Source organism: Haliotis rubra, unplaced genomic scaffold (assembly GCF_003918875.1).
Source record: "Haliotis rubra isolate DU_JTF1 unplaced genomic scaffold, ASM391887v1 Scf577, whole genome shotgun sequence".
Lineage (NCBI taxonomy): Eukaryota > Metazoa > Mollusca > Gastropoda > Lepetellida > Haliotidae > Haliotis > Haliotis rubra.
The window spans coordinates 509,981-582,069 of record NW_025767276.1 but is presented as its reverse complement, the minus strand read 5'-3'; the positions used below and the strand labels follow the sequence as shown (position 1 = coordinate 582,069).

At 40.0% G+C, this 72,089-nt stretch overlaps 3 protein-coding genes across 3 annotated transcripts; 2 read left to right on the top strand and 1 right to left on the bottom strand.

Moving 5' to 3' along the window:
* Positions 1–15,185: 15,185 nt before the first annotated feature.
* Positions 15,186–18,881, bottom strand: LOC124254586 (carboxylesterase 4A-like). Its single transcript, XM_046688418.1, has 2 exons — positions 17,401–18,881; positions 15,186–15,546 (listed from the first exon to the last, which is right to left on the bottom strand). The coding sequence occupies exons 1-2, from the start codon at positions 18,879–18,881 to the stop codon at positions 15,186–15,188; spliced, it is 1,842 nt and encodes a 613-aa protein (XP_046544374.1).
* A 2,092-nt stretch (positions 18,882–20,973) lies between these two features.
* Positions 20,974–49,493, top strand: LOC124254585. The gene is made up of 5 exons (XM_046688417.1): positions 20,974–20,977; positions 26,901–26,963; positions 29,388–29,686; positions 32,833–32,937; positions 49,443–49,493. The coding sequence occupies exons 1-5, from the start codon at positions 20,974–20,976 to the stop codon at positions 49,491–49,493; spliced, it is 522 nt and encodes a 173-aa protein (XP_046544373.1).
* An 81-nt stretch (positions 49,494–49,574) lies between these two features.
* LOC124254591 (CTP synthase 1-like) lies at positions 49,575–71,720 on the top strand. Its single transcript, XM_046688424.1, is given in 16 exon segments — positions 49,575–49,835; positions 52,907–53,103; positions 54,244–54,417; positions 55,101–55,175; positions 55,178–55,200; positions 55,395–55,511; positions 56,367–56,450; positions 56,907–56,987; positions 60,066–60,353; positions 64,611–64,699; positions 65,545–65,639; positions 65,974–66,080; positions 66,877–66,973; positions 67,741–67,796; positions 68,781–68,877; positions 69,871–71,720. Coding segments are annotated over 15 exon segments (1,794 nt in total). The 5' UTR covers positions 49,575–49,835; positions 52,907–52,937; the 3' UTR covers positions 70,116–71,720.
* Positions 71,721–72,089: the final 369 nt, after the last annotated feature.

Here is a 72,089-nt window from a genome sequence, read left to right as displayed (position 1 = left end):
AATAACTTTGTACATTTTGAATGGTTTATCCAATGAGGACAGAGGAAATTTAACTGAGACATAGACATGGGATTTTGTTCTCGCAAATATGAATTTAGCTTGAGAATAATAGTAATTTGGATTGATATGTAGGAAATGGAATTTGGGATATTTATTTGACAAAACAGAAGACAGGTGATGAATTGTTTGCAGCAAGGTTTCAGGGTCTATGAGTAAAGGGGACAATTTATTTTTGGCTAAATCTTGAATGCCTAACTTCAGTTCCTCTAGCTGATGTTCTACAACATAGGCATTTTGGATCTGATCAACTAAAAGCGAAGTAAGAGCTGTAAGGGTAGAAGTAATTGCTTCTACATTATGTTCAAGGACAGTGGCAGCGAATGTAATGGCGTCGTGATTGGCTTTAATACCTTTTAATGCATTTTTGAACCTACTATCTACCAGTTTCATGAAGGACGAAAGGTGGGCTGAATGTTGTTTCATGACATTAGCTACATTGAGATCATGTTTGGTTAGGGTATTTATGTGTTGCGCTAAAATGTTGACATCGTTTGTCGTGGCTGTACCAAATAATGTCTTGGATAATGTACCAACAAAGCTCAAAATAGCTCTTTTGGTTCGGGTGGATGAAGGAATTCTGGATTCAGGAATCAGCTTGATAATTTGTTGCCGAGTAGCATTGAGCTGGGCAACACATTTCGTCTTAATAGCGTTCAAGTGCATCTTGGTTTGATGAAGGAGGTCGCAGGTTTTGTTACCCTGATGGCAGCCACTGAATGTTGGGATGCCAGGAACATGGGGGAGTTTCACCTCGTAAGTATGGATCCAATACTCCGTGGAGAAATGAATTTGGGGGGCAGGACGAAAGAGAATACCATAGTTCAACCGTGGAACCGGATCAGAAGACACAACAGGACGGGCAAAATACATCAGCAGCCACAGTATTATCAGACTCCAGGTGGAACCTTTGAGAAATCAAAATGAGACTATTAGATGAGCTGACCTGGCTGAGCAGAATGTCACGGCCGTCAACATCTGAACAACCTAGCACTATAAACACAGAAAACAAGGTTACTGTAGGAGGGGGTGGTCAAACACATCTAAAGCTACACCATGAAGATCTCAGAAGACAAAATGGACTCTATAAACATGTGACTTATTTGAAGTATTTGCGTCCCTTTTTGCGTTTTCTACCAGACCTTGTGGTCGTCTTATGGAATTCATCTATAAGATTCTTGCTAAGGTTCCCATGTTGTGGTGGGATAACCTGTCCATTTGATGTGATAGTGGGGGATGCCTTTCTGCCGCCTGCATTGGAGAATCTTAACAATGGGGTATGTGTCTTCATCATCTGTGATAGGATTCTGATCATCTTCTGAATCAGATGTAGATGGTACATTGCCGGGATCAGAGATATGTGGCTGTGGTGGTACCATTTGAGTATCCGTGTGAGTCTGAGTGTCATTTCTCGAGTTGGTTGTGGGAATTGGCGCGTTTTGATTGGGATACTGGGTTGTAGCAGCTTCAAGGTTGCGGTGCGGATGAGGATTTGGATTTGGATTTGGATTTGGATTTGAAGGTGGAGTTGGGGTTGGATTTGGATTAGGATGTGGAGCAGGATTGGGATCTGGGAGTCTGTTGTTTGGATCTATACGGGTGGTGTATGGCTTCAGTCTGTTTGCATGGACTAGGGATTTGTGTAGTTTGCCTGTGTCTATGTGTCTCAGTTTGTAAGTGTAATTGGGACCTAATTCAATGATTGTGAATGAACCTGTATATTTCACTGACAGTTTGGGAGATTGGCCTTTGCGAACCTGTCGGTTGTCAACCAAAACAGAATCATTCACAGCATAAGACGGGCCCTGAGCTTTGACATCGCACCGTGCCTTGTTGATGTCCTGAGAAATTTCTGTATTTTCCTTGGCAATAGCCTTCGCCAATTTCAGGTTCTCAAGGAGTGCCTTCAGGTGACCTTCTGCAGTTTTGCCGAGGGTAGGTTTGGGAAGAAGGGCTGTGTCAATAGGGAGGTGCATTTCCTTTCCAAACAGAAGGTGGTAAGGAGAGAAACTATTAGCCTGACATGGTGTAGTTTGCATTGACATCATGACAAAAGGAATGAGATCTGCCCAATTTGATTGTTTCTCATCCGAATACGCCCGTAGTGCCTGTGCAATTGTACGGTTACTGCGCTCACACATACCGTTTGTCTGAGGATGATAGCTAGAGGTAGTATAATGCTTTATTTCCATCAATTCTACCAAGAAAGTAAGAATATTTATGGATAACAACTTCTTTATTATATATGATGCGACGTTTCGGTATGGATTCTTATACCGTTGTCAAGCAAGAGTGAAGTACTACAGCACAGACCAGGCTTATATACATGAACAGGGATTAAGTAATAACAACATGTAGGACTGAATGAGGGGGATTAACAATAACAACAAGGCACGGTGGCAATAATGTAGTGACAATAGGAAGCCAATGGTGGTTGATGTAAAAAACAAAATATACATGCTGATGAGATTAATTAACAATGATGGCTGAGGTGCTCTAATCTGTTGTTTTTATGAGATCATTGTATGCAGAAGGGATGAGATATCCCTGGTCTCTGTTGATTGAGGGCTTGTGTCTCCGGATTTGAACTGCTTCTGCAAGTTTCCTTTTGGTGAAGTCCTGGTGGTTTTTGGATAATATGTCCACATTGTCCCAAATTATGTTGTGATTGGGGCAGTTGATGATGTGGTCTGATAATGCCGATTTTCTATCAGATTTAGTGGTAGATGATAAGTGTTCTTTGATTCGGATATTTATGGGCCGGGAGGTTTCGCCTACATAGGCCTCGCCACAGTCACAGTTGATTTTATAGACAACACCTTTGGGTTGATGTTGTCGTTTAGAGGTGTTCCTGCCATTCGCTTTCAGTAGGGTTTTTAGTGGTGTAGAGCTGGTAAAGTAGGTTTCGATGCCTGCTTCTCGCTTGAGGAGACGGCTGATGTGGTGAGAGGTTTTCCCTATGAAGGGGAGGGAGATACGAATAGGTGCTGGTTCAGGTTTGTTGGAGGCCGGTTTTCTTGTTGGGTGGAGTGTGGTGCTGATAATTTTATCGACTAGTTTCGACGGGTAGTGGTTGAACTTGGTGAAAACATGGCGGAGGTGCTGTATTTCTGTAGTGGGACTGGTGGAGGAAAGGTTGATGGCTCGTCTGGTGAGGGTGGAGATAATGCCAGTTTTGGTTCTCAAAGGGTGGTTGGAGTCAAAATGAATGTATTGGTCGGAGTGGGTTGGCTTTCTATAGACACTGGTACGGATCTTGTTGGCTGGAGTTCTGGTTACAAGGACATCTAGAAAGGGAAGTTGACCACTGGATTCTGTTTCTAAGGTGAATTGGACCCGGGGGTGCTGTTGGTTGAGGTGTTGCAGGAGGGCTGCTGGGTCTTGGTCTTGCCGAAGGATGACAAACGTGTCATCGACCTTCCTGTACCAGCAGGTTGGTTTGATGGTTGAGGTGCTGAGTGCTTGCTGTTCGAAGGAGGTCATGTAGATTTCTGTGAGTATTGGGGACAGAGGGGAGCCTATGTGGCGAGGCCTATGTAGGGGAAACCTCCCGGCCCATAAATATCCGAATCAAAGAACACTTATCATCTACCACTAAATCTGATAGAAAATCGGCATTATCAGACCACATCATCAACTGCCCCAATCACAACATAATTTGGGACAATGTGGACATATTATCCAAAAACCACCAGGACTTCACCAAAAGGAAACTTGCAGAAGCAGTTCAAATCCGGAGACACAAGCCCTCAATCAACAGAGACCAGGGATATCTCATCCCTTCTGCATACAATGATCTCATAAAACAACAGATTAGAGCACCTCAGCCATCATTGTTAATTAATCTCATCAGCATGTATATTTTGTTTTTACATCAACCACCATTGGCTTCCTATTGTCACTACATTATTGCCACCGTGCCTTGTTGTTATTGTTAATCCCCTCATTCAGTCCTACATGTTGTTATTACTTAATCCCTGTTCATGTATATAAGCCTGGTCTGTGCTGTAGTACTTCACTCTTGCTTGACAACGGTATAAGAATCCATACCGAAACGTCGCATCATATATAATAAAGAAGTTGTTATCCATAAATATTCTTACTTTCTTATTAGTCACCAACTTCTAAATGCCAATCAAACAGATCATAGAGCATACTCTTGGGCACGACTTTCTACAAGTCCTTTGACTTGTGTTTCACTGTAACCTGCTGGGATTTCATCTTGGAAAGGTAATCAATGATGGGTTTGAGATCAGGAGACTTATACTGCTGGTCATCAAAATGCTTGTCATCAAAGTCTAGTGTTTGAAGAGTCATAACACCTGTTTTGGGAGGATTTGGTTCATTTGCATAAACAAAATCCACTTGAATGGGTGAAGGAGTACCTTGATCAAGATCAAAATCAGAGACAGACCGAGAAGTGGAACAGGGACTGGGAGTGAATGTTCTTACATATATTGTGGGGCTGTTTGTTTCTACAGCCTGAGATGAAATGTTGGTAGCAACCTGTGGTATGGGTTGTTTTGGTTCAGCTGAGATTGCTTGGGCTTATGTTGTACTTGGTGAAATAGGAGGTGATGGAATGTCATCTGTGACAGGAGCTGTGGGTGGTTCAGGGTATCTGGTACGTGACAAAGCATCGGCATTGGTGTTGGATTTGCCTGGTCTGTGTACGATTTCATAGTTGTACCCTTGGAGCATGAGTGACCATCTACCTAATCTACTATCTTTCTGTTTGATGTCTTTGAGCCATGGGAGAGCTTTGTGGTCTGTGTAAACTGTGAATCTAGTTCCTGCCAAGTATACTCCATAGGTTCTGATGCCTTCAAGTACAGCCAAACATTCTAATTGTGTTACACCCCAGTTCTTTTCTGATGAATGCAATGATCTCCCACCATAACATATAACATGCTCTTTACCATCTGCACCCTTTTGACCCAAAATATACCCGAGTGATGTTTGTGATGCATCAGTTGTCAAAATGAATGGTTTGATTGGATCTGGGTAAGCAAGTACTGGTGCTGATGTCAATGCTTGTTTTAATTTGGTAAATGCTTGCTGGCACTTATCAGTCCAAGAAAACTTGACATCTTTCTTTAACGTGTCATAGAGAGGTGATGCTATTCCTAAGAAATTTGGTGACAGCATCAATTTTGGATTGATCGACCTCAATACCGTTTTTGCTGAATTTGTGACCTAAGTATTGTACTTGCTTGGCAGCGAACTTACATTTACTAGGTTTGAGGGTCAGGCCTGCTTGTTTAATCTTTTGAAGAACACATTTTAGATGGTCTAAATGTTCGGAGAAAGATTTGGAAAAGACGATAATATCATCAACATAGATCAGAATGTACCGCCAATTCATTTCTTTCAGTGCCTCAGAAATTGTATTTTGGAATGCCATTGGAGCATTTTTAAGACCAAAAGGTAAGACGGTTCCATTCAAAAACACCATCTGGCGTAATAAAGGCTGATTTGTGTCTTGTTTCTGGGTCTAGTGGGATTTGCCAAAAGCCACTTGCACAATCTAAAACACTAAAGATTTTAGCATGGCTTTCTCCAACTGCATCAATAACATCTTCAAAACGGGGTAGGGGAAAAAATATTGGCTTAGTGACAGCATTAAGGCGGCGATAATCTACAGCAAAGCGGTAGGTATGGTCCTTCTTTTTTGACCATAACAACAGGTGAGTGCCACTCAGATGAACTTGGTCTAATGATTTTGGCTTCCAACATTTCCTTAATTTGACGTGAGCACTCTTTTCTTACTTCTACATTTTGTCTATAGAAGGGAAGCCTTATAGGTCTAGCATCACCTGTTTCTATTTTATGTTGATGAAGGTGTGTTTTGCCTAACTCAGACCAGTTTTGAGCAAAAACAGAGTGTTGGGTGGTAAGAAAAGATAAAAGTTCCTGTTTCTGGGTAGGTGTGAGGTCAGAGTCAGAAACATCGAATGTAAGTTCTGATGGTGACGGATGTTTCCTGGGTGATGTTGGTTGTGAATGCATGGTTGTGTTGTTTTGTGAACAATGGTTGTCCTGATGTGACCTATGTGCTAAGTGTGCCATACTGGTGTCCTGATGACACCTGTCTGTTGGGGTTGAGCTACTGGTGTCCTGATGTAACCTATGATTTGAGGTTTACCAACCAGTGTCCTGATGTGACCAATGTGTATTATGACCTGAGCTTGTGCTGCTGTGTGACACAGAGTGTATTGGAGATGACCTATGGGAGCGGGGTCTGTTAAGGTTGCCTTGAGGAGTACTGACAGGAGGGGAATTGGGTTCTGGGTCAGGGATGTCTGGGAGAGTAAATATGCCCGAAGAATCTACCTCTGATGCAATTGCTAGCACTCTTTTGGAATTCAAATGCACTTCAGATTTGCCAGGGGTAAGGAGACGCATGTAAACTGCCTTTTTGGAATTTATTACCAAACACCTTCCACCTTGAAGTTTAGTTTTTGAAAGAGCTGGGACTGGTTCTAAAAGTAGAATGGAGCCTGGCCTGCTGCGGGAGATATGTACAGGGACATCAACTTGACATAGGGGAGGATTGCATAGCCTGCAGTGGTTTCAGTTAATGGGACTGAGATTAGACCTTCTTGAATCACCAAAGTTCTGTCAAGTAACGACACAGTTGCTTTGTTGGTTTCAAGAAAATCCATACCAAGTATGAGGGAATGATGGAGTTTTTAAAATAAAATGGAAAGATTGGGATAGAGTAAGGTGTCCCAAGGTAAGGTCTAAAGGAATGGTACCTAAAACAGAGTGGTGTTCACCGCCTACCCCTATGATTTCTGATAAATCTGCTGGTTTTAGGTGTTCATGTGTGTAGCCTAATTTCTGCAGAGAAAGGCCATGTTGGCACAGGAGATACAGGCACCCTGTATCAACAAGACCTGTTGTCTTCGGCTTGCTTGCTTCACCTTTACAAGAACAGTGTTCTTTATTAAAGGAGCCACAAGCGAGACCGAGGGTTTTGCTGTTGCCTGACCTCAGATCTCTGAGTGCCAGGCGCGAGTCCCTATTGTTGAGGGACGGACATTCTGGGAATGTTGTGCCTCATGCAAACCCTAGCAATGTGACCTATTCTTTGGCAATAATTACATACTGAGTTGAAATGTGGGCATGAAGAACGAGTTGAGCAGCACTTACCACATCCACGGCATGGCTGTGACTGGTACTGCTGAGGCTGAACCATCTGCCTTGAGGACTGTTGGTAGCGGTATGCTGGTGGATGGGTCTGTGTGTTCCCATAAGGTCGGTTTTCTCTTGGTAGCTGACGTCTGGTGGCTGGTATAGAGGGAAGATGGAACTGGACCTGTGGCTGATGCGGCACTGCTGGGCTGGAACGGGAGCCTGGTACTGTTGTGACCTGGACAGCTGGTGTGTCTGATTTGGCAATTAAAGTGGCCACCAGACTTGACAGCTGCTCCACTTTCTCAACCATGCTGACATCAAGGGCACGAGAGCTCATCTGGGATTTTTCTGCCAACTCAGCATGGTGGTGGACGTCTTTGATGCTGGTGGGCTCCTTGTTGAAAACCCACTGTCTGATGTCAGGTCGGAGGCCATTGACAGCCACAGCAACGATCACTGTGGTGGGTAGCTGTCGGTTCCTGGTTGCTGCCTGCACCCTGGTGATGAAGGCAGCAATTGGCTCATCAGACCTTTGAGACAGCTGAAGTAGGCTCATGTCGAATATATGTGACTTGCCAAACCTGGTTTTGAATGCTGGCCCAATCTTGGTAATGTCATGCCGATCGTCTTCTGGAAGATCCTGCAGCCATATCTTTGCTGCTCCCTCCAGATAGAAATGGATCAGCCGACCCTGTTTCTGAGCATCAAAGTTAAACAGCGTGACAAAGTTTTGAAAATCTTGCCACCAGGAATCAGCATCCTCTGATCCGTTAAATGGCTGGAGTTTGACATGAGGCGTTGCCATGGTATCTTGGTGTTGGGTAGATGAGTTAGGGCCGGAAGCAGTTGATGACGTGGCAGTTGAGGCAACTATAGGGGTGACTGGGGTGGCACTTGGCCCGGATGCGGCTGCCGTTTTTGATGTTGCTGCAGGAGTCGACAGTGATGGAGGGTTAAGGGACTGAATCACTTTAGTCTCGAGCAAACTGGTTAGGTTTAACCTTGGCTCGTGACCCCTTAGCTTCTGTCTGTAGTTCAAAGGCGTTGCACCGGTCATCTAGGATTTGTCCTCCACCATATGAAGTCGTGCTTGGCTTACGGCCAAGGTACTTCGTACCTAGAATTGGGGAATTAGCCGGGAGGGATCTCCACACCTTAATACAAACCTCCCTAATATGGAGGTGATGCTTTACCTATCTTTTTGAAGAGTTGTGGCTTCGCAATATTGCTCAATTTTGGCTGATAGCTTTAGAGATTATAATTGCTTTGGCCGTGTGTTAACGGAAAAGTTGAGTAATAACCAGTAATGTACGTGGTTAAGCATCCACATCTACGTCTGTCTGATTTTACAGCGTGTACAGGCGTGAATATTTGACCTTAAATTGTGGCCGGAGCGGTCACTACAAACACTGGAGGGTATATTCAATTAGGCTTTTAGCGGCATGGGCGATAACGGCGGCATAGACAGCTGTCAGTTACGCAAGTTGCCGATAACCAGTCTCTTACAACGTGAATACTTTAACAAAGTGTGAGAGATATAAAAACGACTTTGTTGAGAAATATCTGAATAATTTTAGGTAAAAATAAACACATTTTGCAACTGCTATACATAAAACAGGTTCCCTCTTCCAGCGCTACATTCTGAATTATGAACATATTGCAATAACATATTGCATACGGTCTGACACTACTTCAACCAAACTGTCTGTAATAAGAAATGTGTCTTACAGTTTTGTGATTTGTGAGAGAATGTTATTTCCCAAGAGTAGACAGAGCAGCATTATAGAACAGATGCTATTCGGATGGCATAACAAATTTGAGCTCCTGAAGATGATGGTACTTGTCTTCCTAGATGTTCAGTGGTTGTGATAAACCTTCGTGATTGTTTTTTCCCCTGCTCCCCTGTCTGTGGTCGACGAGGTAGTTCTAGCCAATCATCAGTGCTATGCGGCATGAACAAAAATCACGCCTTGACTTCAGTATTTGATGTCAGTAACTTGTGGATCTCCACCTTTGTTACTGGGTCTGACAGGAGTATAAGTGAGAGGAGTCTTTGACGAAGTCATACATAAGAAACTTGACTACATATGGCTTGCTATCACTGACATTTTTATAGCATCAACCGGGTACCCATTTTCTGCTGGGTGAACAGAGGCAATGTTGAACCAACTCACTTGCCTGAGGTGAGACCACATGTATTGCATGTGTTTCGTTGTGGGCCAGGACTGAAGTCCTAGAAACTCTCAGGAGTCAATCTGCCAAACACGGTCACCCATCCAAGGACTCTCCCAGCTCAACGATGCTTAACTTCAACTGATTTGTGACGTGAGCTCTATGCACAGGGCCACGCGCTACCACGTATATATTGTAAGAGCCAAAATTGGGACTATACTAGCACTTCAGTCAGTGGCACCTGTCAGGAGCTCTTAACTCATTGTTCCCTGTGAGGAGCATGCTGACTTGTATTTAAGGAAAGTTACTCCTTTCTTTGTCACTTTCATGCCATGTGGTCTGAGAGAAGACATGTTGTTCTTGACATATGGAAAGCTGAGCAAATGGGGTCTAACAAAATGGTATGTAGATATTTTCATTGTTAATATAATTTATTTGTGTGTTTGAGATATGGTAATGCATAAAATATTACTATTATAAATGTTCCATGTTTTATTGCAATGTTTCATGTACTGGTTAAATTTCTTCATTGAGTAAAATTAAAGTGTATTTTATAAGGTTAGGGTGTAGGTTCATTTAGTTATTTTCTCTAATGTTAAAGTTAATTTCCATATAATTTCTGAGCTGTTAAAGTAAAATTTATGTATTTCATCTACATTTTCCATTTATTGACTATAATGTTCTTAGACATGTAATACTTTAGGTACTTATTGCTATTTTTTGTTTTATTTACAGTCCAGCATTTCATTCGTCTGAGAGGATTTATGATGAGAATTGAGAATGATGAAAATGAATATGTATGTCATGAACTTGAATCTGTGAAACTATGAATTTGAGGGACATGAACATGAACTGACATGAGAAGTGGAATAAAGGAGCACTCTGACGATAAATGAATCTTCATTTTGTTTATCACATATATGTTACAGTCACATTGTGAAATCAGTCATTTCGTGAAATGACTAAGAGGGTCAGCCATTCAACTATCCCTACTGCTCGTTCTCTTTCTTCCTGGGTTAACCTTGGCATTCTCTCTGTGTGACTTTATGTGCAGTGATATTGCAGTGTTGGACAGGCCATTTATACTGATTTTTCGCACGATCTTTCCCATGTATCCGAATAAGATACGCGTGTCGTGTTGCTGAGAGTCGGGGGCACGAAATGCGTTTTGGCGATTTGTTTCGTGCATCACGAACATTGGCATCGTTATCAAGCACATTTACATCAAATTTGATGGAAATGTCCAAACCTATTAATATAGCCAATGGCAAAATGGCTGATCCTCTTTGTCATTTCACGAAATGACTGATTTCACATTCAGACCGCATCATATATGCATCGTCGTCACCGAATTGTGTGTCTCACTGTGTCACCTCGGGAAACTCCTCTTTTGACGAAGTCTGTAATGCAGGAGGAAAACACAGGAACAATTAGCTCCCCGTGACCTTCATGCCAGACGTATTACATGACGTCATGTGAAGCAACATCAAAGTTGTCACAGGCCACCTTGGTTTTATGCTACAATGCACTACCATTCAGTGATGGTGCAATCAACACAGCTGGTAGATCCACAGTGAGGACTTCACCTTTGATTGCTTTCTGATTGTCGTCTGCAAGAACTAGTCGTGATGGTGTGTGGCGTGTGGTGTCAGTCATTTTTCCAGATTCTTCAGTTCCTACGCCCCTGTGTCAAAACCTATTGTTTTATGTTTATTTCAACTTGTTGCATTTATTTCACCGCATTTAATGAATTTGATAACATAGGTGGTATTTCGAGCACAATACCACTGTAGTAATGTGAATAAGCATCGAAACACATCCTCACAAAATGGTAGCGCTGAAACTTACGAGGTTTTACATGTCACTCTTTAGGGACCAATAAGATAGGTGCTTTTGAAAAATGGTTGTATCTTGGAATTCTATTGGAGGATTGTTATGAGAATTTGACAGAAAATGCATTGATACTAACTAGATGAATGTATTTTTCATCTAAAGTCAATTTTGGCAAAATGCCGACATACGAGGTTTTGACAGGACTGCGACGATAAGCTTTATACACAATTTACCTTAGTCTTCTGGAATGAAATCACATACATGTTTAAAACGTCTGTCACACTGAAATAACAGACGGTTTAAAATTTTCGGACAAAACACAGATTCTGCATCACTTGGGTGATCCTGAATGTTGAGACAAGTGGCGAGGGTTATTTTTTACGGGTACTAAGGGTACCCGGGAAGGGTAGACTGTTATCTGTACCTGTTATCATCATTACTTTATTTTTTATTCATAAGTGAGTGAGTATTACGCCGCTTTTAGCAATTTTCCAGCAATATCACGGCGAGGGACATCAGAAATGGGCTTCACACAATGTACCCATGTGGGGACTCGAACCCGGGTCAGGCGTGACGAGCGAACGCTTTAACCACTAGGCTACCCCACCGCCTATTGATTTACGATCTGCTTATAACAGAGTAAGGAGTCGAACAATGGAATGTGCTTCTTAGCAGAACATTTTTTTATGATTATGAAAGGGTTTGTCTCTTTTTCTGAAAAACGATAATCAATATATCTTTTCAGAACAGTAGTTTAAAGGACTACATCGGCATCCCCAATAGCTTCTTGGATGGTTTGTTATTTAACGCCACATTCAGCAATATTCCAGCTATATGAATATGACAGCGGTCTGTAAATAACTGAGTCTGGACAATACAATCTAATGATCAACAGTATGATCAAACATCTACGAAAAATGGGATACGATGACATGTGTCAACCAAGTCAGCGAGCCTGACCACCGGTTAGTCGCCTCTTACGACATGGGGCAGGAGATCATATCTAACGCTGATCTTCACGGGTCGGCATCCCTCATAACGTTTATAACAACAAATATACCACTGACGTATAACAAATACAAACACAATGTGTACGTGTATAGTCATCAAAACTAGACTTTTCATTGGCTGGCCAATACGCGCAAAGTGACACATAGCTCACACATACACAAATACCGCTATCCACTTCCTCCATTTGTAAAAATCGAAATCAAACACAATACACTGTGGACGTGTTTCGGAGTTTGGGGTTTGGCCTTACATATCACATATCTAAAGTCAGCTTTAGACTTTAAAAACTGATTTTCATTAAATCTCATCATAGTGCTTAATAATCTTACCTGCAAAAAAGAGTGTGCTCATTTTATCTTCATGACAGCCTTTACAGATAATTTCAGTGCTGTCATACATAAGTTACACGGAATAAACGGATCCAGAGGTACCTGTCCAGGGGTGCGCACCCCCATCCCCCGCCCCTTTTTTTCGTCCTGAAATTTTATTAAATGACCATTGAAACTGTCGTGAAAAAGGGTGAAAATGAACTGTGCTGTATCCATAAGCTTGCATGACATTTATTACAACACAGATTTCATGAGAGGTGAACAAAGGGACTAAACGCATTATTAAAAACAAGGTTTATTATGATAATATAAAACTGATAGAGTACATGTTATATTTTCACATACCGTACATATTTGAATAAAACATGGCCTTTATTGCAAAAATATATCAACGATATATTCCTGATCCCAAAGTTAGTATATATAATCATAATTACTATAATCTTTACAGTAATGGAAATACTTGATTATTACATTTGGAGATCACGAAAACCTTTTTGGGATACATGATGATATGTATATGAAGTATGCACATAGTATTATGACAGTTCCAGTTTATATGTACTATATAGATATGAAAATGCACGATATTTTAAAAAAAGAGACATAACTTCATTGACACAGAAGCCGGTATGACATGGTTGACAGAAGTAGGAACAAATTTCGGAACATTCTAGGATATATTCCCTAACAAAATTGTATATATAGCGGTTGTATAACTTGCTTTTTGTACTCCATATGTTTATCTTGATTTTGATGTCTCAGAGAAAGATATTTGATTATAAAAAATGTGACACATCCCTCGAAAATACGACACAGGCTAGCTATTCTCGAAACTTCTGAAGCCCTACGAACTTCTTAAGCCCATTCTTAACACTTTGGCTACGATCAAAGTTAAGAATTCTTAGGGCTACGAACGTTTCGAGAATAACCCAGAGGTTGTGAAGTCAGGACAATCGGTGATATATGGACCTCTTTACAAGTCATAGTAACATGAAACATGAACTATTTTTCGGAAACCGTTTCAATCGAGACAAAATAATGTCATCTTGCCATTTTTCCTTGAAGCCATATATATCACTATATTAAACGACGTGTTGTGTGCGACAACACATATGTCATTGTGAAGAAAGACACCTTAGTATTCCATATTTTGGATGACAAAATTCTTTTTAAGGACTCATGTCCGATTATTTCTTGTACGGACAGGTGTTGATTTAGAAGCACTATTTCACACCACACTTCTCTAAAAATAAATAATGCATTTCTCTCAATAATACTAACAGCCAGCCTTCAGGGAAGATGCAATATAATTTATTCCCCCAAAAATTACGTATTTAGATTACAATATTAAATTGAAAAGTTCGACTGAATTAATGCAACGTTGCATTAAATCGACTCTCGCGCCCTCTACCAACCGAATATTATTTCAAGCGAACCCCATAGAGTTAACACCGACAATTTTCGATGTACGGAACATGTTTACATTCCATATATGGCAAGTGTTTCTGCTTGGAAGCTGTTCGCCTCGAAGTTGCAATTATCGATTTCAGGCAAGTCGTAAGGGATAATAAGTCTTTTGTTGCATCAATGGGAAGCTAAAGTGAGTGCATATGCCCTAATATATATAATATAGGCCCAAAATTGTCGAAAATGTGTGACATTGTGCCTATAAGGGAAATTAGCAAAAGAAGGGGTCAACTAATGCGTCTATATAACACGAGTTTTATTCGCTCTCATGAAAACAGTGTTGTACAATAATTCTTTCATCAATTGGAAATTCATTGTCCAGAAACATTGATCGAATACTGTATAGACACGTGTCCACTTGGTTTCAATTCGGGTCCAATTGGATAGTCTACCTGTCCCTCGCGATGGTGAAACTGAGCCCTGGGGGTCATACCATGTCCTCTAGGATTCCATATATGTCCTCGTGGGTTCAATACGTGTATCTCTGAATTAGACGCGTATCTGCCTGGCATCAGCGTATGTTTTGAGGGATTTGCCACGCCAATTCTTGGTCTAAATAGACGTATGTTTGGACCCATGTAGACTCTACCGTTCCTGGGGTAAGCTATGTCATTGCCTGGAAAAAAGTAAATAATTGTGGAATATTTCTTGAATCAACAATTCTGATGTACGAAAGATTACCATCTGCACAGTTGGTGTAGATCTGTGACTACGTTTTCAAGCCAACACTTTAGTTAACTTTCATATCTAAATAAAAGCGCTCTATATTACGTCGTTTTGGATATTGAACACGATTGAAAATTCTGAAAGATGTACATGAACAACTGTTCACCAGTTTAACACCTTGATGCTGGCATCAGTCATATCTCGCCTCCGCTAAGAAAAGAAACCATCCAACATATAGTGTGGACAATATATATCTGGACAACAAGCCTTGTATGTCACAAGGGCCTCTAAAGTAAACGTTGCCTGCGGTGAAGGCCACAAGGTCGTCATTAACGTAGCACTCATGACAATGTTACGTCTTATGTTACTGACATGAGAACACATTGTAAAACCTTTCCCTTAAGCCCAAGTTTCCTTTCATACTTTATGCAGATAATGTGTACACTTTTATTGATGTAGACCGTCTTGCACTCATTTGTAAGAAGTATTATCCGTATGTGTGCATTCTCAATGTATCGGTTCTAGATTGGAAGCAGTCAGTAATGGAATTATCACACTCAGCACTGTACCCAAATATCTTATTGTTCCAGAGGTGCTAGGCGCGGTTGAAGGTGATCGACCTTGCCCTTCACTGCGACCTTGACCTCTGTTGGTAGACCAGAAATTAGGGTCAGTGGTGATCGGAGTTTCGGCGTTTCGTGGAAAGCGATCCAATGTCTCTGGTACGAAGGAATTCCAGAATCTCATTCTCTCTGGCCAAAGATCTCGAAGAGCTCGAATAGTTGGCCCGAGGTCGATGTAGTCTTTTCTCGGGACGTCGAACTGTTCCCACTGAAGATGCTGAGATTCGGGGGAACCGTTAGGATTCCTGAAATGGGTATAAGATTGTATCAACTGTGCATAATAAACTCTCAAAGACGGAAGGCTATAAACACTGTCCGTGACATAGGTCCAAAACGGGGGTAGTACACTATTGAAATAAACGTAAATACAGTAGGAAATACACGCTGCAATCACCAGACTGGATTATTTACAGATCGCTGTACAGGCGTTAGAATTGATCTTCAGTAACCCATGCTTGTTGTAAGATGCGACTAACGGGATCGTTTGGTCAGACACATGTCATCGTATCCCAATTGCGCAGATCGATTCTCATGATGTTGATCACTGGATTGTCTGGTCCAGACTCGATTATTTACCGCCGCCTATAGCTGGAATATTACTGAGTGCCGCGTAATATTCATATTTCATATCAAATAGATACCTACACTCTCTGGAAGCCTTTGCTTAGTTAAATCCTGCTATCTGCTATCCCGCATACCGTCGTGGAACTACTCAGTGCCATGTATATTACCAATTCCCGCATTACGTCACTGACGTGGATGCTGTGCGCTAACGGGGCATTGATGGTAATATGAGTTATATTACCGAAACATTGAAATAATTTATAATATGATCATGAGTCACTATGGTGATAATCCATTTACCAGAGACGAGCATTATAGAATAAATCTAAACCTTGTCTTTCACGATTTCAAGGGTATTTAAACCGGTGTCATCAACAAACAACTTTTACAATTATTTCAGGCGCTTGGTGGCTATAAAACCTGCTATCATTTCAATGCAGAGCGACGATGAAATACTCATCCTACACTGTAAACTCTCGGTGGAACAGTGGATCTCCACGCTATATATGACCAATTACCGCACAGCGTCACTGACGTGGATGCTCCGCGCTGACGAGGCATTGATGGTAATATGAGTTATACAACCGAAACATTGAACTAAGGGGTCGTTCATAATTTATGGCGTGTGTGTGTGTGTGTGTGTGTGTGTGTGTGTGTGTGTGTGTGTGTGTTTATTGATGTTGTGTGTGTGTGTGTGTGTAAGTGTCTTGTGTGTGTGTGTGTGTGTGTTTTTATTTGACTATTCCATAATAATGTAGGTAACAGGTGGTAGATAATCTGTTCACTGAACCGTTGGTGGGGGCTGTCTGGGGTGGGGGTTGATTATTTTGTTGATGATTTTAGGGGTGAGCAATTTTGTACATAAACATATCTTAAAATTATGCTTAGAAATAATGGGAAATGGAGGGGGGTCATTGATTTTGTACATGCTTCTCCATAAAAATCATCATCACCCCCCTACCCATAAATTATGAACGGTTCCTAAGTAGCCCAGAAACGTCGTGTTGTAAATAATAAAGGAGTTGGTATATTTCAGGCGTTATAAATATATGAAAATGATGTGCGCTGTTCAGAGTTACCTCTCTTAGCGATGCCAGGAACCTATGACTGTGGGTTGGATTATGTTTCGTGGGTTTCAACAAAAAGACTGTGGCCAATTTCCGGTGTCCCATATTGCTGGGATATTGCGTAAAACTAATCAGACGGCAAAAGACTAAACCCACCCACTCACTGGGACCCTTTCCTGGAATAATGCTGACACGCCATGAAATGACTGGAGTAATGTTAATAGCCACGGTTAACCAAACTCACCCACACGCTCACCCTCTTATATTAATAGCGACGGTGGGGTAGCCTAGTGGTTAAAGCGTTCGCTCGTCACGCCGAAGACCCGGGTTCGATTCCCCACATGGGTACAATGTGTGAAGCCAATTTCTGGTGTCCCCCGCCCTGATGTTGCTGGATTACTGCTAACAGCGGCGTAAAACTAAACTCACTCACTCACTCTTATATAAATACATAATTAACATACATACCCGAATTTGGCAAAGTTGGACCAGTACTTCATCATCTGCAGCGACAGGGAAGGGTTGATGACCCGTCTCCCAAACACATACGCCAGTTCAGCTCCATGTCCGGCCCCTACAAACCACCGTGGTCGGGCGGTTCTACGGGGCTGTTGGGAAAACAGATACAGATAGGTGGAACGACCATTGTTGTTGCGAGCGTGCATGATGGTCGACATGACTGTGGGGGCCACAAACATCATATCCCCGTACAGATCGACCACTTTACGACCCTGTTCTACAATGCCTCTGTTCGTGGAGTACCGATTGCACATTTGTTCGGCGATTTCCGTAGATCCGTTGTAATAATCGTTGGATAAACTTGGAGCTATATTTTGGCAAAGAACTCTGGTTGGTATGCCATCATCGACGTTGAAATTCAACTGCCTTTCAAAGCCTCGGAGAGGCCCAAAGACGAGGTTGCCTTCGGCGTTGTTGACCCCGGCCATGAAGTCTATATCTGGCATGGGGTTGTAGAAATGGATGTTCTCTCGGCTTATAAGGAACTCGGGACGTCTTGGGATCAACTCTCCGTCTACGGTTGGAGCAATCTCCAGTCTCCAAACAAGGTCACTGTGTCCTCTGGCGCGATTAGAAGCTGTGAGGATCTGCCTAGTATTCTTTCCTCTGAGACACGCCATAAAGGAGGTGGTGTTGAGACTGCCGTCCCCGTTTAGAGTCGTGCAGCTCAAGTTGTCGCTGACTCTTCTTGTGAAGTTGACGGGATCGAAGGCTATGGCTCTTGGACTAAGGCCGACCCCGCTCTCACATATGACCCTTTGGAACAGCCCCTGGCTCAAAGGGGACAGGGCGTGGAGACCAACGCTGTATCCGCCCCCAGACTCTCCGAATATGGTAATACTGTTTGGGTTGCCTCCAAAAGCGGCTATGTTGTCTCTGACGAATCTCATTGCCAACTGCTGATCCCACAAGCCGTAATTCCCCAAGGAGCTACTGTCTCCGGTACTCAGAAACCCGAACACATCCAGTCTGTAGTTAATAGTAACTACTATGACATCGCCAGTAATAGCAATATTTGATCCATCTAACGACGAACCCTGTCCATTTACGAATCCACCTCCATGGATCCAGATCATCACTGACTTCGTAGCGTTAGGGGAAAGTATTCTCGGAATGTATATGTTTAGCAAGAGGCAGTCCTCGGTTGACCTCTGGTTGCCCAGTTGAGCACATGGCGGACCAAACCTTGAAGCGTCAAGAGTCCCGGTCCATCGTCCCCTAGGGACCGGCTTCTTGAAACGAAGACGTCCAACAGGTGCCACGGCATACCTTACACCCAGAAATTGGTAGACGAAATTGTTTCCAAACCTCTGAACTCTTCCAAACATTCGTCCTAGGTTCGTTGTGACTGTTGGGTCACCTTGACCTTGAGTCGACGAGAGGACCACAACGATGAACAAAAGGACCCGTAAGACTGACAACCACGTCATTTTGAGATTTAGTATTATGCTGATAACACCTGAAAGACGAAGAGAGCAGTGATTAGAATGCTAAACATTGTTCATCAAGCATGTATATTTTGCATGTTTTTCCGTTTATTTTTAACTACTCCAGATGGAATTTTCCGGTGCCCTCTGGAACATTAGTAAAGGCGGCATAAAACCATAGTCACTCACTCACTCACTCACTCACTCACTCCAGATGGAATGTGGTCCAGGTAATGTTGTCATTATTTCAACATCTCTACTGACAACGGTGGATTATAATGCAGAGCTGTCGTCCTTAGATGCTATGATTATATACTTTCGAATCCTAAATGTGACCGAGATATCTCAGCAACATACCCGTACTAAATATCTAAACCAATATCATATATCACCAACCTACATAAGTGTCGCGTTTCCTCATAATCTCATATCATGATACAACAAGAATAATCTCACAGAGATTCCCTCGACGGGAAACACATCTGTGGCCCAGTAGACAGTACTGTTTGTTTGTTGCTTAACGCCGAACTCAACAATATCCAGCTATATGGCGGCGGTCTGTAAATGATTGAATCTGGAAAAGGCAATCCAGCGATCAACAGCATGCGCATCAATCTACGCAATTGGGGTTCGATGACATGTGTCAACCAAGTCAGTGAGAGTGACCACCCGATCCCGTTAGTCGCCTCTTACGACAAGCATGGGTTGCTGAAGACCAATTCTAACCCGGATATTTACGGGTCGGTAACAGATGGTTCTCTGCCTAGTGCTTGGCACAAGGAGATAAAATACAAGTTGGTATCAGTATACCAAGTGAGGTTTCCCTGTTAAAGTATTATATCTCAGTAGGCTGTAAATTCGACATGTGGTCGAACCAGTACAGACGGTCAGACACATGCTTAAACACACACACACGCACAGACGTACACACACAAACACACACGGACGCACGCTCACACACAAAAATACACACGTGCGCTATGCAATTGAATAATGAATATACGCTCATCGCAAAACAATTTGATAAGGTCAAAAAGGTCAGTTTTAGTAGAAAGCGCATTTCATGAGAAAAATATGAGTTAAACTTTGCAAATTAAAGGTACTTTTACCAAAATTATGTTTTTCCAATTCAACTTCATCATTTGAAGATCATATATACGTTCTGTTGACACTCTAAGCATCCAAAACCATTACAAGGAAATAAAAGTTGCTACTTTGTATTTAGATCGGCAAAATATTACATAATGTCTGTTCAACAGTAACAGCTCCATGCTTTACATAGTATCAACGATACCAAATACGATACCAGATACTGTTGGACTATCATTAAAACCACATAACATAACAGAAAGCTGTTAAATGTATAATTTTATTATTTCAGACGTCTTTCTGTGCTCATCAAAGAATGATGAGTCAGTCATGTCATCATATTGCAAGAAACATCTCCTTCATATAAATCAGCATCTATTGTTCTTAATAGTCATCGTTTATTCCCAGTTGACATGTTATCACAGAGGAATATTTGATGAAGATATATTACGACATACACGTATGGCTTTAAATAAAAAACATTAAGTGCCTACTTTTATGGGCAACTCAAAGATATTCCTAGATCATTTGATTATATAAACATTTTGCTTCTACCCATAACGTTCATAAAAGAATACGCAGGCATCAGTTTTAGTAATGTCAAATTATATACACAAAAGAGTTACAGATAACATGGTCATGGCACCATGAGCATCGCTCTTTGCAAGTGGACAGAGGAAAGTGCCATGTGGTGTTTTCTTCTAGCATTAGGGCAAAGTGTTGCGGAAAGGTCAGATGTTACTCGGGTCCATGTGGAAGGCAGGACAGAGAGCCAGGTGTTGACCTAAGGATTCCAGATAATCGGCCAATGATTGCTTTGTTAGTTCCGAAGATGGGTTGCCAGGGTTGGCGTTAAACGAATGTATTTTCCTGGGATAATACCGTATTAGTTGGCTTAAGGAAACGTAAGCAATAATGTAACATAGCAATAATGCCTGAATGTGTTGCTGTTCTCGTGTTCATATACCTTCATTTCTGAACTGTAGTACAAGTAAAAACGGTTATAATGGGTGAGTCGCACATGCACATTTACGTTTTGGCAGTGCATCGTGTATAAACAAGTCGAGTTTCTGTAAAGTTAACAAAAATGGTAGAAAAAATTAATGGGCTCCATAGTCTTTATGTGAATTAGTCCTTTAGTAGCAGCTTGAGAATTTCACTCGGGTGATATTAAAGTTGATATGAGATGCAACAGGAGGCTAGTGTAGTGATTTATAAATAAAAGTTATGTGATTTGATTTGGATTCAATTTATTCAAAAGCTCATAATATTGGATCTAACAATATAATTTGATGCCACCGGAAAAATAGTCCGAAAGGACAAGAACCCGTTGTTCAAATTGTCAGGATCACAAACAATGGTAGCCTTATCTGAACCGAGCCGTGTTTGTACAGACCCGTGGGTGATATGAACTATAGTAGGCAATGTGATACCTTGTTTTCCAGGAATCATGTTCCTTTTCTGTTCTTAGTCTTGCTAGCTGGGGGATGCAATCGGATTATGCAACTGTCAATCATAGTCTATATGAACATTCAAAATTTTGACGGAAACTACGTGATGTGTGAGGTACAAGTGTTTGAAGTGCATTTAAAGGCCAGAAATCGTGCATAGATTTCACAAACACCAAGACCACGTTTCTGACACGAGAACGGATCTCTTGAAGACAGCCAAGGTCGTGTGGTCATGTACCTTTCAAGTAAAATAGTCGTGATTCTGCGTTCATATATGAACATTATCAGTTCGTTTGTGCTAAGTGCGATATTTCATCAAGCTTACATCTGTGTGGCAGGGAATACATAGAAAGTAGTCTATATCGCATGTGTCTTTGTGGTATTTGTTTGATGTAGCCGTCCTTGTGACGAGGGATAAAACAAGTAAAACACAATGCATATATTTCAAACATTTCGTGGTGTGCTATTTTATCGATGTCACCGTCCATGTGAAGAGGAATACCACAAGTAAAGCACGATGCATATGTTTCACACTATCCATGTAATTATATATAACTATTACACACATGACAACATACTAATGCTACAGAGTCACCGAGGCATAATTAGGCATCTCCCGTTGTGAGGGTGTTCATGAGAATGACTGTGGAGCCCGTCACCAGTGGCACGGAATGAACTAAACACACACTCTCTTTTCATTTGATGGCCCGTGAAGATCCGGGGTAGAATAGGTCTTCAGCAACCCATGCTTACCGTACAAGGCGACTATGCTTGTCGTAAGAGGCGACTAACGGGATCGGGTGGTCAGGCTCGCTGACTTGGTTGACACATGTCATCGGTTCCCAATTGCGCAGATCGATGCTCATGCTGTTGATCACTGGATTGTCTGGTCCTTACTCGATTATTTACAGACCGCCGCCATATAGATGGAATATTGCTGTGTGCGGCGTAAAACTAAACTCACTCACTCACTTTTCATTTGAGTATAGATATTGCTCAAGTCGCATCGTTTTAACACGAATACAAGCAGCACTATTACGTACACCACCAGCCAAAAAATATATACACTTATGTGTGATTGTGGGTAAAACAGAAACAAGAAGAAATGTTTATTCGATGGGGATACATGTGATCTGGGTATAATAGCTGAGTGTTAATCCTCACGTTTTCAGCATTTCGGCGAATGTTTTCAGCCCAGGAGCATTTTTATGACCTTTAAAGTTTTGGTCAAATTTTGATAAGCCAGCTCTACGATAAAGTCTTAATCTATTTTTTCATGCTTGTTTGCTTGTTGTTAACACCTTACTCGACAATAATCTAGCAATGTCACTTCGGCGTATAAACATTTGATTCTCAACCAGACAATTCGGTGATTGTTATTATGAGAAACGGCTGATAATCTATGCCATATGACATATTTTTGCCTCCAAACTTCTATGTCATGGAACAACACGATCTTGAATAGTTTAAAAACAGTAAGAAAATAAAACTGTTTTTCTTCCATGTTTTCCCACAATATCAGCACACACGTACAGATTATTTTGAAGGAAAGATCACTTAAAACATTTTGCTGTTTCCTCAAGTCGTGATTTAACAATATTTTCCTGAACACAAAAGAAGCAGATAAATAGATTGATAAACAAATATGGTAAACTGAAACATAACGTATAGATCACGGCTATTATACCCGTATGAAACAGACATTTCTAATTTATTTCAATTTTAGCGTGCGTGTATGCTTTCTTTTGGCTTTCTTTAGTATTGCTGGAAAAACTCAACTGAGAAAACATAAAGTTAAAAAAGAAAACATTTAAGGAAAACAACCACAAGTGCATGGATATCTACAAGTGATGTACATGTAATAATAATAATATTCATAAGAATTACTTGAGTAATCACGTATGGGTTCAGTGAAATATAAAGCTTTATATTTACTTTTTTAATAGGAATGAAAAATAACTTAAGGTAGGTTAAATACATTCTAAGATATTATGTAGACTGTTGGCATATACACATATGTGTCGCCACACATACACATACAGATGTATATCTATGCACAGCAACATGTGGTAAACACACACACATGTATGTATGTATGTATGCATGTATGTATGTATGTATATATGTATGTATGTATGTATGTATGTATGCATGCATGTATGTATGTATGTATGTATGTATGTATGTATGTATGTATGTATGTATGTATGTATGTATGTATGTATGTATGTATGTATGTATGTATGTATGTATGTATGTATGTATGTATGTATGTATGTATGTATGTATGTCTCTCTCTCTCTCTCTCTCTCTCTCTCTCTCTCTGTCTCTATGTCTCTGTCTGTGTGTGTGTTTGTATGTGTGTGTGTGTGTGTGTGTGTGTGGGGGGCTGTCTGTGTGTTTTATAATCATATGGTGAATAGATCCTGAGAGCAATTTAATCATGCAATGAAATATACCGTACCTGAAAACCTTTCAGACATGACAATAATGATTATTATAGTAATGATATTATATTTAAATGCGCATAAAGAACTAGAATTACGTTTGTCTTACCTTAGAAGGTGAGTCCAGTTTGCACAAATAAGTCAACACAGAACGCTCACAAGTTTGTCCTTGTTCAAAGTGATGTCCTTATCTTAAACATTTTGCCATCACTGTGGCTGCCCCGTGTTAGAAAGATGTACAAAGCTTGACAAGGACTCTGTCCCTTATAAACCACAGCCTATAGCTTCTAAGGAATTCCTACATCACAGAAGCCCAAGGGAGGCAACATCGCCGACATTTTCCAGTTAAATGTGTCAACACTACAACCTCATCTACGATTTTAACAATACCTTTTGCTCCGCCTCAACAGCGATGGCCTCCCTTACTTCCTTCAGGTGGCGCGGTGTTAGCGTTGGTTTGAAGAACGTTTTGTTGGTGGATTGTAATTGTTAAAGACTGTTTCATTGTTTCATGTACGTCTTATACCTGTTAAAAGTATTTTAGACAACTTTTAAAAAAAATATGTATGTTTGTACATCTTTTTGCAGTCGAACAATCAGAACTTTCTTATGTCCGTGTCGTGCTGCGATGACGAAGGATATAAAACTCATGAAGGATTATGACATTTTCTAAATTGCAGATAAACCGGTAATTTTATCAACATATCAAATACGTTAAGAATATCTAAGGTGTGGTCCACACATGTACTTTATGAACTGACGAACGTGTATACAAAGGTTAATGTCAAAGGTCAGAAATCAAAGTTAAAAGGTCAGGGGTGACTTGAGCTTCAAGGGACGGAGGTACGGGTCATGACTCCGGACATTTCTTTAAATATTCCTGTGATAATTGTCATGCATGTCAAAATACATACACTTTCTCTGAAATAGATTCTGTACGAGAACGCCACTGGTCTTCGTACAGATTCTCTTAACGTCATCATGAATATAGAAAAATGTTGGCTTTAAACCGTACTTTTGAGGGGGCATTTACTAGTCAGTGAGTGAGTGAGTATGGTGTTAGGCCGCCGCTTTTAGCAATATTCCAGCAATATCACGGCGGGGGACACCAGAAATGGGCTTCACACACTGCACCCATGTGGGGAATCAAACCTCGGTCTTCGGCGTGAAGAGTGAATTCTTTAACCACTGGGCCACCCCACCGACCCTGGATACTTAATACTATTGCATATTTCGTATGTGTTACTTCCATGTTTGCTTAATCTGGTGTCTCTTGGACAAATATACCTATACCCTCTCGTTAAAATATTGACACAGTCGAGGAGGAGTGCAGAAAAGGACAGCCAGAGCTGAAGGGTAGAATATGTGATACTTTGAGCTGCACTTCCATGTTTTGACAAATATAAAGCCCAAATTGTCGTACATCATTAGGGTACTGTTATATCAGAAGTAAAATCATGACACTTCTCCAAAGACTTCAATCGTAAGACCAATTCTTCATAGCAATATTTGAACTGATTGGTACTGAATTGATAGAATTGCTGGTGTAAAATAAATCAAGAAAACCAAAGTCATATTATTATCCATCAGCTTTAAGGGTTTCACGGCATGGCAGTGCAGCTGGAGCGTGAAGTGACACAATTATAAACAATATTGAGACATATATCCTTCTGTCATCAGCTGAGTAGTTGTTTTAGTTGCATGCAGTGCCAACCAAAGGTATGTATGATCTTCAAATGATATTATAGCTGAATTATAAAAACATAATTTTGGTAAAATTACTTTAAACTTATAAAATTGATAAAGTTGCAAATAAGTTAGGACTAAATCGTTTCCGTGGACTTTCTTCTTCTTCATAACTGTGCATGTAAAAGGCAATGTACAGGAAGGTGTAGCTGCAAGAGGTTGAACCTGTTGTGTACTTCAGCATGTAGATGGGGACTTGAAACATGTTCACCGTGATCTTGACATTGTTGACATTGACTAACATGTCAACTGGGAATACACTATGACTATTAGGAACAATAGACACAAATTGATATGAAGGAAATGTTGCTTGCGTTATGATGACATGACTGGCTCATCATTCTTTGATGAGCAAGGAAAAACATCTGGAATAATAGAATCTTACATTTAAGAGCTTTCTGTTATGCTGTGTGATTTTAATGATAGTCCAACAGCATCATCGACATATTTGGTATCGTTGACTATGTAAAGCATGGTGCTGTTACTGTTGAACAGACATTATATAACATTTTGCTGATCTCGATACAAAGTACCAACTTTTGTTTCCATGTTTTTTTCATGGATACAGTGCCAACCAAAAGAATATATGATCTTCAAATGATATAACTGAATTAGAAAACATAATTTTGGAAACAATTACCTTTGATTTGTACAGTTCAACTCATATTTTCTCATCAAATGCCCTTTCTATTAAAATTGACCTTTGACCATACCAATTTTTATGCGATGAGCACATGTGTAATATTATTGTCCACAATTTCAAATCATGATCTCAGCATTCCAAAACTACTATTTTGATGAAAATCGGTCAATCCAAACCAGAGTTTTTAAATTAAACCATCCAGTTATCTGTTAAAATATTGCCATAACTGACATGACATGTTGCACTTTAAAAGGGCGGTAGCCACGCACGGTAGCTTTAAATCCAAGCTCAATCATTCCTGATTATGAAAAGTCACATCCCGTTTGGTCGCCAGAACTGCACCACATTTTCACCATTTTAGGGGTCTGTCTTCTAGACAACTACTGGTGTTTACGAATTGGAGACCCAACCATTTTAACTGCAACCATTCTAGTTTCTTGTGTTGCAATGAACATTTAACCATTTTCTATGAAGTTTTTCAAGTATACATTATGATATTCCAATGGTATTATCAAATGTGGGTGAATAGGATGTTTATCTTTTTTTTCTATTTCACTTTTTCGTTAAAAAGAAGGTTGGTTCATAATATGATCTTTATTCAATCAGTCAAACTTGAATGTTTAGAGTACAGTTTATGTGGTTCCAGGTGTTGCCATCTTGGTGCTCATTTCCTTGATCATTGGTTTGGTGGGCAAAGCTTCATATGAATGTAAGTAGCATCTAATATTAAATAACAATTTCTTGATACACCACAAGCAGTAGGCAGTACAGCACAAGCAATGGATGGGTAGACCACCAGCAGTAGAGTGTTACAGCACAAGCAGTTGGGGGTACGGCACAATTAGTGAAGTGGTACACCACTATCAGTACAGTGATATACCACAATCAGTAGAGTGGTACACCACAATCAGTACAGTCGTACACCACAGTCAGTACAGTGATACACCACAATCAGTAGAGTGATACACCACAGGCAGTAGAGTGGTACACTACAATCAGTACAGTCGTACACCACAGTCAGTACAGTGATACACCACAATCAGTAGAGTGATACACCACAATCAGTAGAGCGGTACACTACAATCAGTACAGTCGTACACCACAGTCAGTACAGTGATACACCACAATCAGTAGAGCGGTACACTACAATCAGTAGAGTGGTACACCACAATCAGTACAGTGATACACCACAATCAGAAGAGCAGTACACCACAATCAGTACAGTCGTACACTACAATCAGTAGAGTGGTACACCACAATCAGTACAGTGATACACCACAATCAGTAGAGTGGTACGCCACAATCAGTAGTGTGGTACGCCCCAATGAGTAGAATGGTACACCAGAACCAGTAGAGCGGTACACTACAAGCAGTAGAGCGGTACACCACAATCAGTAGTGTGGTATACCAGAACCAGTAGAGCGGCAAGAAAGTAACAGGCTTTATGGATAAGCACTTCTGTATTATATATGATGCGACGTTTCGGTATAGATTCTTATACCGTTGGCGATCAAGTGTGAAGTACTGCAGCACAGAACGGATTTATAAACATCAACAGGGATTAAGTAAACCAACATGTAGGTATGCATCAACGAGATTAACAACAACAGTGGGTAGTGGTAATAAAATAGCGGCAATAGGAGGAAGCCAACTGTCCATGAGGCAGAACGGCCGTTCCAAGACAAATCTCTCTTGTTCCCATTATGTTGAAAACGTCTCCATAGAGATCAGATGGTCACCAAAATGGCTGACCACTTTATTTTGGGCCAATCCAGTCTCCTGTATAGCCACGGCGCGTAGACGCTGAATTTCTGTAAGCCGTGACATGACGTACGGGCAGTTTAGGTTGAAATTAACGTGTTTTAATCAACCGTTCTTCAATTTTCAATATCAGGTGTGTGAACTTTAGGTGTCAAATAGCATGCATCAGATTTCATGCAGAACTTTTTATGTAGGGTTAAATTTTTAACTTTTCAAAGAACTTTTTTTAATGCAATTTTATGTTACGCACAGTTACTTATTTCCATTAGTATACATGAACAATCAACTCGCACTTTTTGACATATCAGACTTAACGACACTGTATAATTGATTATCAGAACATTATCTACTGACATGTGGAGCATCATTGTGTGATACCTGCACATTTCAGCTCGGGTTGAGAGTCTGCGCTTTACCGCTATACTTGAAGGGTACGCAAATAAAACTAAAGGTATGTACACGTTAGCTTCTAAGAGTGGTTGTGAGGGCGGTGGGGTAGCCTAATGGTTAAAGCGTTCGCTCGTCAGACCGAAGACCCGGGTTCGATTCCCCACATGGCTACAATTTGAGAAACCCACTCCTGCTGTCCCCCGCCGTGATATTGCTGAGTTGCAATATTGCATAAAACGGCGTAAAACTAAACTCACTCACTCCTATGGTTGCGGATGACAAACTCAACGAAAATAACTAAACCGTCAAATCATTAATGAAATAAATCTTCCTATTTATAGATATATTGACAACACCTCTGGTTGTTGGCAACAATATGTTTTCCGAGGTGACCTAACACGGAAATAACACATGCCCATCGGTTACGCTTCCCTTTCAATGAGAACTGCAAACGAAATTTGATTAACTTTATGAATGTGAAAAAAACCCGCAAAGGTGGACATTCTATCGCGCAAGTGAGTGAGTGTGGTTTTACGCCGCCTTTAGCATCATTCCAGGAATATTACGGCGGGGGACACCAGACATTGTACCCATGAGGGGATTCGAAACCGGGTCTTCGGCGTGACGAGCGAACGCTACCACTAGGCTACTCCACCGCCCAACTGTCAAAGATTAGGCAGTACGTGACGACCAATGATTGGTTCATTTCATTCAAATAACTCATAACATCACCATATGGTCACTGCAAGTTCAAGTTTTTTAGGCAAAATGTCATCTGATTGTACTTAAAAGTATACTTCCATGATCAAACAGATTTACAACGTGCGGGACAATGGAGGAACAATCAAGTGAAAACATGTGAAAAGGAATCATTCCCAGGTCAGTCAAGTTATACTTTAACTATTCTCACTGCCAACACCATGGCGTTTGTACTTGTATGTAAATTTTAAAAATGACCGAGAATAAAATTCACTCCTTGCAGGGAAGGCATGTGTTCGAAATGACTGCCCGGCACGACAGTCCACAACACTGGAAGAGAACCTGAGAAGTGTCCTGTCCACCATGTCGGAACGGAATCTACAGGATCTGGACATATTAATGAGACGGTTCCCAGAGCCCCCTACCGGCAAAAGAACAATGTTTGTCACAGCAACATCCAGCAACCACTTCTACGAGTCCCAGGCCCTGATCCGGAACCTCCACAGGAATGTCTTCCCTCTGATTAATAACTACACATTTGTGCTCTATGATCTGGGACTGACGGCATCTGAACGAAAGCAGGTGAAACATGATACAAAACAATGACATAATGAACATAATACAATGACATAATGAACATAAAACAATGACATAATGAACATAATACAATGACATAATGAACATAATACAATGACATAATGAACATAAAACAATGACATAATGAACATGATACATTGTACAATAACATAATGAACATAAAACAATGACATAAAACAGTGACATAATGGACATAATACAATGACATAATGAACATAAAACAATGATGAACATAATACACTGACATAATGAGCATAAAACAATGACATAATGAACATAATACAATGACATAATGAACATAAAACAATGACATAATGAACATAATACAATGACATATTAAACATTAAACAATGACATAATGAACATAATTCAATGACATTATGAACATAAAACAATGCCATAATGAGCATAAAACAATGACATAATGAACATAAAACAATGACATAATGAACATAATACAATGACATAATGAACATAAAACAATGACATAATGAACATAATACAATGACATAATGAACATAAAACAATGACATAATGAACATAATACAATGACATAATGAACATAATACAATGACATAATGAACATAAAACAATGACATAATGAACATAATACAATGACATAATGAGCATAAAACAATGACATAATGAACATAATACAATGACATATTAAACAATGACATAATGAACATAATACAATGACATATTAAACATTATACAATGACATAATGAACATAATAAAATGACATAATGAACATAATAAAATGACATAATGAACATAATACAATGACATAATGAACATTATACAATGACATAATGAACATTATACAATGACATAATGAACATAAAACAATGACATAATGAACATTATACAATGACATAATGAACATAAAACAATGACATAATGAACATAATTCAATGACATAATGAACATAAAACAATGACATAATGAACATAATACAATGACATAATGAACATAAAACAATGACATAATGAACATAATACAATGACATAATGAACATAAAACAATGACATAATGAACATAATACAATGACATATTAAACATTAAACAATGACATAATGAACATAATTCAATGACATAATGAACATAATTCAATGACATAATGAATGCAAAACAATGACATAATGAACATAATACAATGACATAATGAACATAATACAATGACATAATGAACATAATACAATGACATATTAAACAATGACATAATGAACATAATACAATAACATATTAAACATTATACAATGACATAATGAACATAATAAAATGACATAATGAACATAATAAAATGACATAATGAACATAATACAATGACATAATGAACATTATACAATGACATAATGAATTTAATACAATGACATAATAAACACAAAACAATGACATAATGAGCATAATTCAATGACATAATGAACATAATACAATGACATAATGAACATAATAAAATGACATAATGAACATAATAAAATGACATAATGAACACAAAACAATGACATAATGAACATAATACAATGACATAATGAACATAATACAATGACATAATGAACATAATACAATGACATATTAAACAATGACATAATGAACATAATACAATGACATAATGAGCATTATACAATGACATAATGAACATTATACAATGACATAATGAACACAAAACAATGACATAATGAATTTAATACAATGACATAATAAACACAAAACAATGACATAATGAACATAATTCAATGAGATAATGAACATAATACAATGACATAATGAACATAATAAAAGGACATAATGAACATAATAAAATGACATAATGAACATAATACAATGACATAATGAACATTATACAATGACATAATGAACATAATACAATGCCATAATGAATATAATACAATGACATACTGAACATTAAACAATGACATAATGAACATAATTCAATGACATAATGAACATAAACAATGACATAATGAACATAATACAATGACATAATGAACATAAAAGAATGACATAATGAACATAAGTCAATGACATAATGAACATAATACAATGACATAATGAACATAATACAATGACATAATGAACATAATTCATTGACATAATGAACATAATTCATTGACATAATGAACATAATACAGAGACATAATGAACATAATACAATGACATAATGAACATAAAACAATGATGAACATAATGAACATAAAACAATGACATAATGAACATAAAACAATGATGAACATAATACACTGACATAATGAGCATAAAACAATTACATAATTAACATAATACAATGACATAATGATCATAATGCAATAACATAATGAAAATAATAGAAAATAATTGCATAATGAATATAATAGAATTGCATAATGAATATACTATAACTACATAATGAACATGATACAAAACAATTGCAAAATGAACATAATACAATTCTATCGTGAACATATTACAAAAGAAGTATATAATGAAAATAATAAATTACCTAATGAAACCTAGTACAATTAGATCATGAACATAATACAAAATAAGTATGTAATGAATATAACGAATTACATAATGAACATAATACAAAACAATTAGATAATGAACATAATATAATTACATAATGAATGCAATACAAAACAATTACCTAATGAACCTAATACAATTAGATCATGAACATAAACAAAATAAGTATATAATACAATTTCATAATGAACATAATACAATAACATAATGAACATAATATACAGTTGGATAATGAACAGGAATCATTATCAAATTGTAACATACACAAGATAATGCATTCACACATAAGATAATTATCAGTATGCATATATATTTGCTAGGTACAATCACAGGAGCTTGTAACGCTTAAAACGGGCATCAAGGTACATACTGTCCTTGACGGGGTCTTAACACTATATGAAAGGATGTGAAGACCCCGTCAAGACGGACAATTACAGTATATACCTTGATGCACGTTTTACAATGGCTCACCTGGCCTGACTTTGCATGTGTTTGTGATGCGTGGAGCAAGTTGTGATACACCATAAACAGATCCTTATAATGTGGGCGGCATAGTACAACGGACTGCACCTTTAACTACGATTACTGACGATTATGGAAATGGCTTTGTCGCTTTTATTCACAGATGGAGAAACATTGTCGTTGTGAAGTTCGGAGTTTTCCGTTGGAGTTCATGCCTTCAAGCTTGCGGGATCTTAAATGCTACACATGGAAACCGATTATTATACAGGTGTGCTGCTTTCTGTTTCCGTACTTTTACATGTCAGTGTTTTTTCGGGAGAAAATGTTATATTTAGTGAATAAATCCCAGAACATATATATTGTCCGTGTTTCTAAAGATTCATGCTGGAACTTGTCAGTGCATATACACTGTAGGACGGAGATAAACACGTGTTTTCAGTGTAGTGTTATGTTACCTGTAAACATACCGACGCTGAAATGAACGGGGAAGTGAACGTGCAGTGTATTTGTTTTCAGATGACAAAATGTAAGTGTTTGGTGTTATCAGGGATACTGAGTGAGTGAAGCGGTATGTTTGGAAGCAGTAATGATGTAATTAACATACAACAGGTTAGTTTTACGCCGCACTCAGTGATATTCCAGCTATATTGCGGCGGTCTGTAAATAATCGTGTCTGGACCAGACAATCCAGGGATCAACAGCATGAACATCGATCTGCGCAATTGAGAACCGATGACATTGTGTCAACCAAGCCAGCGAGCCTGACCACCCGATCCCGTTAGTCGCCTCTTACGACAAGCATGGGTTACTGAAGATTCATTCTAACCGGACCTTCACGGGTCCTATGTGTAATTAAAGTAATTGGCTGATGTAGTGGTTGCTTTATGTTTAGTTGTTTGTTTTGTAACACAACAATCAGCATACTACATGTTCATACTGCGGTCTGTAGCCAACGGACAGAAACAAAAAGGTGATTGATATTACGAGCAGCGTCACGGGGCACGTGATGCGATGGACTGCGTATAGTTTTACGCCGCTTTTAGCAATATTCCAGCAATATCACGACGGGGGACACTAGAAATGGGCTTCACACATAGTGCCCATGTGGGGAATCGAACCCGGGCCTTCGGCGTGACGAGCATAGTATACGCTTTTACAACTAGGCTACCCCATAGCCACGTGATGCGATGAAACCTGGAGTACAATGTCCGTTTAGTTGCCTGTTATGTCAATGAATGGTTGCAAAAATGTGGGTCCTGTTTTAACATGGATTCCAGAATGTTTGTGTGTTGACAAACGTCATACAAAGACTAGTTCAGCTTTAAAAAAGTACTTTTAGTATTCGTTCGTAGCTGTATTTGTAGTGCGTAGTGCTCATGCGTCATGGTATGTCAAGCTGTTCTGGAGGTCAACGACCTTGAATTCAAGGTCCTGAGTCTTGCCTACCAGTGTTACCATCTTACGGCTCCAGACTACCTTGTTGAGTTAGTCACCAAGCACAATCCTTCCAGAATGTTAAGATCGGCAGATAGACACCTTCTCACCATTCCCGCACAGAAACTCCGGGCATTCGGGTTTCACTCCTTCAGCTATGGTGCTCCACAGTTGTGGAATCAACTCCCGACTGAACTCAAAATGTCTCCCTCCATTGACTCATTTAAAAGTTCCCTGAAAACCCATCTTTTCAGAAAATATTACAATCTATAACTTAACTTTCCAAAACTTTCACCCTCGTTCTAGCATAACCTTTGCTTTGTAAATATTTGTAAATATGTAGAGCTGTGAACATGCCTTATGTGTGGAATTCAGCGCATTATAAATACACATATTATGTTTTACAGATTAAAAATTGTATGCAGCAGAGAGGGTTCGGGTGATCCTGGCACAGTCAGGCTGGTAAGGCTCATCATCAGCTCAGGGCCCTTGCCCCCTCTACACACAGCCCAGACAGCGAATGGGACTTCTCCCAGGAAACGCTGCCTAGTCGAACCCACCAAGAACTTTCCGGAGAATATGAAGGCTCCCCAACACTGCAGCCTTCTGCATTACCCAGAGTGTCAGAAGGGCTGTACTCCCGGTGGAGAACCCAGGCACTCTCCTGATCTGCGCCAAGAGATCAGGAGGTACCAAACCAAGGGCACCGAGAACAATGGGGAGCCTGACGACAGTGTACTTGGGATGCAAGCGAGACATTTCAAAGGCGAGGTCCGCATATTTATCATGCTTTTCCTTAATCTTGCCAATCACATTGGTGTCAAAAGGGACAGAAAATTCAATGATATAAATAAATTCATTGGCTTTATCAAAAAAGGACAAGATCAGGTTTGTTAGCTGGAATTCTTCTGAGGCTGTATATTGGCCTATTCCACAGAAGTTTGAAAGCATCATTTTCCATGACGCCCTGGACATGTTCAGGGTCGTACCATGGATGGACCTCGGGAGTCAAAGCCACAGGCATGTCGGAGACGGTAGTAAAAGCAACGAGCCATGCCATCATGTCGTTTAAGATATGCTGTTTGTGCCAAGGAAGGGCATCCACTGACAAGGTGTTGGACAGTCTCTGTAAATTCATTGCAAAGTCGACATTTCATGTTAATATTCTCTTTAAGAATCACATTTAGGCGATTACGAGTGGGAAGTGACTGGTCCTGAGCAGCAAAAAGGAAGCCCTCAGTTTCACATTTAAGACCAGCCGACTTCATCCAGGCGAAGGAGTCGGTGGGATGGCTATTCTGTTCCACACACTGCATGTACACACGATGCAATGGCTTCTCAGAAAGCTTCTCCACAAAAGACCGACTCTGGGCAGACTTGGTAAAGGACTTCACCTGGTTTACTCCCATCGCTGTACCGTCCAGCAGTACATCGCCATCAACAAAATCAACCTCAAATTTCAGATTCTGTCCAACAACCTTGGCACGCTTAAAATAGCTGTGGAATTCCTTGCTTTCATCATGAGTCTTCACATGCATCACCAGAGGATCATCCGATAAATAAATATGTGCAAAAGTACACAATAAAATTCTGTCATGAAGAGCCTCCACATTAATCAAACCCCGACCTCCAGAATTGATTGGCATGTATAAACGGTTAAGAGAGGAACGAGGGTGGTGGGCTCTGTTATCAGACATGATTCTTCTGGTCAGACGGTCAAGACTCTGGATGTCTTGTTTTGTCCAATCAACTACTCCAAAGGAATAGGAGAGGACTGGCACAGCAAAAGTATTGGTGGCTTTGACCTTGTTACGAGCATTTAGCTCTGAGCTCCAGATTTTCTTTAAACGAGATTTATACTACCGGCCCGAAGTTTTTCTTGAATCTGGGCATTCTGGAGCTTGTCTCGAACTTGCATTCCAAGATAGGTGTAGGCCTGATCTTCCACAAGATGCTCAATAACTCCTCCCCCTTGTAACCTGACCGATCCATCATTAGTTACCTTGCCACGTTTCAAATGAAGAGTATTACATTTGTCGAGTCCAAATGTCATGCCAATATCATTAGAAAAGGACTCGACAAGGAGAACCTGCTCTTTCAAATTGGAATCTCCTTTGGCAAGGAGTTCGATGTCATCCATGTAAAGGAGATGAGTAACAGGTGTTGGGGATCTGTGCTGAGGAGGTCCGGGATGGTAACCCTCCTCTTTATTGAGCAGAAAGCTCAAAGGATTTAGAGAAAGACAAAAAAGCAAAGGACTAAAGGAATCCCCCTGAAATATTCCCCTTCTGATTGGAATAGATTCCGAAGTCTGCACCTGCCCTTGCGAGTACATCTCAAGTTGAGTCGACCAGCAACTCATCAAAGACTTGAGTAAATCAAGTAGTCGCTCAGGGAGGTCAATACAATGAAGAGACTTCAGAATCCATTCGTGAGGGACAGAGTCGTATGCTTTTTTGTAGTCAATCCAGCACATGGAGAGGTTGCGGTGATAAGTTTTAGCCTTTTCCAAAATCATTTTCTGTACAAGAAGTTGATCCTTGCACCCCCAACATCCCTTTCTTGCTCCCTTCTGCTCTCTGTAAATGATATCATTGGAAGAGCAGTAAGATGACACGAGGTTTGTCAAACACCCTGTGAATATTTTTGTATTGTGTATTCAAACATGTGATAGGGCGGAAGTTTTTGGGATCAGTCAAGTCTCCTTTTTTGGGGAGAAGTATTGTGCGACCTTTGCAGAACCATGGAGGAACATCACCTGTGTCCACGAGAGTATTGAAACAGTGAAGTAATGGTGTTTGGACACAGGGAACAGTTTCCAATACCGGTTTCGAATGCCATCAGGCCCTGAGCTGTATTTGATTTGGACTTTTTTATAACACTTTTCAGGCAATCTGGTGAGATGTAACAGACAAACGCCCTAGTTACCTTCTCATGCATTGCATGGTCATAATCACGGACCCATGGTGCCTCAAGGTTACAGTTGCCGGGTACAGACCACAACTGTTTCCAGAACCTTTCATTGGCATCCATTGGAGGCCGTTTGTCATGTTCACCGTCACCTTTTGTTTTCAGTTGCCTGTAGAAGTGTTTTTCATTGGTTCTAAAAAGTTTATTTTGTTTGATGAATTTATTTTTCTTTTCCCATTTTTCTTTCTTTCAGTCCAAACCTTTATTTTGGCCTTAAGAGAATCGACAATTTGGAGAAGTACCTTTTCTTTTGTTGTCTTGTATTGTATTTTTAATTTTCTCCAAATTGTCTTTTGCCGTTTTGACATTGGACTCCCTGATGATCTTAACTTCAGGCACAGTTCTATCCAGGAAATGTATTTTCTAGTTTCCGTTAGTTTTACTTGAAACCGGTTTTTCTTTGGTGTATTGTTCTTAGTATTAGATGTTTTTTCTTTGGAAACTGTGTGAATTTCCTCCAAGGTTCGAGCGGCAGCATAGACACAACAATTAACTTCATGTAATGAACAGTCCGATGAAAGTTTCATAGAAATAATATCATTTAATAAATTGATTTCAGTTTTGGGAAAAGATTCATTTGTTTGTTTAATTGGCCTCCGATTTTCTAAAGGTATGCCAGATATTTCATCATAAATAGAATGAAACAAAATATAGACAGGGTTTCGGAAAGATCTGCAACTGAAGAAGAGGAAGAGTGAGGGTCTGAAATTTCAGGGCCAATTAGCTCTTTGTCGGAAGAGTTTCCATCAGCAAGAGGAAAGAGGTTGACACGGACGTCCATTAGAAGTTTCGGGTCTGCTGCCACTTGAGCATTCTGTTCATGCAAAGGTTTCTGACGGGCACCAGTTGTGGGTTGAACTGGCTCACGGGGCAAGAGATTTTTAAGCCGCCGGAATTGATCTCGAAGATTTTGCTCCGTCAGGTAAGCATACATGGGCATGGCATTGTCCCAATGCAGCTTAAGCGACTTGCCATTTATTCGTGGATTATCAGGCCATCCTGTCGCTTTCGCACACTCTAGGAGTGTGGATTTTAGATGGTTTGACCAAGATATTCTTGGTCGGGTTCTGTGCCTTCCCCTGGGGCAAGTCCCATCTCCAGTAAGGTTGGTTTGACTACCGGAGGAAGGCTGACTGGGCTGCGGAAGTGAAAGACTATACTCTTCTTGGCTGTTAGTAACCCAGTGAAAAACCAGCTTCGGGGGGTCAGCCCTAACTGGGTGATGTACGTTTGGTTCAGGGAATATAATTCCCCTATCTAGGCCCACCACGGAGAGGCGTACATCATCAGGCCCACACACATATTATTATTATTATTATTATTATTATTATTATTATTATGTTTTACAGATTAAAGATAGTATGCAGCAGAGAGGGTTCGGGTGATCCTGGCACAGTCAGGCTGGTAAGGCTCATCATCAGCTCAGGGCCCTTGCCCCCTCTACACGCAGCCCTGACAGCGAATGGGACTTCTCCCAGGAAACGCTGCCTAGTCGAACCCACCAAGAACTTTCCGGAGAATATGAAGGCTCCCCAACACTGCAGCCTTCTGCATTACCCAGAGTGTCAGAAGGGCTGTACTCCCGGTGGAGAACCCAGGCACTCTCCTGATCTGCGCCAAGAGATCAGGAGGTACCAAACCAAGGGCACCGAGAACAATGGGGAGCCTGACGACAGTGTACTTGGGATGCAAGCGAGACATTTCAAAGGCGAGGTCCGCATATTTATCATGCTTTTCCTTGATCTTGTCAATCACATTGGTGTCAAAAGGGACAGAAAATTCAATGATATAAATAAATTCATTGGCTTTATCAAAAAGGACAAGATCAGGTTTGTTGGCAGGAATTCTTCTGAGGCTGTATATGGGCCTATTCCAGAGAAGTTTGAAAGCATCATTTTCCATGACGCCCTGGACATGTTCAGGGTCGTACCATGGATGGACCTCGGAGTCAAAGCCACAGGCATGTCGGAGACGGTAGTAAAAGCAGCGAGCCATGCCATCATGTCGTTTAAGATATGCTGTTTGTGCCAAGGAAGGGCATCCACTGACAAGGTGTTGGACAGTCTCTGTGAATTCATTGCAAAGTCGACATTTCATATTGATATTTTCTTTAAGAATCACATTCAGGCGATTGCGAGTGGGAAGTGACTGGTCCTGAGCAGCAAAAAGGAAGCCCTCAGTTTCACATTTAAGACCAGCCGACTTCATCCAGGCGAAGGAGTCGGAGGGATTGCTATTCTGTTCCACACACTGCATGTACACACGATGCAATGGCTTCTCAGAAAGCTTCTCCACAAAGACCGACTCTGGGCAGACTTGGTGAAGGACTTTACCTGGTTTACTCCCATCGCTGTACCGTCCAGCAGTACATTGCCATCAGCAAAGTCAACCTCAAATTTCAGATTCTGTCCAACAACCTTGGCACGCTTAAAATAGCTGTGGAATTCCTTGCTTTCATCATGAGTCTTCACATGCATCACTAGAGGATCATCCGATAAATAAATATGTGCAAAAGTACACAATAAAATTCTGTCATGAAGAGCCTCCACATTAATCAAACCCCGACCTCCAGAATTGATTGGCATGTATAAACGATTAAGAGAGGAACGAGGGTGGTGGGCTCTGTTATCAGACATGATCCTTCTGGTCAGACGGTCAAGACTCTGGATGTCTTGTTTTGTCCAATCAACTACTCCAAAGGAATAGGAGAGGACTGGCACAGCAAAAGTATTCGTGGCTTTGACCTTGTTTCGAGCATTTAGCTCTGAGCTCCAGATTTTCTTTAAACGAGATTTGTACTCGGCCCGAAGTTTGTCTTGAATCTGGGCATTCTGGATCTTATCTCGAACTTGCATTCCAAGATAGGTGTAGGCCTGATCTTCCACAAGATGCTCAATAACTCCTCCCCCTTGTAACTTGACCGATCCATCATTAGTTACCTTGCCACGTTTCAAATGAAGAGTATTACATTTGTCGAGTCCAAATGTCATGCCAATATCATTCGAAAAGGACTCGACAAGGAGAACCTGCTCTTTCAAATTGGTATCTCCTTTGGCAAGGAGCTCGATATCATCCATGTAAAGGAGATGAGTAAGAGGTGTTGGGGATCTGTGCTGAGGAGGTCCGGGATGGTAACCCTCCTCTTTATTGAGCAGAAAGCTCAAAGGATTTAAAGACAAACAAAAGCAAAGGACTAAAGGAATCCCCTGAAATATTCCCTTCTGATTGGAATAGATTCCGAAGTCTGCACCTGCCCTTGCGAGTACATCTCAAGTTGAGTCGACCAGCAACTCATTAAAGACTTGAGTAAATCAAGTAATTAGTCGCTGAGGGAGGTCAATACAATGAAGAGACTTCAGAATCCATTCGTGAGGGACAGAGTCGTATGCCTTTTTGTAGTCAATCCAGCACATGGAGAGGTTCTGCGGTGATATGTTTTAGCCTCTTCCAAAATCATTTTCTGTACAAGAAGTTGATCCTTGCACCCCAACATCCCTTTCTTGCTCCCTTCTGCTCTCTGTAAATGATATCATTGGAAGAGCAGTAAGATGACACGAGGTTTGTCAAACACCCTGTGAATATTTTGTATTGTGTATTCAAACATGTGATAGGGCGGAAGTTTTGGGATCAGTCAAGTCTCCTTTCTTGGGGAGAAGTATTGTGCGACCTTTGCAGAACCATGGAGGAACATCTCCTGTGTCCACAAGAGAATTGAAACAGTGTAGTAATGGTGTTTGGACACAGGGGAACAGTTTCCAATACCGATTTCGAATGCCATCAGGCCCTGGAGCTGTATTTGATTTGGACTTTTTTATAACACTTTTCAGGCAATCTGGTGAGATGTAACAGACAAACGACCTAGTTAACTTCTCATGCATTGCATGGTCATAATAACGGACCCATGGTGCCTCAAGGTTACAGTTGCCGGGTACAGACCACAACTGTTTCCAGAACCTTTCATTGGCATCCATGGGAGGCCGTTTGTCATGTTCACCATCACCCTTTGCTTTCAGTTGCCTGTAGAAGTGCTTTTCATTGTTTCTAAACAGTTTATTTTGTTTGATGAATTTATTTTTCTTTTCCCATTTTTTCTTTCTTTCAGTCCAAACCTTTATTTTTGTCTTAAGGGAATCGACAATTTGGAGAAGTATCTTTTCTTTCGTTGTTTTATATTTCAGTTTTAATTTTCTCCAAATTGCCTTTTGTCTTTTGACATTGGACTGCCTGATGATCTTAACTTCAGGCACAGCTCTATCCAGGAAATGTATTTTCTAGTTTCCGTTAGTTTTACTTGAAACCGGTTTTCTTTGGTGTAGTCTTCTTAGTATTGGATGTGTTTTCTTTGGAAACTGTGTGAAGTTCCTCCAAGGTTCGAGCGGCAGCATAGACACAACAATTAACTTCATGTAATGAACAGTCCGATGAAAGTTTCATAGAAATAATATCATTTAATAAATTAATTTCATTTTTGGGAAAAGATTCATTTGTTTGTTTAATAGGCCTCCGATTTTCTAAAGGTATGCCAGATATTTCATCATAAATAGAATGAAACAAAATATACACAGGATTTTCAGAAAGATCTGCAACTGAAGAAGAGGAAGAGTGAGGGTCTGAAATTTCGGGGCCAATTGGCTCTATGCCGGAAGAGTTTCCATCAGCAAGAGGAAAGAGGTTGACATGGACGTCCATTAGAAGTTTTGGGTCTGCTGCCACTTGAGCATTCTGTTCATGCAAAGGTTCCTGACGGGCACCAGTTGTGGGTTGAACTGGTTCACGGGGCAAGAGATTTTTAAGCCGCCGGAATTGATCTCGGAGAAATGCTCCGTCAGGTAAGCATACATGGGCATGGCATTGTCCCAACGCAGCTTAAGCGACTTGCCATTGATACGTGGATTTTCAGGCCATCCTGTCGCTCTCGCACACTCAAGTAGTGTGGTTTTAAGGTGGTTTGACCAAGATATTCTTGGTCGGGTTCTGTGCCTTCCCCTGGGGCAAGTCCCATCTCCAGTATGGTTGGTTTCACTACCGGAGGAAGGCTGACTGGGCTGCGGAAGTGAATCTAAACTTTCCTTTTGGCTGTCTGTAACCCAGTGAAAAACCAGCTTCGGGGGGTCAGCCCTAACTGGGTGATGCACGTTTAGTTCAGGGAATATAGTTCCCCTATCTAGGCCCACCACGGAGAGGCGTACATCATCAGGCCCTTATTATTATTATTATTATTATTATGTTTTACAGATTAAAGATAGTATGCAGCAGAGAGGGTTCGGGTGATCCTGGCACAGTCAGGCTGGTAAGGCTCATCATCAGCTCAGGGCCCTTGCCCCCTCTACACGCAGCCCAGACAGCGAATGGGACTTCTCCCAGGAAACGCTGCCTAGTCGAACCCACCAAGAACTTTCCGGAGAATATGAAGGCTCCCCAACACTGCAGCCTTCTGCATTACCCAGAGTGTCAGAAGGGCTGTACTCCCGGTGGAGAACCCGGGCACTCTCCTGATCTGCGCCAAGAGATCAGGAGGTACCAAACCAAGGGCACCGAGAACAATGGGGAGCCTGACGACAGTGTACTTGGGATGCAAGCGAGACATTTCAAAGGCGAGGTCCGCATATTTATCATGCTTTTCCTTAATCTTGCCAATCACATTGGTGTCAAAAGGGACAGAAAATTCAATGACATAAATAAATTCATTGGCTTTATCAAAAAGGACAAGATCAGGTTTGTTGGCAGGAATTCTTCTGAGGCTGTATATGGGCCTATTCCAGAGAAGTTTGAAAGCATCATTTTCCATGACGCCCTGGACATGTTCTAGGTCGTACCATGGATGGACCTCGGAGTCAAAGCCACAGGCATGTCGGAGACGGTAGTAAAAGCAACGAGCCATGCCATCATGTCGTTTAAGATATGCTGTTTGTGCCAAGGAAGGGCATCCACTGACAAGGTGTTGGACAGTCTCTGTGAATTCATTGCAAAGTCGACATTTCATATTGATATTTTCTTTAAGAATCACATTCAGGCGATTGCGAGTGGGAAGTGACTGGTCCTGAGCAGCAAAAAGGAAGCCCTCAGTTTCACATTTAAGACCAGCCGACTTCATCCAGGCGAAGGAGTCGGTGGGATTGCTATTCTGTTCCACACACTGCATGAACACACGGTGCAATGGCTTCTCAGAAAGCTTCTCCACAAAAGACCGACTCTGGGCAGACTTGGTGAAGAACTTCACCTGGTTTACTCCCATCGCTGTACCGTCCAGCAGTACATTGCCATCAACAAAATCAACCTCAAATCTCAGATTCTGTCCAACAACCTTGGCACGTTTAAAATAGCTGTGGAATTCCTTGCTTTCATCATGAGTCTTCACATGCATCACTAGAGGATCATCCGATAAATAGATATTATTATTATTATTATTATTATTATTATTATTATTATTATTATTATTATTATTATTATTATTATTATACGATAACATGCATTATGTACTCGCTGGTTTTCCAGGTGACGGTTACTTCAGGTAGTATTAGGCTAACATATCTAAGATAACGGAGGCACGCCAAATCCGGACGACGTTTTGGTTGGTTGGTTGGTTTGCTGTTTAACGCCGCACTCAGCAATATTCCAGCTATATGATGGCGATCTATAATCGAGTCTTGACCTGACAATCCAGTGATCAACAGCATGAGCATCGATCTACGCAATACGTATTTGCGGACTGTCAATAGTTCAGATGGGGTTTATTTCTTTGTTTTTGAAAATTTTGTTTCGATTAATTTGACGAAGTTCTTTTTCATACCGGAATCTACTGAACCGTAGAGGGGACATTGAATGAGAAAATAAATATCAGTAGTAAGTCGTGGCCACGAGATAATAAGTCGACATCACGAGATAATAAGTCGACATCACGAGATAATAAGTCGTGGTCACGAGATATTAGATCGAGGCCACGAGATAATAAGTCGAGGGCACGGGATAATAAGGCGTGGCCACGAGATAGTTAAGGCGAGAGGATGAGAGAATAAGGCGGGGTAATGAGATAATACGATGTGGACATGAGATATTTTAACATATCAATAGTAAGTCGTGGCCACGGGATGATAAGTCGTAGGCACCCGATAATAAGGCGTGGCCACGGCATCATTTTAGTTGATAATAATAAGAAATGTACGGAACCGTAGAAGGGATATCGAATGAGAAAATAAATATTATTAGTAAGGCGTGGCCACCAAATGGTTTTAGAGAACTAAAGTTCTACAAGTCCAACACAATTTTGGGGTGAAAAACCTAAAGTTTTATTGAACCGCACGTTAAAATAGTCGGGTTGTCAGGTTTTTAGCATCGCGAGTGTCACCCCTTGTGTATTTTATGTAATGAGTGTAGCGGTAGAATTTTCTGAAAAAATCAATCATTTCTACGCCGATTTCGTTCTATGTGTTAATCATAACATATGAATACAATATACGATTGCAAAAGTCTAGATTATTATTTTATATATTATTGTCCAAACGGTGATTTGAACCCCTGCTGTTTTCTAATACTGATAATAGAATTTAAAATAGGTGTTGCATTATGTAGTAAAGTACTCAATGTAGGCAACTCTTGTAGGCTTAAGAATGAACCTTACTACACCCTGGTGTAGCAGACGAATTTGTTGACATGACAGATTTGACAGCAGAAGAGAAAACAAAGCTGGTTCTGGATGATTTTGACTAATGCAAAAAAGTTAGCTGATAGACATGACATTCTTCTGTCTACAGTATACAGAACTTTGAAGAATATTCAGTCAGAAGTTGGGATTGAGCACAAGACAAGGGCGGGGAGGCCGGCGACTTGGTCAGATTGTGAGTAAGGGGAAACTGAAAAGCGTTGAGAATATCAGAAATGAGATGATTAATGGAGGAAGTCCTCAAATGTGTAATAAAACCCTTAGACAAGAATTACAAAGACAAAACTGGATGAAAAAGCGTGGAATTCCCTCCCCATTGATGAAAGGTGCAGAAAAAGAAATACGATTAAACTAGTGTACTTGCAGTAGGGCTCACTAAAATCAAGATTGGGATAATGTTGTCTTTTCTGAGGAAGGGCTGTCTGGCTTTTTCCGAACTGTGTGAAAATTTCGACAAAAGATACCGTGAAACCTATCTACCAACGCCCAAAATATAGCCCGAAATTTCACATCTGGGGTGGGATATCATCACGTGGAATGACGCTGTTGTGTATTTTCACTGGAAATGTGACGAAGGAACGATATGGTGACATCTTAAATAATCACATCCTTCCAACGGCCCGAACACCGTATGAAGATATTTACCGAGACAACTTTCTCAATAATTTCTGGTAATACTATATATGTACCGAAATATCACTTTGCAGTGTTACAAAATGCCACATGTAACGATAACTGGTCCGTTAAATTGAAGCCATTTTCCCCCTCCATTCCCAACATAGCCTCAATCAAACGTGTTTAGTCTCTGATCGGTCCGAGCAGTCAAAAACAACCTAAACCTCACACATGTATCTTGAATTGTGTTTAAATCCATAGTTTAGTATCACATCTACCTAAATATCATTGTGTAGTGTTTCAAAGCGTAGTATTTGAAGCAAACAATGTTAGTTTGGATGCCGACGAGAAAATCAATTTTCTCAAATTCTGAACATACGATGCGAATACATGCATCAATACACCAATTTTATATGACCCCATATGTCACGTAAACATGTTTATATCATTGCATTTGTGTCGAGAATAATGAGCTGTTAAAACTCTCAATCAGCTCGTCGAAAAGAACTGCCTAACTCAAAATAAATTAAGGACATCCTTTCAATATCATTAAAAACCGAAGAAATATTTGGCACCTTCAAACTGTCGCTTGCCAAGACTGAACAAAGGAAAGGCAGTGTCGTCACAAAGAAGAAATACTTATCGGCGATTTATCGATTGGTTTATTTACTGATGCTATAATTATGTGAAGCTGGTACATGTATGAAACGTAAATGTCGTGATGGCACTGTAAATTCCCAGCGTTTGATTTGGTGAATAGAGCAAAATAATGGTCTGTATTAAATGAGAAGGGCATGTCTCCTATAATGTGGAACTGTGTCCGATCCATTTATGACTGTGTCAAATCTTGTGTTAAATCAAATAATATGTTTTCCGAAATGTTCCAGTGTAATATCGGAGTGCGTCAAGGGTGTGTTTTAGGCCCCTTTCTATTTTCTATATTTATATATGTTTTGGCTGGTGAAATTGAGTCTTCTTGTTATCCTGGGTCCTGTTTCACAAAGCTCTCGTAAGCCTAAGATCTCGTAACTTTTCTCGTAGTATTCGTACTTCCTATACTGTAGCTTTGACTTACTATAGTCGTAGCGCTACGAGAGCTTTGTGAAACGGGGCCCTGGTATACAGATGCATCCAGTGAGTGAGTGAGTGAGTTTAGTTTTACGCCGCACTCAGCAATATTCCAGCTATATGGCGGCGGTCTGTAAATAATCGAGTCTGGACCAGACAATCCAGTGATCAACAGCATGAGCATCGATCTGCGTAATTGGGAACCGATGACATGTGTCAACCAAGTCAGCGAAACTGACCACCCGATCCCGTTAGTCGCCTCTTACGACAAGATAGTCGCCTTTTAATGGCAAGCGCATGGGTTGCTGAAGACCTATTCTACCCCGGATCTTCACGGGTCAGATGCATCCAGAACTAACACAAGTATTTCTACTGCTGTAAGACGCAGTACTCCTCTCCCATACTATCTATGGCCTACAAAAGCCTATTAATTTTTTGGAAAAGTATTGTATTGAGTATGATTTTTCCGTTAATTTAGATAAATCCAAACTTGTTGTCTTTAGAAAGGGAGGTAAGCTTTCTAAATATGAAAAGTGGTTTTTGAGTGGTATGAGAATAGATTGTGTCCCATGGTATAAATATTTGGGTGTTCTTTTTTCTCTCAAAGTGTGTCGTGGTATAAACATTTTGATAATTCCATTCTACAATCTAAAAAGGCCCTCTATAGTATTATTTCGCGGTGACATCGTTTCAGGATATTTGATTCAAAAGTGTTGCCAATTCTACTCTACAGGGCTGAAGTCTGGGGGTTGGATTGTGATATTAGTTCACCAATCGAGAAATTTCAAACTTTGGCTTGTAAATATTTACTTAGTGTTAAAATATCTACCCCTAATCACATCATTCTGGGTGAGTGTGGCAGATATCCTGTCTATGTGTATGCTTACAAACGTTGTATTAAATATTGGTATAAATTGTTGAATATGCCAGTATCTCGTCTGCCCAGAAAGTGTTATAACTTATTATTGTTAGATGCTAGCCATGGTAAAACAAATTGGGTATCAAAACCTAAGTTATTACTTTACAATATGGGATTTGGATATGTATGGGAAAGACAGTACATTAGAAGCTTAAGTTCCTTCCTGTCTGAATTTATTATCAGGGCTCAACATATAAGGGTTATATGTTTAAGTCAAAAGGGACATATATCAAATTCAAATAAGAACATACAAACTAATACATATTTTATATGTTTTATTATATTTGTATCACTATGTAGTAATAATAGTAATAATATATAGTGTGATCATCATACATTCAGGTGTTTCATACATCTTTAATGTTCACTACGGGCGGTGGGGTAGCCTAATGGTTAAAGCGTTGGCTCGTCACGCCGAAGACCCGGGTTCAAATCCCTACATGGGCACAATGTGTGAAGCCCATTTCTGGTGTCCCCCGCCGTGATGTTGCTGGAATATTGCTAAAAGCGGCGTAAAACCAAACTCAGTCAGTCAGTCAGTAATGTTCACTACAGACATCATCACTCGACTGTAAAGTCTCCAATTGTAAAATTACCTGACTGAGATTCGGGCTCAGAGCAGACATGGCAGAGAAAGTGAAATTCCTTCCCGCTCTCGCAAAGACGGAGGTATTCCTCTCTGGTCATGACAGACAGACAGACAAAATAGTTTATTTATGTGTCAGGTGAATGTACATGTCAAAAATGGCAACGCTAAAATGACATAGAAAAATACAGACACCAGATGGCCAATGAGACACACTAGACAATATGTGCATAAAATGTATAAAATATAAGATTAAAACATTAAGAAGTATCACACATATGAAAGACTTAAGGAAAAAGTTTGTGTCACAGCTACGATGGGTCTATCTCTCACAACGGTCACACTCCGGGACATGTTGGTTCTTCCTAACTGTCTTGTCACAATTAAGCGACACACTTTATGTTCGTCTTATATACCATTCTGACTCAAGAGACCAATCACAATTAATTAAAACGTCAATCTCGGCTAGATTACTGACCAGTGTAATTGTCACCAGTGTTAAAACGTCTTGTAATCATTAAATAAACAGTTGCATGGTTGACTATACTTATAAAATAAACACTTAACCACTCTGGGATGAAAATACACAATGCCATTTTAGTGGTCAAATGTAACAAATGTTATATTTGGGATTACACTTTCTTAGTAAAGAACTGAAGATTCTAGTACTTTTGGGGGGTTGAGTCCCATTCGGGATTGTTTTTATTCATAGCTTTCGGGGGGGTTGGTTGATGATGAATTTTATGGAGAAGCATGAACAATTTGAATGACCCCCCCTCCCCCCTAAAATTTATGTACAAAGTAAGTGACACCCCTGCATGTCATGTACGATATCAATAAAAAAAAAAACACCAATATTTTTAAGCATATTTTTACATGTCTATGTACAAAATTGAAGACCCCCACCTCCCCAGAACAAAATGGGTGACCCCTTAAATTCATCATCACCCCCACCCCCACCCCACCCCAGCCATAAATTATGAACGGTCCCTTAATTAGAACTACTAGCTGCAACAACATGTAATGAATTTCTTCTGATCTTACTATTTTCTAAATGTTTGGCCGTTTTGTCTTAAATCTATGGCCTTTTAAATTATTTTTTCCCCTTTTGATCTGTTCCCCGTGTTGACTGCAACATTGGTGAAAGCAAATACCATAAAATTTGAATTGGCAGAACAGAGAACATATATTTATTATATGGTCTCCGGGCAGACTTAGTCCAGCATATAACTAGACGACTTTGCACTATACCAACGTGTGCTCGACGTCGATGTAGGCCATGGCTGGAATACGAGTTTATTCATATGAACTACGGGCAGACTTAGTTGGCAAACACGTTTTGTAATAACTTGCTAGAATGCCATGAGCAAACATCAATTGAAAACTACAATCTAAAAATGTCTATGACCCTATCTAGAAATTTGTGAATCGACGTTAGTAACAGTAAAGATAACTTTGGTCCTCATTCGCGAACGCCACTGTTGATTCACGTGACTGATCACATGATCCGTATGTTTGTAGATGGCGCTCATGTCCAATGGTGGCACTGTGCGATCTGAATATCTGTGCTAAACGGACTCAACAGTCGTTTCTGGGCAGCATAATAAGCAATTGTGACAATATTGGTTCGTTGATTTGATTAATTTTAAAACTAACTGTTGTTTTATGTGAAAAATAATTGTGTTTCGGTCTCAACATTTCGTGAAAGTTACATTTTCTTACGTGCGAAAAATTAAATCTGGCGCCATTTTGCTTGCTCCGACGATATGACCCATTGTTGTAAAGATCACACGATGTGAGAAACCCACGTGGTCTGACAAGTAGCAGTTATTCCACTAATTCGTTGTGTGAGTGTAATATTTTTCAAGACGTCCCCTAAGAAGATTCTTACCAAATAGCATCACAAATATAAAGGTATATATACCATTTACTATTTAGACTAAAAATATGTTTATGAGACAAATGATATAGGATTGTTCAACACCTGCGTTATACACTCACGATAAATGTGTCATTAAGGAGCAATGTAGTCAGACTTGTACAGATCAGAAAGGAGTTTGTTCTGAGCCAGATTTTGTAGAGAGTCAAACGACTGTTAGAACCATATGGCACCGTTTGTCTGCCCATGGATTTCAGTCTCTTAAAGAACCGGTTTATTTGCGAATTACTTGTAAACACTTTAACACCTTTCTTCAGTTGAAATAATAGGTTACATCATAAAAAATTCGTAAACTTGCATGAAGCAACATAGACACTGCTATTTTAAGGTTTATTTTTAGCTGAAACTTGCATTGGAACCTGCTTGACAAGCTTTTTTTCTGTGAACATAGATTAACTTTTAAGGGGTATTGTGTAGCTATCCACTGAGGCAAGGTTCTCACTGTCGCTCATTCTCAGAGACCAAAAAATGCTTGTAGAATTAGACAGTGGGAATGAATGTTCTATAATGTCAAATTTCATTATTGGTTCTCACAAGATCTTCAGATATAGGCTTGGTATCTGTTTCAGGCTGAATATTTTTTGTGTATCGTATTAATCATGTATCGTGCATGATGTCATTATTGATTACTGTGAGGCAGATGGCAGTGTCGATGTTGCTTGTTCCACAAATTGAATGCCAGTGAAAGTTCTGTCATGATAAATTTTTATTAATACCAGTCATTCAAAGAGTGACTGTGTTGACCATTTCCATGACTTGCAATCGGTGCCAAACCAGAAACAACACACCCAAATTTTGTCTGTCCAAACTGGGGCATGGTCTCTGCAGAAGACCCGTGAAGATCCGGGGTAGAATAGGTCTTCAGCAACCCATGCTTGCCCCAAAAGACGACTGTGCTTGTCGTAAAAGGCGACTAACGGGATCGGGTGGTCAGGCTCGCTGACTTGGTTGACACATGTCATTGGTTCCCAGTTGCGCTGATCGATGCTCATGCTGTTGATCACTGGATTGTCTGGTCCAGACTCGATTATTTACAGACCGTCGCCATATAGCTGGAATATTGCTGAGTGCGGCATAAAACTAAACTCACTCACTCACTCTCTGCAGAAATAGGGGATTATAATGGAATCATAGCATTAATTAATTATGTTTATGGAAACACTTTTACAATAACTGCAGGATCGTTATTCATCACAGAATTCAAGTTTATAGATGTAGGAGATTAGTTGTGCTATAATCTGGGTGGTGCATTAATCATCTACAGCTACAAACCTGTTTCAAGTATTTTCTATGACATGGGTTTGTTATGTTTGGGGTTGAATTTTTTTTGTTTTGGCAGGGGGAATATTAGCTCCTCAAAATATGAAATGGTTCATGCCGAACAAAGGTAGATTTTATTATGATGGCCCTTTGGTCATTTGTTGGAACCAGTACAATTTTACTAGTCTGACTTGCTTGGGGATAATGATAAAATGTCAGTGTCCTTTGTTTTTACTACATAAAACATGCAATTGAATATGATTAAATATTTTTATCAATGAAATATCATAAAATTCAGTTAATTATACTCAGCTCAGCTCCAGTCCGTTTGGCTCAAAAGCAGACCAATGAATTGCTATCTAACTCAAAAAACTAATGAATGTATAATACTCAATGAAACGCTGATCATAATCAAAACATCAGACCAACTCTGTGAGTTTTTGGCAGAAGTTATGTCTTAAAATAAAGAAGTTGTTTATCAAACTCTCATTAAAATATTGACACAGTTCACTATTTCGTACGGGAGAGGAGTGCAAAGAGAGGAACAGCCAGGTGTACGAGAAGCACGAGCGCAAGTGCTGACAAAGTTATAAATTCATTAACCTTTGCCAGTCTAAATAAACTTAGAATTATTCGTTATGTACACTGCTATACTGAGAATAACAAATCCTGGTAGAAGGTCGCGTCAGCTAACCTTTGAGCGACCTATGACCGTCCAATCAAACGCAAGACGGCCGACCGGATTTAACCAATCAGACAACGGCTACTTGTTAGAGTTCGGCGGGAGTTAAAAACAGTTTAGGGACTTAAAAAGCGGTTTTTGTATTTTCTGCAAATCCGCATAAAACACAGATATTTGACCTGCAGTATATAGGCTTATGGGCTTCTAATGACATGGTTACAATTTGGTTATATTTTCACAAGATACCATCCTTGAATATTGACAAAAACGCTATTTTCAGCGACTGTTTACTCATTGCGTGTATTACTAGGAGCAATCGTGCAGAAAATAGCATTCGGAGTCGCTCGAGTTTTTTTTGGTAAAGGTTCAAACGGTATGTGGTAATGTTAACTTTTGTGATTTATTAAGCTGTGTTCTGATTGGTCAGTCAAAAGGTTAGATGACGCGACCTTCTACTAGGTTTTGTTAGACTCAGTATAGTTTCCACCCTTTCTAGCACACATGGCTGTTCCTCTCTATGGACTCCACCCTCGTAACAAATAGTGAACTGTGTCAATATTTTAATGATAGTTTGTTAAACAACTTTTTTATTTTTAGGAAATAAATTCTGCCACAGCACAGGTTGATGAATCAATAACTTTGTCCGGTTCTCAATATTGTAGAGTACTGAATGGCTTTTCTAACAGTCTTGCTATCCCTTTCTCTGCACTCCTCCTTGTAACAAATAGTGAACTGTGTCAATATTTTAATGATAGTTTGTTAGACAACTTTTTTAATTTTAGGACATAAATTCTGCAAACAAATCACAGAGTTGGTCTGATGTTTTGATTATGATCAGCGTTTCATTGAGTATTATATGTTTATTAGTTTTCGAGTTAGATAGCAATTCATCAGTCCACTTTTGAGCCAAACGCACTATAGTCTGTTGCCTGAAACTCACAAAATTTCAATCATTATGCTTACATCAGCTAATATGGTCTGTACGATAACACATTAGTCTGTTGAAAATGATGCTACAGGCCAAGTTGAAGATTGTAGGCTCAAAAGGTTTTTGCCAAAGATTGTTTTAAAATTTTGTTGAAAGGAATATTTTATTTTTGACAGTGTAATCCTGGCTAGATACTTGGGACAAGCCATGAAGTATATTTTGGTGACCGGTGGTGTCATTAGCGGAGTTGGGAAGGGTGTACTAGCTAGCAGCGTTGGTACCATTCTCAAGTCCACTGGTGTGAGAGTCACCTCCATCAAGATCGACCCCTACATTAACATTGATGCTGGCACCTTCTCTCCTTACGAGCATGGTGGGTCACACATTCAAGATACAGAGTAGCTTAACCAAGGACTGGCTATCGATATAGATCATAGAGAGCGATCATCGTTAAATGAATATCGATCGATTATTGATAAATTTCGGGAAAGTAGCTTTGAGCCAAAATGACTAAGGTAGGAAAGACATTTCCCATCAGTGATGAGTGCTGACACATTAAGGCTTGGATTACGAGCAAAACACTTTGTGTATTTTCTGAGTAAATTTAAAAATCATTTCATTACAATATTTCATTTACGATATAGATTACACAATTTTCAAATCGATAATCATTAGTAATGATTCCCGTTGATGATATCTATCTTTTTGCCCACCCCTAGTTTATTTAAACTTTGAAGCTGTCAAGTTCATCAAGATGTGTGTAGTACCACTGATTGTTTTCTTCCAGGTGTTAACAATTATTGAAATTTCAAAACTCTCATGATTTGTTTACAAGACGGGTTCAAAACATTTTTAAAAAGTCACTTGCCACAGGGCAAGAAAGTAACTTGTCCTGACTAATTTTCCACTTGCCCTGATTTTATGAAATAATCATGATGATGTAATTATGAAAGAATAAATCCACATGGTATTTGATATTAATGTTTACGGGACTATTTATTGAAAAGTGATAAATAGAAAAGAAAGATAACTCGACTTTATTATCATTGCGAAATTTAACAGCTACACTTTGAGCAGATATGAAATTAAATCCAACTTTATTTGCAGTTTGAAACCATAAGTGGAAATTATCTAGTAGCCCGAGGACTAGTAAGATTCCATTAGTTGATGGCCCGAAATTTGAACTGATTTGTCCCGGGCGGCGTCAGGCGATGGGATTTTTGAACCCCTTCATGATAATATGTTATTGTTATTAACCAGGTGTATCACTAAGTCAGCAGTAATAGATATAATGTTTAGCCTACTAGATTGTCAATGATAACATTTTCTAACACCCTTAGAAATGACAAGTGTCTACTAGTCCTTTTGATACTTGAACTGTTCCAATTTCTGTGGATGCTATTATGGCTAGTATATATTATTCATGAAAGAAATTTGGTTACTCTTGTTGAAGCAAATGTCAAAAAAGACATAACTATGAATCACCGATGAATATAATGCTCTGTTGTTGCAGGTGAAGTGTTTGTACTTAATGATGGTGGAGAAGTTGACCTTGACCTTGGCAACTATGAGAGATTCCTGGATGTGACATTGCATCGGGACAACAACATCACAACAGGGAAGATCTACCAGCACGTGATCAACAAGGAGAGAAGAGGAGGCGACTATCTAGGAAAAACTGTACAAGGTTTGTGCGTCTAGCTTTCAAATATCTGTAACCTGTGTGTCTGTAAATTTTAAGTTTTATTGCATTTTTGAAGATCTGTTTGTTAATGTTATGCATGTGGGATAAATGTAGACACCCTCAGGGGGCAGGGGTGGTGGGGTAGCCTCGTGGTTAAAGCGTTGTCTTGCCATACCTAAGACCCGGATTCGATTCCCCACATGGGTACATTGTGTGAAACCCATTTCTGGTGTCCCCTGCCGTGATATTGCTGGAATAGTGCTAAAAACAGCATAAAACCAAAACTCACTCACTCACTCGGTAGCCATTAAACATTCAAAAAGAAATTGCCTTTAACACTTAATGCTGAGTTTCTTGCCATCCTTACTCCTTTATGAGTTGATGAACCTCCTTTATGAGTTGATGAACCTGTGAAGATCCGGGTTGGAATTGGTCTTCTGTAACCCATGCTTGTCGTAAAAGACAACTAGCAGGATCGGTGGTCAGACTTTCTGACTTGGTTGATGCATGTCATCATGTCCCTGTTGCATTGGTTGATACCAATGATGTCATCACTGGATTGTCTGTTCCAGACTCACTTATTTTCATATAGCTGGAATATTGCAGAGTGCGGTGTTATACATCATATAAAACAAAAACTTGATGGATGCACCATCCTCACTGAAGTTTTCTTTTTTTCTCTGTAGTTGTGCCACATATTACTGATGCTATCCAGGAATGGGTGGAGAGGGTAGCAAAGGTCCCAGTTGATGGGGACAAAAAAAGCCTGATGTTTGCATAATTGAGGTGAGTGCATGTTGACAGTGGAGTTATCTCCCTTGAATTAGGCAGTGTCTGCCCCTGTTCAGTTGTTTACAATGAAGATAATATGCTAATCAACTAATGGAAAAAAACCTCTTCCAAAAAATGGAAAATATGTGTTCGTTTTTATCTGAGGGAAAGTTGTTTTAATGTTATCATAATCTTTGATGGTATTACAGCTTGGTGGAACTATTGGCGACATCGAAGGTATGCCATTTGTGGAAGCTTTCCGACAGTTCCAGTTTCGAGTTGGGAGGGAGAACTTTTGCTGTGTCCACGTCAGCTTAGTTCCTCAGGTAATTCTGACAAGATGGGAGTGAGTGTGTACGGTTTGTTTGCTGCTTGCAGCAATACTCCAGCAATATCAGGCATGACAGTTGCCTGACAGGGTACAAATGTAAGTGCTGTAAGCGAGCACTGAGGGTATATCTGTGAGGAGTCCAGGACTGAATATGTCCCCGTAATCCACGTTTGTTCTTCATTTGTGATCTATTTGATTGTGTGTAGTACTAATTTGTTAGTTTGTTTACCCTTTTTGTGTGTTGGATTAGGCCTCTGGCATTCTATCCGACTGAATATGGTGTCCTGTGTGAGGCTGCTGATTGTGTCATTCACACATGCCTGATGTCTAATTTTTTTTATTAACAAACCCAGTGATAAATATCCTTTTCCTTAAGTAAATCTGTCCTGACATGTTTTAAATAATCAGGGGCGGTGGGGTAGCCTAGTGGTTAAAGCGTTGGCTCGTCACCGAAGACCCGGGTTCGAATGCCCACATGGGTACAATGTGTGAAGCCCATTTCTGGTGTCCCCCGCCAGGAAGTTGCTGGAATATTGCTAAAAGCAGCGTAAAACCAAAACTCAGTCAGTTTAAATGATCAGAAGTTAAACCTGGGGATTCTGAGTTTGAATAGAATGATTTCAATCTCAGTTAAAACAACACGAACTTTCAAGACTACAATCATTAGTATCCAGCTCATTTTGAAATGACGTTCACTGGGTATGAGATAAAAAGTGTTGTTGTTGGCACACTTAAATTCCCAAGGCCACACCTAAACAGGTATATGTGCAAGTGACCTGTCAGACATGAATTTAGCTGCATTGCTATCCAAGGTCGATGCTTCTGCTTAAAAATACACATTATTTTGTAGCCACGGACAACAGGGGAACAGAAGACAAAACCCACGCAGGCCAGTGTAAGAGAGCTACGTGGCTTGGGACTCTCGCCAGATCTGGTGAGTAGCACCCAGTTGTTTCCACTGAATCTACAATATGTGTACTGACAATGTAATTTCTTTGTGATGCTGCAGAAAGTGTTTTTGGAAGGGCGTCTTCTAAATTTGTGTTTTAACTGACCATATTCTCTTGTTAAACCTTTGTATGCATGTTTAACGGCAAGAGTTGCTTTTAGGAAGTAAATGACAAAAACAGTCATGGTTTCTCTATGTTTATTTGTGTTGTCATCTTTTAGAATATTGTACCATAAACTGTTTGACCACAAATAGTAATAGGACAACATTTAACGTGTTAGTAATGATTGTCAATGAACATACTTCTTTATGCTGTTTTTTCTCAAATTCAGAGACTTAAGAGAAACTGATATGTCAGGGTCCTGAGGCCGATCAATTTTCTTTATAGACAATTATTATTATTTTGTGTGGTATTCAATGAGATCCTTTTCTTTCCATCAGATTGTTTGTAGAAGTGCCAACCCCCTTGCTAATGAGTCGAGGGAGAAGGTGTCACTCTTCTGCCATGTGGCTCCAGCACAGGTAGGTGGACCGCTCACAACACAGCATCCAGTGTCACCAGGACAGTATAGTGTTTGGTTGTTATATCACAAGTAGTATAGCTTACTGCGTGCGTGCGTGTTGGGGGGGATTCAGGGGGTTTGAACCCACCCCCGCCACCCTGTTTTGGGGTGTGTATGTGGGTGAATGGCTACTGACCACATTGAAGTTAATGTTTTGCATTAATGGCGTTTCAGGGGGTTCGGTGGCAACATCACCATCTACTATTGTTATACACCTAGTGATCCTTGGTGGTGATAACATCAGTATCTGCTATTGTTGTACACCTAGTGATCCTTGGTGGTGATAACATCAGTATCTGCTATTGTTATACACTTAGTGATCCTTGGTGGTAACATCACTATCTGCTATTATACACCTTGTGATCCTTGGTGATTACATCAGTATCTGCTATTATCATACACCTAGTGATCCTTGACAGTAACATCAGTATCTGCTATTGTCATACACCTAGTGATCCTTGGTGATTACATCGGTATCTACTATTGTTATACACCTAGTGATCCTTGGTGATTACATCAGTATCTGCTATTGTTATACACCTAGTGATCCTTGGTGATAACATCAGTATCTACTATTGTTATACACCTAGTGATCCTTGGTGATAACATCAGTATCTGCTATTGTTATACACCTAGTGATCCTTGGTGGTAACATCAGTATCTGCTATTATCATACACCTAGTGATCCTTGGTGGTAACATCAGTATCTGCTATTGTCATACACCTAGTGATCCTTGGTGGTAACATCAGTATCTGCTATTATCATACACCTAGTGATCCTTGGTGGTGATAACATCAGTATCTACTATTGTTATACACTTAGTGATCCTTGGTGGTAACATCAGTATCTGCTATTGTTATACACCTAGTGATCCTTGGTGGTGACATCAGTATATGCTATTATCATACACCTAGTGATCCTTGGTGATAACATCAGTATCTACTATTGTCATACACCTAGTGATCCTTGGTGGTTACATCAGTATCTGCTATTGTCATACACCTAGTGATCCTTGGTGGTAACATCAGTATCTGCTATTATCATACACCTAGTGATCCTTGACAGTAACATCAGTATCTGCTATTGTCATACACCTAGTGATCCTTGGTGGTAACATCAGTATCTGCTATTGTCATACACCTAGTGATCCTTGGTGGTAACATCAGTATCTGCTATTGTCATACATGTAGTGATCCTTGGTGGTGATAACATCAGTATCTACTATTGTCATACACCTAGTGATCTTTGGTGGTAACATCAGTATCTGCTATTATCATACACCTAGTGATCCTTGGTGGTAACATCAGTATCTGCTATTATCATACACCTAGTGATCCTTGACAGTAACATCAGTATCTGCTATTGTCATACACCTAGTGATCCTTGGTGGTAACATCAGTATCTACTATTATCATACACCTAGTGATACTTGGTGGTAACATCAGTATCTGCTATTATCATACACCTAGTGATCCTTGGTGGTAACATCAGTATCTGCTATTGTCATACACCTAGTGATCCTTGGTGGTAACATCAGTATCTGCTATTGTCATACATGTAGTGATCCTTGGTGGTGATAACATCAGTATCTACTATTGTTATACGCTTAGTGATCCTTGGTGGTAACATCAGTATCTGCTATTGTTATACACCTAGTGATCCTTGGTGGTGACATCAGTATATGCTATTATCATACACCTAGTGATCCTTGGTGATAACATCAGTATCTACTATTGTCATACACCTAGTGATCCTTGGTGGTTACATCAGTATCTGCTATTATCATACACCTAGTGATACTTGGTGGTAACATCAGTATCTGCTATTATCATACACCTAGTGATCCTTGACAGTAACATCAGTATCTGCTATTGTCATACACCTAGTGATCTTTGGTGGTTACATCAGTATCTACTATTATCATACACCTAGTGATACTTGGTGGTAACATCAGTATCTGCTATTGTCATACACCTAGTGATCCTTGGTGGTAACATCAGTATCTACTATTGTCATACATGTAGTGATCCTTGGTGGTAACATCAGTATCTGCTATTATCATACACCTAGTGATCCTTGGTAGTAACATCAGTATCTGCTATTATCATACATCTAGTGATCTTTGACGGTAACTTCAGTATCTACTATTGTCATACACCTAGTGATCCTTGGTGGTAACTTCAGTATCTGCTATTGTCATACACCTAATGATCCTTGGTGGTGATAACATCAGTATCTGCTATTGTCATACACCTAGTGATCCTTGGTGGTAACATCAGTATCTACTATTGTCATACACCTAGTGATCCTTGGTGGTAACATCAGTATCTGCTATTATCATACACCTAGTGATCCTTGGTGGTAACATCAGTATCTACTATTATCATACACCTAGTGATCCTTGATGGTAACTTCAGTATCTGCTATTATCATACACCTAGTGATCCTTGGTGGTAACATCAGTATCTGCTATTATCATACACCTAGTGATCCTTGGTGGTAACATCAGTATCTACTATTGTCATACACCTAGTGATCCTTGGTGGTAACATCAGTATCTGCTATTATCATACACCTAGTGATCCTTGACGGTAACTTCAGTATCTGCTTTTGTCATACACCTAGTGATCCTTGGTGGTGATAACATCAGTATCTGCTATTGTCATACGTCTAGTGATCTTCGGTGGCAACATCAGTATCTGCTATTATTATACTATCGTGGGTACCTTTCATTTTGCAGTTGTGTTTCGACTCTAGACTTTCATCTTGCTTGACGTAGAAGGCAACTTACAGGATCGGATGGTTAAGCTCGCTGACTTGGTGGGCACATGTCATCGTATCCCAATTGTGTAGTTCAATGGTCATACTGTTGATCACTGGATTGTCTGGTCCAGACTCTATTTGTACAGGCTGCCACCATATAGCTGGAAAATTTGCTGAGTGCGGCATGAAACTTCACTCATTCACTCACTCACTCACTCTCACTCACTCACTCACTCACTCACTCACTCACTCACTCACTGTTTCCTGTTGCAGGTGATATGTATACACGATGTGTCGTCCATCTACCGTGTCCCTCTCCTGCTGGAGAAGCAGGGTGTGCCTGACTTCTTCGTCAACCGGCTCCATCTTCCAGTCCCCCCAGTTCAACCCCAACGCCTGCTGTTGCGCTGGAAGGAGCTGGCGGACAGGTACGACAGGCTGCTGAAGGAAGTTACAATAGTGTTGGTGGGGAAGTACACCAAGCTGGAAGATTCCTATGCTTCTGTCGTCAAGGCTCTCAAACATGCTGCTCTTGCTGCTAGTCACCGACTGGATCTCAAGGTTCGTAACATGCTAGTACTATTTCAGTAGTTGAAATGCCATGTGTTAGTATAACAGTGCTGCAGCCAGACTGCATAATTGCGAGATTCCTCCTAATTGTACTTACCTTATTTATAAATGTGTGTGCCAACAATGGCGTAAATTTATTATTTATTACGCATTTTTATGCCACCACCATATATGGCTGGGGGCATATAGCGTTACCCTCCGTGTCCGTCCGTACGAATTAGGGAATGTACTCTATCCACTTCTCCACAAAAAATGCTCTGTGGAATTCAATAAACTTATACATGGGCTTTCTTGACTCTAATGGTGTGCATCTCATATTTTGTTTTTGTATTTTATTGTTTTTTTTGTAAGTTTAGATACATTTGAACTTAGGTACATTTTGCTGAATTTCTCTATGATGATAGTGTAATAGGGGATGAAGTCTATCCACTTCTCCACAAAAACTGCTCAGCAGAATTGAATGAACTTCTACATGTCTTTCGTAGGGACTCTAAAGGTGTGCATTTCATAATTGTTATGCAATTTCTTAATTTTGTCACTTTTACAGATGTTTGAACTTAGTTGAATTTTGTTCTATTCAGCCTGTTCGTTCCATCCAACAGAGGGGTGTACGTTATCCACTTCTCCTCAAAAACTACTTTATGGAATTCATTTAGATTACACATGTGCTTTATAGGGACTCTAAAGGCTCGCATCTCGTATTTTGATTTTGTAGTTTATTTATTTCTCCAATTTTAATGCCGTTTGAATTTACATACATTTTGTTGAATTTCTCTCTGAATATAGTGTTATAGGGGATGAAGTCTATCCACTTCTCCACAAAAGCTGCTCAACAGAATTGATTGAGCTTCTACGTGTTTCATTGGAACTCTAAAGGTGTGCATCTCGTACCTTGTTCATCCAATTTCTTAATTTTGTCACTTCTACAGATGTTTGAACTTAGTTGAATTTGGTTCTATTCATCCTGTTCGTCCCATACAACAGGGGGTGTACTTTATCCACTTCTCAAAAACCACTGCACAAAACTTACATATGTCTTTTATAGAGACTCTAAAGGTGTGCATCCCATATTTTGTTTTTGTATTTTATAGTTTTTTGTATGTTTAGATACATTTGAACTTTTGTTGAATTTCTTTCCGATGATGGTGAAATTGGGGATTAAGTCTATCCACTTCTCCACAAAAACTGCTCAACAGAATTGATTAAGCTTATACATGTGTTTCATTGGGACTCGAGAAAGGTGTGCATCTCATAGTTGCATAGAAGATATGTTGATCAATCTTTGTTTTATGACTAAAAACTCTCAGTTGCTCAGTTTTTAACAAACAAGCCCATCTCAACTCCATGGAAATAATTATGGACTTAAACAGATAAACAGTGTGAGGTATGCAATAATATCATGTCATGGAACAGTTAACTTTTAACCTGCCATATTGAATATGTTCCAGAATATGCCAAAACTTACCACTTTAGCTTCTACAGCAATCTATTGCTTTCACTTGCCTCCACAGTGATATTGCTATTGCTAGTTTATTTACCCTTGTACCATTAACCTTCATGATATAGGTTAATTGTACTGTGGTAAGTTCATTGTGACATACATTTACAAATAAGTATTTACCTTGAACACTTTGGATATATTTATTTTATAATCAACCATGATATTTATTTAGTAGAAATTAATCACCAGAGCACACTCAGTGTAGGGAATTCTTCCTACAGCAGTGAGGGCATCAGTGTCCCTGGACACAATTTTTTCTTGTTATATATTGGGCACATGCTTAATTTGAAAATACGACTATATCCATTGAAACTGATGTCGAACAATCGGAAATCAAAATCAAAATATTGAAACTTCCGGAATTCCAAGCGAGGCTTCCTAAGTTCTGCGCATTGCTAGTACGTCTGTTTGCATACGAAACTGTAATATGAATCGTTATAAGGAGCTTGTTTTGCTGTACGGAGCTCGACTTGATGTACAGAGTTTATCATCAAATCTTTCTGGCAGTAAAAATGTCAAAGAGAAAGACTACAGATTTTTTCACTTTTGGTTATTGGCCCACATTTTCTCAAGTTAGGGGGCAACTGTCCCCTTTCAAGGAAATCCTGCAGCAGGGGTAGTGCCGTAAGTTCGACCTTTGGGTGGAGGTAACTATCCTTTGATGTTTGATGTTGTGAAAACAGTGTTGTTTTAAGGGATTAAGACACTGGTTTTCTACAAAATGTAAAATGTGTTCACTCAGGCAACGAAATATGACATGTGTACCAGCAGGTTGACATCTGTACCAGCGGTTGTAGTGAGTGAGTTTAGTTCACTCAGTTCATTAGTAGTGAGTTATTTAATTTCTTACATAAACTTGCTTGCTTTAAGAATGTTGGAACTGGCAGTTTTCATCATCATTTCCACAACTTCAGTTAAGCCAAATGCACAATAGGTTTCTTCTTCTCGTGGTGGAAGATAATATGTGTAAATGGTTATATGTTCATTGTGAACAAGAAGAAAAGGGGAGAATGGATCTCATGGAGATGCATTCAGAAAGACTACAGATCAGTCTCAACAGTGAACGACATAATTTCCAAAAATACCTGGAGATCACAACCACAGACCTGTACACTACGAAGTCAAGGTGAATCTTTTCGACTGTACCAAAAATACTGACGGTCCCCGCACAAACAACAACCTCGAGGGTTGGCATGGCCGTCTCAAGAAGGTTGTGGGAAAACAACATCCCAACCTTTTCAAAATGGCCAAGTTCTTGGCAGATGAACAAGGACTGAGCAGGGCAAAGATGCTTAATGCTTAGTGCTTTTTTTTTTGACATTTTACAGCATGATTCCTAGTCTATTTATTTTCCTGTGAACATTTTAGCTTTACCCGTACTGTTGTGAAAACATTGATTGCTCATTGTCTAAAACCAGTCGACCTTAAAGATACCCCCCTGCAAACCAACCAGTTTTTTCTTACACCCATCCAAAGGTCGGACTTCCGGGACCTAACCCTGCAGCACTGGTATAACAATGGCATGGTTAGATGTGAAATGATTTTGTTTACAGATGTTTTCCATGGTTAAGGACAAATTTAGAAATACTTTAAAGCAAAAATGGTTACATTATTAAAGGGCCACTGATCCAGAGCAATTTCCGTGGACTGATTGTTGCTTTTGTTATTGTTTTTCTCCCGTGAGTACCCGGATGATATCCCAGATTTCTTGACTGGTTCATTACCTCTGCTGCGCTACCCGCATGCGCAATTGATAGTATAAGTATAGATTGATCAACAAAGAGGACATCTTTTTTACTCGATAATATTTCCATCTTCATTAATTTGATAACAAATGAAAACGTTTTGAAGTTTAACTATCTGCCAGTGGTGAAAAATGTTAGGACTGAAAAATATCGAAGTCAATATACGTCTATATGTTTTGTCTTATAATCCAAATTAGTTTACATTTTGAAACTTAATAAAATGTACACGATCTGCTTATACTTATTATCCCCGGCCACTCGTTTAGCGCAAAGCGGGGGATATAGTATTAGGCTCCGTCTGTCCGTCCGTATGTACGAATTGGAATATCTTAAGAGCCGTTGACTGGATTCTTTTTATATTTGGTACCTAGGTTCATCACAGTAAAAGGAAGGTGCCAGTCAGGTTTGGTGACCTTGACCTTCATTTCAAGATCACAAGGGGACTTTAACGTTTACCTGCACGTGCAGTTAAGCTATCTCAAGAACCATCCACTGGATTTTCTTCTTCATATTCAGAACCAAGCTTTATCTAGGGAAGGCGCAGGGCCCAGTCGATTTTGGTGACCTTTACTTAATTTTCAAGGTCATGGCGACACTTTGAAGATTTCAGCATGTTAACCCGCATGTTAAGCTATCTCAAGAACTGTTTCCTGGATTTTCTTCTTCATATTCAACACCAAGCTTTATCTAGGGAAGGTGCAGGGGCCAGTTGATTTTAGTGACCTTCACTTAATTCTCAAGGTCAAGGCGACGCTTCGAAGATTGCAGCATGTTAAGCTTGTCAGCGAGATGAACAGTTCACTGGATTTCTTCATAGATTTTCAAGACTTGCCTTGAATGTTTTGCAATAAGCAATTTCTTTATTACTATTTTTGCATATTTCATACACTAAGACATTCATGTCAAGGTCAAAGTGAGTCTTAAAAATATTTGTGTGTTTGAATAACTATAGAGCAAGATATCAAGAGAGGTCGACTTAAATGTTAATATGGTCTCTTGCAGTATATAGAAGCAGCTCACCTAGAGCCGTCCATGCAGCATGAAAATGCACAGTGCTATCACCAGGCATGGAGAGAGCTGGTTGGTGCCAAGTGAGTAACTCAACACTGCTTTTTGTCTTTTGTTCAAATCTTGTGCAAATTAGATGTTAGCCCTGAAGATTCGGGTTAGAATTGGTCTTCAGTAACCCATGCTTGTCGTAAGAGGCGACTTACGGGATCACGTGGTCAGGCTCACTGACTTACTGACACATGTCATCGTATCCCAATTGCGTGGATTGATGCTCATGCTGATGATCACTGGATTGTCTGGTCCAGACTCGATTATTTACAGACCGCCGCCATATAGCTGGAATATTGCTGAGTGAGGTGTTAACAACAACAAACAAGCAATAAGAATGTAAGATGCATTACTGTTCCATGTCAGTGTGTGTACTGGGTGCAGTTTTATCTTTTGACAACACTACATTTACATACTTTCTTTGTAACAGGTCTCTGATCAGGCTTTTGACCATCTACAATGATATGATACAAGTTATGATTACACAATGCCATTTAAAAAGTAGTCAAATGTAACATATGTTATATTTGGGATTACACTTTCTTAGTAAAGTACAAATTCTAGTACTTTTTTTAGCTGAGCCCCATCCAGGATTCGAACTCATACCCTCAGAGTCAGGCACCTAATTGCCAGCACACAAAGTCAGCCGCCTAACCCTGCTCAGCTACCACGACTTCCTGGATGGAGCTCAACTAAAAAAAGTGCTAGAATTTGTACTTTACTAAGAAAGTGTAATCCCAAATATAACGTATGTTACATATGATATAAATTCTTTGAAAATAAGTGAAACATGCAACGTGTGGTTAGTTTGTAACCCCCCCACATAGTCCCTTGACAAGCACAGTGTAAATCCCTTCATGAAACCTTTTTGTTTCAGCGGTATCATCGTTCCTGGTGGTTTTGGTAGTCGAGGCACTCTAGGAATGATCAAGGCTGCCAACTGGGCCAGGACAAAGAAGGTCCCATACCTGGGTAAGAGTTGCTGGTGTCAGTCATGTAATGATCTTCAATCAGTATATGGTAGTTTGATGCCCAGGTCTTGTAAAATTTCCAGAGCCCCACTGCTTGCTCATCTAACGATAGATCATATGAAATGTACAAAAGATCGGTCCGTTCTTCCTTGCATGAGGTAAGGTAAGTATTTAAATATCTAAAATATTTAGATTTTAATAAATTTGCGTGCCTGCCTGACCATGGACAATGGATGTGTCTGGGGCTACAGTCATGCATGATCTCAATGTTTCTGGGGCTACAGTGTGCTGTCATGTGTTGTAGCTCTTCATGCATTATCTCAATGTTTCTACAGGGGTGTGTCTGGGACTGCAGTGTGCTGTCATAGAGTTTGCCAGGAACGTGATAGGTTGGGAGGATGCTCACTCTACAGAGTTTGATTCTAAAACATCCAATCCTGTGGTAAGTATAACATATGTCCATGTTTATTTCAAACATTTGAAAAAGGCCCTAGATGCCAGTGATGTGCTCTGAAAAGACCCTTAAATTAGCAACACTTGTCAAGTTATGATTTTAGAGAAAAACTAATTCATAAAGAATACCATGCTATGACAGTGTGTGTTAGGGTAATTAATCCCCATCGCAAAGCAAAACTTTCCCAGTGCAGCAGTGTAGCTAAGAGTTACTTCCCATAGATGGTCGGTCTCACTTTCAACTAACCCGGTTATATATTTCTATTGGGCCTTGATAAGGCTCTAATCATGCCTCAAATTTGATGGCTGATAATCTGTTTGAACCCTGAATGAGGCCCGACATTTACAACACTTCTACCATGAGACATTACATAACAAGTTGGTTGGTTTGTTGTTTAATGCCACACTCAGCAATATTCCATCTATATAGTGGTGGTCTGTAAATGATCGAGTCATGAGCATCGATCTACGCAATTGGGATATGATGACATGTGTCAGCCAAGTCAGTGAGACTGACCACCCAATCATGTTAGTTACCTCTTACGGGCGGTGGGGTAGCCTAATGGTTAAATCGTTGGCTCGTCGGGCCGAAGACCCGGGTTCGAATCCCCACATGGGCACAATGTGTGAAGCCCATTTCTGGTGTCCCCCGCCGTGATGTTGCTGGAATATTGCTAAAAGCGGCGTAAAACCAAACTCAGTCAGTCAGTTACCTCTTACAACAAGCATGGGTTGCTGAAGACCAATTCTAACCCGGATCTTCATGTGTTCCTGTTTAATTTCAGGTGATCGAGATGCCGGAGCACAACCCAGGCCAGATGGGTGGAACCATGAGGCTTGGACAAAGGAAGACAATCTTCAGGACAAAGGATTCTTTACTTAGTAAGTTATAATGATAGTAAGACCATTTATATAGTGCTGAACTCCCAAGCCGTACAGGTATGCTCTAAGCGCATACAACATCATGGACACTATTACCCCAAATAACCCAAGCTGCCTTTGAGGTGTTTAAAGGTTAATAGATATATGACTTATCTCAAGTCATTGAAAGTCTCAGGGGTCAAGCTGCCAAACACAGTCATAGATCCATGGACTGTCCGGGACCAACATTGCTTAACTTCAACTGATTTGTGTTAGTCTTTCCCGGCCTGTCAGTCATGTTCGTCTGCATCATACTCAGTTTGTGCAAGCAGTTGATTACCATATATTCAGACCTGCTCACAGACTGATATCTGGCACCAAGTCTGCAGCAAATGTCCGTACAATTTCCCCAAAGGGAAATTTCTTTTCCAGTTTCATGACAATGTTGTCGTAAAAATACGATTGTTTGTTAAGTATTCCACTGATAACAAGACCACAGAGATTAAAGCTTAATTTTATCTCACTATATTAAATGCAGTTTTAAAATGCAATGTTATAATACCCCTGAGACAGAGGACCTCTAAAAACATCCAGATTTTTTAATAAGTAACATTGTCTTCACACCATGCCTTCAAAAGACACTTAATTGTAAATCCTTCATCAATGTTAGTCTTCAACTTTGGAGTTGGAAGGATATGCATCATCTTTAGTGTATAGTCTTGTCTGAAAATGGAGTATATCTTATGCTTATCTTTGCATCATTTCATTTATTAACTTGCTAATTTCAGGGAAGTTGTATCATAACAAGGACAATGTTGATGAGAGACATCGCCACAGATATGAGGTGAGTCCATGCAACAAAATGCAACAAAACATTACTACGCCACATTACAGGACCAACTCATCGTAGGCCACCTAAGGTTTTCTTTCATTCAATGCACATCATTTCATCCACTCTTGAACCGCCTCCGTGGTGTAGTGGTTAGAGCGTCCGCCCGGAGAGTGGAAGGTCGCGGGTTCGATCCCCGACCGCGTCATACCAAAAGAAGTTAAAATATGGTACTTGTTGGTCCCTGTCTGGCGTTCGGCATTAATGGGTAAATGGGCTATGTAGCATCAGAGTTTGCTGCTGTAAGCACTGGTGGCTGCTTTAAAATGTTCATAGCAGCTATTCATTTGTTCGTATGACTTGAGCCATGTCTCATATCTTTTAGGTGTATATGCTTGTCATTTTGGTCAATGTGAGGTAGGGACCGCCTCCGTGGTGTAGTGGTTAGAGCATCCGCCCGGAGAGAGGAAGGTCGCGGGTTCTATCGACCGCGTTAAAATATGGTACTTGTTGGTCCCTGCCTGGCGGTCGGCATTAATGGGTACAGCAAGGACTGGTCAGCTCGGAGTCAGTATAATGTGTCTGAGTGGGGTATTCATGCTTCACTGCGGCATGGTATCTCAGTGAGCTAGCACTATAAAACCAGCTTCAGTCTGGGCTAGTACAAGCAGCCGCACCTACACATACACACGCATGCACGTCGTCATATGAGCGAAATATTCTCAAGTACGACGTTAAACCCAATTTCACCTCACCTCAATGTGAGGTAGGCTAGTTGTTAAAGAGTTTGCTCATCACACCTATAACCCAGGTCGATTCCTCACATGAATACAATTTGTGAAGCCCATTTCTGGTGTCCCGGCTGGGATACTCATGGAGTATTGGCAAAAGCGGTATAAAACCATACTCTCTCGCTTTTTGTCTATATGATCATGAAGTGATATGCACTTGATTTTTGCACTGTTGGTGTAAGTTTAGCTGTCTGGTGTACGTTTTTAGGTGAACCCCACAGTGGTGGAGGAGCTGGAGAAGAAGGGCCTGATGTTTGTGGGACGCAGCGAGGATGGTGAACGGATGGAGATCATGGAACTGAAAGGTGAGCAATAATTCACAGCTGATTGACTTCATAGCACTGTCAGCATATTTAACAAAAGTGCAGTGATTAATAAGGGAGTTAACTCTGCTTGCCTGATGGAAAAAATGTCAGGTGGGCCCACATTCAGTACTGAAGCATTTAATCAGTCGTGGCGAAACATTTGCTATGGTTAAGTGAGTGACCCATCAGTGTTTAAGGTACAATTTTGATGAAACTCTTTTCATCTGCAAGCAGTCTCAATGGCTTGTTCAGTGTTGTCAGTGGATACTTTAGTCAGCCATGGAGCATTTTGAAACAGTATTTTCTTTCATGAAACAGGGCGGTAGCCTAGTGATTATGGGGTCCAATTCCCTACATGGGTACAATGTGTTAAGCTCATTTCTGGTGTCTCCGCAGTGATAATGCAGGAATAGGGCTAAATACGGCATAAAACCATACTCCCTCACTCTTTTGTGAAGATCCGTCTTGAAAGCTGCTTCAGTAATTTATGCTTTTACAGTTTGGGTGAATCCTGCAGTCTATGTTTAAACTGAATATACAGGTTAGGATTGGTCTTCAGAAACCCATGCTTGTCACGAAAGGCGACGGACATGATGGGGTGGTAACATTTGCTGACTTGCCTGGTACATGGCATCATATTCCAACTGTGTAGGTCCATGCTAATGATGGCAACCGGTTTTGCCTGGTCCAAATTTGATCATGTACATCCTACAGCTAGATAGAGTGAGTTTACGCCGCACTCAGCAATATTCCAGCTATATGGCGACAGTCTGTAAATAATCAGACAATCCTTGATCAACATCATAAACATTGATCTACGCAAATTGGGATACAATGATACGTGCCAACCAAGTCCACCCGATCCTGTTAGTCGCCTCTTACGAAGACCAATTCTAACCCGGATCTTCATGGGAGACCTAAAGCTAGAATGTTGCTGAGTGCATTTTTATCAGCAAACAAACAAAACTGTGTATGTGGTGATTGTCATTTCAGATCATCCCTACTTTGTTGGTGTGCAGTACCATCCTGAATACATCTCCCGCCCAATGAAGCCTTCTCCTCCTTATCTTGGTCTTCTGCTGGCAAGTTGTGGGCGCTTACAGTCATACGCTAATCGTGGCTTCAGACTCTCTCCTAAAATGTCCTATTGTGAAGACGAAGATGAACTTTCTGATGAAGAACTCACCAATATCACATCACAGATGAACTTGGACACCTCAAACTCAAACTCATCTTAGAAGTTGTTAGGTCGACCTGAAACAGTTTCATGCGTCATGGAGGAAAGTAGGAGACTCAATAATGTAGGTCTGGATATAAGATTACAGAGAGTTACCATGACTGGGCTGTGAAATTACGGGTTTGCTGTCACTCTGGATTAAGGCAAGGAAATAAACGGATTTATGTCCAGTCCCACCCTTGCAGAACTAGGCAGGAATTTCATGTCTAGACTGTCATACTATTTGTATTAATATAATATGGGCATTTGTAATGCACTGAATTCCACACCACGAAGGGGCACGCTCGAGAGCTACAATCTGATTATTATTACCCAGGTAAACCCAAACTGCCTTTGAGGCGTTAGAATGTTAATTGTCCCATAACTTGAATTGTCCCACCAGGTGCCCATTTTCTGCTGGGTGAACAGAGGCAATTTTGAACAAACTCACTTGCCTAAGGTGAGGCCACATGTATCACATGTGCTTCGTTGTGTGGCAGGACTGAAGTCCTAGAAACTCTCAGGAGTCAAGCTGCCAAACATGGTCACCCACCCAAAGACTCTCTGCGTTGCTTACTTCAACTGATTGTGACCTGAGCTCTGTGCACAGGACCACACACCACCTTTTAACCTTTAAACATGATGGTGGTGGCCAGACAGGTCTGTTGTGAAGTGCATCAAAATCACTAGATTAAAAACAAGAAAAGATTGCAGAACTGTCTGTTGACAACCAGATGATGGTGAACATGTTTTGCAAATCCTGCTTTCAACCACATTCTGAACAGCAGTTGACATGTTTACCAATCGGATTGACAATTTTTATTGGACTATGCACAGACATGTTAGTCCAGCCAAAATATGACTAAGAAATTCCAGACTAGTTTGACAATGGTGGAAACTGGACTACAACACGTTAAGGCTTTTCAGACACTTAGAACATCTTGTTGCCTTGATTATCACATGGACAATTGCAAAATGTCACTAACTTATTAAAAACAACTTGAACACAAGCCATCATCCCAGTATTTACAATGACTGTGGGACACAGCCCACCTCGTTATAGCACGAGGAAACACTGACATCCGAAAACGAATGATCAAACGATAAAGTCAATTAACTCCTTGCCTTGTGAAGATGAAAGTACGATCAGTGTTACGATGACTGTGTTGTTTCGGTGACATCACAGGTCAAGGACAAATTGCATTTCATATTTTGTTGAAAAATTCTTAATGTTAAGTGTACCAATAGTGGAAAACAATGACAAAATCTTAAAAATGGATACATTTATTAGTTATGTTATAATAATGCCCATCCATGACTGTTTGGGTGTTCTTAAGTCATTCCAACTGTTTCCCTTCTGTACATGTACAAATTGAAAATTGTATGATTTTTATAGTTGAGAGAAATTTTTGAACTTGTTTATGTGATTGATTTAAGACGTATGTTCAAACTTGTTTTTCCTTCTTAGATTTGTTCTGTATTGTGTGGACATTAGCGTAGATGTTGTAACCTGTCCGTGTTTTGGTTTATGAATGGTTGGAAGGAAACATGGCTCCATATACTATTTGTCTAGAACAGATTTTGTTAACTGGTATTGTGCTGTATGGGAGCAGGTTTCAGTGGGAAAGGAATGGCTTTGTAGTACAGGAATTTGTCTTGCCGTTTAACATGCTGCTGTCAACTTACAGCCAGGAACCTACACAAGGAGGAATGTATTCCTGTATAGAATTCCATGCATTTATTCTTGGATGAGTGAGATGTGTTTACACTGCTTTGAAAAGTACTTCAGTTATCTGAAAAAAGTTTTATGAAAGGATGAGATTCGAAACCCATGAGTATAATGGCTACATGTGAATGAAGCAACTTACCGGTAAGCCTTACAGTGTTGTTGAATGAATATATTTTTATCTACAACTAGCATAATGAAAGTGCTCAGTATGGTTAAAAAAATATATACATCATTAGATTGCACTGAGAAATTTCAGGGAATTGTGCC

Excerpts from the sequence above, each read along its gene's own strand:
- LOC124254586 (XM_046688418.1), bottom strand. The coding sequence starts at position 18,881 with ATGACGTGGTTGTCAGTCTTACGGGTCCTTTTGTTCATCGTTGTGGTC. Across the intron at positions 15,547-17,400 it reads TCCAACTTTGCCAAATTCGG|GAATCCTAACGGTTCCCCCG; the intron begins GTATGTATGTTA and ends TACCCATTTCAG.
- LOC124254585 (XM_046688417.1), top strand. Across the intron at positions 26,964-29,387 it reads GGGCAAAGCTTCATATGAAT|GGAAGGCATGTGTTCGAAAT; the intron begins GTAAGTAGCATC and ends CACTCCTTGCAG. Across the intron at positions 32,938-49,442 it reads GGAAACCGATTATTATACAG|ATGGCGCTCATGTCCAATGG; the intron begins GTGTGCTGCTTT and ends GTATGTTTGTAG.